Genomic DNA, 60,948 nt, shown 5'->3' on the forward strand with positions numbered 1-60,948 from the left:
TCACTATTCATACGAACAAAAGGACCACCGAAGTTCTTAAAAAAGAGATGGCCGACATTGGCAGGATTAAGGAGTACGTCAATTTTATGATTGACGAGGCGGCCAAAGTGCGGAAACAGACTGTTGATCCGCAAACGAGGGAGATAACGATGGCGGAAGAAGCACAGATCTTGAAGGCTCCGCTACACTCAAACCGCACCAATCTGAAGCAGAAAAAAGCAGGGAGCAAAGGAAAATATGTGGCGGGAGAGAGTGTGCAAGAGGATGAGGAGGATACGGGGTTTGCCTTGGAGGTACCCGCTGATAAGTCACAGGAGAAGGTGACAACTGTTGTCGGGGAAGCATGTATAACGGAGGGTGAAGGTGAGAGGGAGAGGAGGACAAAAGTAGGGGCTGACATCAGGGGGTCAAAACATGTCGGTCCAAGGACTGTTGGTGGTACCGGTAGGGATGAAACAGCAGGAGGGTCCGGCGTACCGCAGAAGAGGAAGATTGTCGCTTCTACCCTTCCGTCAGATTTCTCTAAGAAGATGAAGGTTGGAGAGAGGAATGTGGCGGAGAAACATGTTGCGGTTGGCCATAGAGATGTCGGAGAAAAATTTGTCTCCGACAATCCTATCATAGGCTTAGTGTAAAGTGCACCCGCCAATCAACAGGCCTTCCTGCACAAGGTATGCGACTTGGCTTTGGTTGTGATGCGAGGGTTCCTCGTCCAGCGGCGTAGTCAAAGTTGGAGAAATCCCTGGATCTGATTTTGAAGGGTGCCCACGAGCTTTACCTTCACCAGGGTTCAGTGGAGGAGCGTGAACTGAAAGAAGAACTTCTGCAGGCCCAACGTGATTTGGCGGCCGAGAGGGAGAAGAATAAAGCCACCTCTGGGGACATTGCTAAACTTGACGGTGCGCTTCTTGACGTCAAAGAGAAGTTCAAGTGTGCCATGGATAAGACCATCGCCGATACTGCCACGATTGCCAATCTTAATGCCGAGTTGGCGGTCCTGAAGAAGGAGAAAGCTGAGAGAGAAGATACTACCGCCCAGTTGCAAGAGGCTCTTACCGCCAAAGAGAAAGAGTTTGCAGATTTTCAGTCGGCTAGGCAGGAGGAGATGGCTAAACTGGCGGAGGATGAAAAAGAGATGGTGCGTCTAGAGGCGATTGACGCTTTCAAGAATTCAGCAAAGTTCAAGGCACTCCTAACGGATGCTGGTAAACAAGGTGCGGCCACCAACTTTAAGGAACTCAAAGATAGCGGCTATTTGAATTTTGACAAGATTTTAGCCGATCGAGTCGTCGTTGAAGATGTTGCGGAATCTGAAGATGGCGGCTCCTCAGAAAGTGGCTCCTCTGATGGTAGCGAAGAAAGTGGTTCGTCTAGAGAAGATGGCACGAGGTCTGATGGCAATCCTGAGACTCAGACGCCGACAAGTAAAGCTGCTAAGAAAAAGATGGCTTCTTGTTCGCCTGTGGGGAAACGTCGCCGTGGTGATCGTGCCTTGGGGTCCGCCTCCCAAGCCGGTCAAAGTTAAAATATGTTGACTCGGGATTTGTAATGTAACTGCCTTCCCAAGTATCGTGGTTGTTTGGTTGCGATTTTGTAAGCAACATAGTGCTTTGTTTGGGTAGTTCCGATATGCTTTAAATATGTAATGTTTGCTTTAGTTGTCTTTTGGTGCAGTAGATGTTTGTCTGCAAAAAAACCTTTGGGATTGTAGCGGGCATATTTTTGAATGTCAATGAAACATGAAAGGGATTAAGATTGACCCGTTACATGTTTATATATCGCCATTGCCCTGAGGCGCGAGGGTGTTGTCTTGGCCAGACTTGATATGTTTTTTTTTTTGCATGTATGGGACAATGGTTTGAATAATTCCTCGTTTCATTGACGACTGGGCGGACCCAGCTTCTTACAAAAAATGTACCTGTAGGGTAGCTTGTCTTAGCTAAACTTTTGCAAAAATTAGCTAAGTGAAGATGCTCGCGGGCATGTTGCGGCGCTACTTATAGTAGTAGCGGAGATGCTGAGTGTTCCACGGGTGGGTGGATGTGACGCCTTCCTTGTTTTTCAAGTAAAATGTGCCGGGGCTTACCACTTCTATGATTTGATAAGGTCCTTCCTAGGTTGGGCGAAGTGCTTTTGGCGGTGGTATGACTTCTTTCATAACCCAGTCACCAAGTTGTAGGCGTCTGGCCTTCACACGATTGTTGTAAAAACGTGACACTCGACATTTGTTTTGCAAGTTGTGCAGGTGGGCCTTGTCTCGTTTTTCCTCTAATAGATCTTTGTCGAGGTTGATGCCGGCGATGTTTGTGGTGGCGTTATGTCCGTCAATCCTAGCCGTAGGTTGGGTTACCTCAATGGGGAGGACTGCCTCTGTGCCAAACATCATGCAGAATGGAGTTTCGTTGTTGGCAGAAGTTGGCGTTGTCCGGATGGCCCAAAGCACTTCCGGGAGCTTCTCAGCCCATAGGCCTTTCTTGTCTTCCAATTTCTTTTTTAGCAGCTTTTTTTTTTATAATTTTGTTGGCGGATTCCACCTGGCCATTGGTCTAGGGGTGTGCCACTGAAGCGAAACGCATCTTGGTGCTTAGTTTGGCGATGAAGTTGATGAGTTCGTCGTTGTTGAATTGCGTTCCGTTGTCGGTAATGATTGTGTCGAGCACTCCATAACGATAGTAAATATTCTTCCACAAGAAGTACTAGACTTTAGCGGTTGTGATGGCCGTTAATGGTTCAGCCTCTATCCACTTACTGTCGTAATCGATGGCTACAGTTATGTATTTGAACTGACCTTTGGCGGTTGGGAGTTTTCCGACAATGTCCAGCCCCCACATGGAGTGAATCCAGGGCACGATGATGATGGACAATGGTTCTGCTGGCGCATGCAGAAGATCTGCATATTGCTGACATTTGTGACAGGATCTGGATGTTTCTTTGGCGTCATCGCCCAATGTTGGCCAGAAATAACCTTGGCGCATGGTGTGGTTAGCTAACGATCTAGCTCCAGCATGATTACCGCACTCTCCAGCGTGTATTTTTGCTAGGACTTGTTTTCCCTATTTTGGCGTTAAACATTTTAAGTTGGGGTGTGTGAACCCTTGGCGATAGAGTTTGCCACTTTGGATGTTGTACCGTGCTGCCCTTCTTACCAGTCGTCGTGCTTCGACCTTGTTGGATGGCAATGTACCATCACGCTTGTAATTCAATATCTCATTCATCCAATTTGGACTTACCTCGATGGTGTAGATTTCTGCCAGAGTTTTTGTGATGCTGGGCTTTTCAAGGGTTTCCACCCTAGTGTCGGCGGGACTTTGATGTGGTTGGGCTATTGCCAGGTGTGCCAAGGAATCGGCTTTAGCATTCTTTTCGCAGGGTATTTGCGTGATGTTGAAGAAACTGAACTTGCCAAGCAGTGTCTTGGCGTACCCTAGGTATGCCGCCAGTTGTTTGTCTTTGACTTGAAAAGTGTCGTTGACTTAGTTGACCACCAACTGTGAATCACTGAAGATGTTGACATTTTCTGCTCCACAATCGATGGCTAATAACAATCCTGCGATAAGTGCCTCGTATTCCGCCATATTGTTGGAGGCCTTGAAATTGAACATTAGAGCGTATTCTGCGTTAAGTCCCCCTGGCCCTGTGAGGATTATACCGGCGCCGGAAGCCTTGGAACACGGATCCCACTGTGATTGTTTATCTACCAATGTGTCCTCGGAGTGTTGAATGGTGTCCTCCAGTACAACGGTGGCGGTATGTTCCTATTGTTGTTCCGTTAACTCTGCTATGAAATTAGCCACCGCCTGCCCTCTGATGGCAGTTATGGGCTTGTAATCGATGTCGAATTCACTGAGTTCTATTGCCCATTTGCTTAGGCGTCCTGAGTGTTCCGGATTTTGGAGAACTTGCTTTAGCGGTTGGTTTGTGAGAACATGGATTGTATGTGCTTGGAAATATTGGCGCAACCTCCGGGCAGCCATTATGAGTGTTAACGCCAGTTGCTCAAGTGGCGGGTACCTTGTTTCTGCTCCGTTCATTCCTCTGCCTGCATAGAATACCGGCAACTCTTCTGTTGCCTCCCTGCGGATAATTGCGCAGCTGATGGCGGTCTTGGATACCGCTAAGTAGATGTATAGCGTTTCTCCTGGTACCGGGGTTGAGAGTAACGGGACAGAAGCCAAATACTCCTTCAGATTTTGGAATGCTGCCTCGCAATCGGGCGTCCAATCTACCACTTTGCAGTGGGACCGCTTCATTGCCTTGAAGAAGGGCAAGCATTTATCGGTTAACCTAGAGATGAACCGTGAAAGAGCCGTTAACTTTCCCTGTAGACTCTGAACTTTAACTTTTTTCTCTGGAGATTTCATGTTTATGACTGCCTGCACCTTGTCGGGATTAGCCTCTATTCCATGCTCACTGACTATGTATCCCAGGAATTTGCTGGTGGTTACGCCAAAGAAACACTTTTCCGGATTTAGGCGCATCCCGTACGCTAACAAGATAGCGAAGATGATGCGGAGGTTGGCCACATGACCGCTGGCCCGTACGCTTTTTACGAGCATGTCGTCGACATATACCTCAATGATCTTGCCCAAGTGCTCCACAAACATTGCGTTCATCAACCGTTGGTATGTGACACCGGCGTTCTTGAGGTCGAAAGGCATGACATTGTAGCAATATAACCCTTTGTCAGTGGTGAATGTTGTGCACTCTTGGTCGTTGGGGTGCATCTTTATCTGGTTGTAGCCAGAAAAAGCATCCATCATGCTGAAGAGTTCATGCCCTGCTGTTGTGTCAACCAGCTGGTCGATGAGAGGTAGCGGGAAGCTATCCTTGGGACATGCTTTATTCAAAGGCTTGAAGTCGACACACATCCGCCACTTTCCGTTAGGTTTCTTTACCATCACCACGTTGGAGATCCATTGCGGATAATGCACCTATCGAATGAAGTTTATGTCACGCAATTTGGTAACTTCTTCCCTGATGGCCCGATATCTCTCCTCGTCGAATGCCCGTCGCTTCTGCTTGACAGGGTAATTTGAGGCCAAGTTTATGCTGAATTATATCGGGAGAGATTCTTGGCATGTCAGAGTACGACCATGCGAAGACTGCGGAATTTTCTTTGAGGAACTGGGTGAGTTCAACCGTTATCTCTAGGGAGAGCTGGGCTCCGATACGAACAGTCCTCTCTGGGTGTTCATCAGAGATGCTTATGGTGCAGAGAGATGTCTCTGGATTGACAGGCTCTTTTTTGTAATATTTCTCTTCTTCTTTATCCTTGGGGTCGTCAATTTTGTCCCTGGGGTCGTTAATTTTTTCCATCAACTGAGGTGTGTTGGCTACCGTCAAAATTTCATGGCGACCTCTTGATCTTGTCACTGTTGTAGAATAGCACTCTCGTGCAATTGACTGACTTCCCCTGACAGATCCGGTTCCGTTGGGTGTCGGGAATTTCATGAGTAGCATGTATCCGGCTATGATGCACTTAAGTTTGTTGAGAGCTGGGCGACCGATAATGGCGTTGTATGAGCTGAAGAAATCTACCACAATGAATTCAGTATGTATTTATGCCGTGCAGGGAATTGTCCCGACCGATAAACGCATATAATCCGACCCTAGAGGTTGGGTTACGTCGCCGGAGAAACTGAGCAGCGGCTCGTGGTCTTGCAGAAGTTTGTTGTTGCGCTGTAGTTGTTTGTAACAACCATTGAATATGACATTGACAGCGGACCCGCTATCCACCAATATCCTTCCTACAGACGATCTGTCGAGGACGGCATCTATCAGAAATGGATCATCATGAGGTGAATGAATACCTCGCTCCTCCTCCTCGGAAAAAGTGATTGGTCCCCAACCTGCTTTGGCCATTTTGACTGACCGGTCATAGCGGATATTAAATACCTCTTTTGGGTGGTTAGCGCGCTTATAACGCTTTCTGGCTTTGTGTGATAGACTGCCGATAAAAGCACCGCCCTCAATTGTGTTGATCCGCCGCACTGGTTCGACGTTGGTGACAACCGGAGGTGGTTGTCGTACTTTGTACTGCTCCAGCCTTCCGTCACGGGATAACGACTCAATTGCTGTTTTGAGGGCGTTGCAGTCGTTGGTGTTGTGACCACTATCCTCATGGTGTTTGCACCACTTGCCGGTGTTTCTAGGTTTTCCTACTCTGGGGTATTTTCTTGGGGGTGGTGGTGGTATTTGATCTTTGCACTGGTCATATATTTCTTCATATGACGCCGTTAAGACAGTAAAGACCTCAAATTTTTGAGTATTTGTGGCGGTTGTCGCGGCAATCATTTTGAAAATATCTATTGCCCCTGTTATGATATTGTTGATCCATTTGCCGCTTGTTTTGATAATTAACCTGCTGCCATTCCCTTTTCTTGTCATTGGGTGGTGTGATTATGTTTGGAATGGTGGTGGTATTTCCTGGTTGGGATGTGGCGGGTTGGGGGTTTTTTAGTGGAGTTTGTGGTGGTGGTGGTGTGGCGCCATAAGTGCTGTATTCGGCTTGGGCATGCAGGACTGCCTCATTCATGACGTGGTCATATGTGGCATTTGGGCAATTACAATTTAGGTGGTACAGAAAACTTGCCTTGTGGAGTCCTTGCTTGAAGGCCGCCAGTGCCATTGTTTTGTCAAGATCCCGGCATCTTGATGTGGCGGTCCTCCACCTCGTGACGAATGACTTTAACGACTCATCAACACCTTGAGTGACCCTGAATAGCTGGCTGGAGTTGTGGTATTCGTCTGTCATGAGGATGAATCTTGACAGAAATGCATTTGACAGAGCTGAGAATGAGTCCATGGAACCTGGTGGGCATTCAAAAAACCAACTCATTGCCTCGCCATCCAGTGTTTCGCTGAACAGGTGGCAAAGCGTTACGTCATCAAATCCCTTGTTACCCGTTACTTTCTTGAAGGTGTCTATGTGTACGAATGGATCTGTTGAGCCGCCAAATTGGGCTATCTTGGGTGTTTTGGCATATGTGGGTCTGACGGTTTGCAAGATTCTGGTGGTAAATGGACCAGGTCGTGCCGCAAAGAGTGGATTCTGCGCTAATAGTGGGGTGCCAGCCTCAGCTCTGAGCAGCCTTTCCTCTAGTTCCCGTATTTTTTCCAATATCAAGGCTGTGGCGTCTATAGTCGGTCTGAACATATGTTGGGTTGGTGCCGCGATCTGTTGTCGTGGTGCCAGCATGTTTCCAATTCCCCTTTGTTGACCGGCGCTGAATGAATTATCATATTACGGCTGTGAATCCGCTACCTGCTCTTATGCTACTTGTACTGGGGGTGTCGGTCCTAATCCTGCTAGTTCAGCCGGGTTTAGGGCGACACCTATTGGGATTGTTGGTAGTGGTGCTGCTCTTGTCCCTACGCTTGGGCTGGGCCTTGCACTTTGAGAGTGTCCACTTTGGCTTAGTCGCGCACTTGTTCCTAGCGCTTTTTTCAGCTCGTCAAATTTTGACAATAGCGTCGCCCGATTTTGTGCTTCTGCCTTCTCCTTTCGTTCCTTTTCTCGCTCTCTGTTTGCGTTGTGTAAGTCTGCCAAGGCTATCTCTAACATAGTGGCCAGATCCCGGCCTTGCGCCGGTCTGATTTTCCACGACAGATTGTGTTTGGAGTACCTCGGGGGTGTTGAGATTCTGTCCGTCCACGTAAATTGGTGTGGTGAACAGTTCACGGTTGATGGTTGGTAAGTTGGTAGGGTTGGTGGCTTGATCTGCTTGGTTTCCGGTGCCCTTGCCGCTTCCGCTAGCCATGATAGGTTGAATGGGAAATGACTATTAGTTTAGATTCCAACAGATGGCGCCAATGTTAATGCTCAGAATACCGCCGTAAGGTGTCGGCTTCCGATAACATGGACATGAGTCCAATCTTCCGATATGTGTATGTTTCTGAAACTCCAGCTAATCTGTCAAGAGAAATACAACGGTGTCAAGAGGGGAGACCGCGGTTAAGCAATGTACTTGTATTGACAAATGTAATGGTGAATAGATGTTGGAAATGTACCCTTTATGAAGAGAGAGAAGTGGATCCTTTATAGGTGAAAGGGTGAGTTATCTCACTCTTGTTTTCGATGTGGGACTTACATACCTCAGTTTGCTGAGTTTTGGTTCTTTCTGCAGAACCAACTTTGGGTGGCGCGTGTCGGCGCGTCGAGGTGTGTTCCGGCCAGGAGTTGACTTGTCGGTGGAGGTTGTCATGTTGTGTTTCCGGGGGTTACACTATATAAGTCATTCCAACAGTGTGACATGGTCAAATCTTGAATGCTGATTATGGCCGGTAGATGTTATGCATGTACAATTTGATTCTCCATTACACCTCTTTCACCATCAGTACTTGATGAGTTATGAAACAACTTGTTTACCTCATTCATCATGTTTTCCTTCATTTTTGCAAATGAATCTTCCATCTTTTTCTTGTGTGCCTCCATTGTTACGGCTTGCTCGTGTCTCAACTCTTCAGCCAAGTTGATATTAGACAACCTTAAACTCTCTATTTCAACATGAGCTTCTTCTGTTGCTCCCACGCAGCTCTGAGAGTATGCACTTCCCTACACATACCTGTTATTTTTAGGGGTCACACATTGGTCTGGGTGAAGTTCATGTGTAGGAGCTTCAAGAAAAAGGTTGTTGGTTGTTTGGTTCATATTTGGAGGGTTGTCAAGCTGGCTGGTCAGAGTCAATTCAGTACGTTTAAAGGAGTGAGGTGACTCACTTTTTGGGGAGGTAAATATTTCACTAGAAAGAGAACGTGGGTGAGTTGATTCAATCTCCACAACTATCACATCAGGTTGTGTGGGAAAGAGTTCAACAAACCTAGGAAGGTAAACCTTTAGTAAATGATTGGGGTCATTTGAAGGTGGTGGCATGATAGGATTAGAGTTAACAACCGATGGTGATTGGGGAGGGTTTGAAGGGAGAGTATTAGTCTCCTCTTCTACTGAAAATATGAGTTTTTTGCAGCATGATTTTCCTCCAGACATTGCTTGGCAAGCTTGGGTACAATAGAGAATGAACTAGTAGTGAGTTGTGGTAAATATGGATTGGGACTTGTGCTGTTTTTATAGAAGGTGAAGAGATAACCAACAAGTTTTACTTGCTAACAACCAATATTAAATTCCAACAAGTATGAACTGCATTGCCATACTTTGAGGTGCACATATCACTGAGTTCCCATTGCCTAGTTAGTTTGATTGGATCAAATCAGTTGTCATTAGGTCTAGTCATTCATATATTCAATTGCAAGGCACTCAAAAGACATGTTGATGATGAAGTAGTGGTGGTAGGAAGGATTATTGGTTAAGGAGATTGCTGAAACATCTTTGTATTATTACATCTTTTGCTTTATATATGATTCATGATTGCATGCAATAAATGTTGGTATATATATGTGGAATCACTTATATGCTGATTTGAACTACATAAATGATGTTAGGATTTCTCAATTGGCAAGTGTAAATGTGTAAATCAAGGAATAATATACAAGGGAAGGTGGACTGCAAGCAAAAGCTAATTGCTTATTGAAGAACCCAGCAACTATTGTTAACAATATTTAAGGCTTTGTACCATTGTAGTCTAGGTTTACAAGCTTTTGTCTAAAATAATGATTAAAAGGTGAAAATTGCATGGCATTATGAGAAATGATGCCATGGTTGTTTCTGTTGCAGAGGCCAAAAGTACTCCATCGTTTTTTTGTAAATTGTATATTGATATAAATGTGCATATTTGAGTTTTGGTATTAAATATATACCAATTGATTGACCATGCTTACTGACCCATGCTTTTTTATGCTTTGATTGACCCATTCTTTCAAGAAAGAGAGTGTATGCTTTGGTGGCAGGTGTTACAAACATCAGCATTTTCATTATTTATTTAGATGTGATATATGAACCACTGACTATTGGTGTCAAATCCAATCGTTAACACTGTTTGTGTTGAATGGTGTATCACTATTTCTAAAGCAAACCATTGTCTAATAGTGTCTATTATTGGTGCCCTAAGGCCCAATTTGTTGTAGTGTAATGCTTCTTTTGGTTGCTGGTCATCAAAGTGGTTAAACCCCCAATTTTATCACGGGTTATAAAGTTTGCTTAAATCACAAACTGAAGGATTAATGACTCTTGATATCACCTTTTAACTACCTATTTAAGCTGATTATTTCTCAATAAAAACAAATTTCCAAATGCAACAGATGATTTTTTTTTTCAGAGATGGGGGTTTTTAATTTATTCTTTGTCCTATCTATGCAGTTGTCTACTTGTCAGCATATTATATTATGTTATTGCAATTACTGCTTTGTTTTTCTAGCAAGTGCCAACTGCAGGATGAATAAAACCTGCTATATACTGATTTAGATATTCTATATATTGCTAACATATAGAATTCCACAAATGGTCACTCAACTCTGACTCATTAAACACTTTGGTCACTGAAGTATCAAATATATCACTTTAGTCACTCAACTATTACATTGTCAATCACTTAAGTCACCCAAAGAGTATTTCTTATAATTTTTTTTAATGAAAAAAATTAACAAAGTGACTTAAGTGATTGACAATGTAATAGTTGAGTGACCAAAGTGATATATTTGAAACTTCAGTGACCAAAGTGTCGAATGAGTCATAGTTGAGTGACAATTTGTGAAATTTTCCCCTCAAATAATGGTAAACCATGTTAGGATGATTAGATTTAGTGTTACCTGATAAATTCCATCATCTCTTCATGTGAGATATTCTTATAAGAATGTCTCAAAATGAAAACCGTTGAGTCTCTGTACGGCTTGGGATCATCATGCCCTTTACCCTCCTGCTGCATGTGGACCCGGTTGTCCAGAGTCTTAAATTGCTCATAATGCTCCAAGTAAGTTCTAAGCGGATCCTTAGATATCTCAATTATCCCTTCCTTGCTCATTTGACGGACTAGGGAAAGTAAAAGTAAAATAAATTAACTTCATGGCAAACAATTTTTTGTTGAAGCTTTACATATTTTTCATTTAATAGGAATGTCGAAGAGAAAGTTACCCCATGTAAGGCCGCCAGTGTAGGGATCCCAAAGTGTGGCATACGCCACTAAAATATATCCCCAAATTATGCATTGTGCTTCATTCATCTTCAAGCAATCAGGACTGCAATTTTAAGTTGAAATTTGGGAGTAGGGAATTACTCATTGGAAATTTATCATGCACATATCCTACACTCCAAGGGAAAAATACTCACTAGTCTAAATCAAAGCGTAAACAATTTATAAGATCCAATTCACCACTTACAAGTAACCCAAAGGAAAAATGATCATATACTAGAAGTGGCCTCCACATGTTGGCCTTAACTTGCCATCAATCCGAAAGATGGTAACTAATGCCAAACCATGTGCAGGGCTAGCTATGTGAAGTAAATATTGAAATTAGAGCAGATAATCATCAGGAGTGAAACCATACTAATGACACACATCAACACCTAAGTACGAACTTATTCGACCTAATCCAAGACTTGATGGAAAACCAAAACCTAGAGACCCAAGAAAACCAGCAGGGTAAGCAGCCTCCATTTGCTGCTCTTTCCCAGAACTTCAGCACCAACTTGTATGCTCAACCTTTATCCTATTCCCATATATTACTGAAAAGTTAATTAAGCTTTTAAAGATAATCTTTGGGGGAAAAAAATCAATGCAAGCAGAAATCATTAAGCAATTACATCAAATTAATATTTGTGTGATCAAAATTTGTTTAATAAACAATTTTAGTTTGCATTGATTTTACATGGAATGTTGATTTAACTTCTCAACAACTAAATTATTAAACTACAATGTTGAATAGACATAGATAAGAGAAAGTTTTGAGACCCAAATCCATGCTGGTATGCATCCAAGTTTTCTCTCAATCTGTAAGGCTATTACTGCAAAGGAGTTGACTTAGGGCATGTTTACTTACTTGGAATGAGAGGGAATGATTACGGGGTAAAAGTATTCCTGCATTTACTAACACATAAAGGAATCAGAATGATTCCGGATAAAAATATTCATGCTTTTATTAACACATGAAAGAATCGGAATGGATGTAGGTCCCACATCTTTATAAGGAATCGATTCCTGAATACTCAGGAATTTGATTACGAAGGGGGGAGATGAGTTTAGGAATCAACTCCTTCGGAATCAATACCGATTGCTTTCTTCTCCCATTCCAATTGTCTCCGATTCATGATTAGTTTCCATTCCAAGTAAGTAAGCGTGCCATTAAACTAATAAAATTTGCTTCTAAAATTGTAGAGTCGCACGTTCCTAAACTTTACGGCACGTTTGATGTATCTAGATCCAGATCTGCATGTTGCGTATTGACCAGGCTTGTACTGAATGGGCCCCTTCTCGTGAGCATTAACGAGAAATATCTTGTGTCCTTGGACCACAATAAAGTCATGCTATTAAATTTGGGTTAATTATTGTTCAATATAATTCAACAAGATAATTTTAATCAAGCAAAGTTAACCATTTGTACTTAAAAAAAATTTCTTTATGATTGCAACATTCATGTTTTTTATTATCAAATCACATGATTAAAGTTACAAGCATGATATACATAATAGACCAAGAAACAATCAATTCCAGGCGAATTTGTCATGCTTAAGTTAAATCTAGCTCTATTTGCATGTCAATAGGTCCAACAAGCTGGGTAATAAATGAGTTAGTTAATTGATTTTATGTCTTAATTATTACTCATACTATTTCTCTCAAATATCAAAGTAACTTATGAAACCTATTTAATCAAATTGGATACCTCTTTGTCAATAGTGACTAGGATAGTTGATGCTCTTAAGAATTTTTCCTTTGTATCTTTGTCAGCCTTTGCATGTGTTGAGACTAATTTCTACTACATTTTTAGTACATTTCTCTCTGCATTTTGCTTAGTTATTTCCTTAACAATGTCATTTCTAACTTGTTTTATGTTTTTAGGTAGTTTTGAGTCTGGAAATGGAAGGCAATGAGTTGTTTGCGCAGAAATGAGAAGAAATGGAGAAATGAAGTTTTCCCAGTTCTATCAGGAAAATGAATCCCAATTGAAGTAGGAATCCTAATGCAACTAGGAAAGAGCTCGGAAAAATGATGTTCGGAAATGAAGAAATGACAGAGTCCCAATTGGACTAGGAAACTTGTTGACACTAGGAGTCCTGATGCTGCTAGGAGACTTGGTGAGACTAGGAGATGTTGTGTCTTGAAGATGACTCAAGATAGTTCAAGATTGTTCTAGAATAATGAAGGAATTTCTGCAATACATAAGTTGGATTTCGAATTGGCCCATTTTGGGAGAGTTTGGCCCAAAGTTTGAAGCATGTGACTTGCACATGAGTCTCTAGATCCTTCTTGATGTCTTAGAGGAGTCATTGGCCCATTCTACTTGCTTTTACCGTGATATATACAAGAGATATTCAAGGGATTTCCGCAAAATATATTATTAGATATTCTTGGATTTTCTAGGGAATTTTTGAGAATAAAATAGAGGAATAAGTATTGAATTATGACTCTACTTACAAGGAGGCCGAAATTAAGTCTAAATACATGGAAGAATTCGGCATAATAGAGGTTACTTGCTCTCCAAATTTCATACAATTTTCTTATTGGCTGAAGTGATGTAATTCAAGAGAAATTCAAGGGAACCCTATCCCTTGCCATTCACTATATAAAGGAGGTTTGTGAAGCTCTTCTACACGCCACAAAATTCAGAATCAAAAGTCACAAACACTTCCCCTTCTCTTCCAAAGTTTCGGCAATTCCAAAGAAGTTCCAAAGTTCAAGGCCGTAAGCATCCATTCAAGCATCCTTGCCGTGATCCTCATCCATTCCACCACCTTTTGAAGCTTCTTGTGTCCTTGAAGATCAAAAAGTGTAACCATGGAACCCTATTTTCTGTTTTCAGTTTTGAACTATGTAAAACTATTTCGGGTTTGAATTAAATTGCGATTTGGTTTTATGTTCTTGGATTGTGAATTGCGATTTCTATGGTGGATGAAAGATTGATTTTAGATATGTGATTTTCGAATACTATGAAGCATGTTTTAGGTTTTAGGTTTTCAAATCAAAAGTTGCGATTTCTATATGTTCTTGCATGATTGTTAATTTTGAACTTCAATCCCATGTTTTATGTGTTAATTGATCTTTGGATACATATTTAGGTTGATGAATATGTACTGGAATCCATATTAAGGTTCTAGCGTTCTAGGCTTTAATAATTTCGGTGGAAAACCTAAAAATACTTAGGTAAATTAACAATGAGTCTTGCATGCTTGATTAGCGTTCTAACTTGCGTTCTTGACTTGAATTGATCAAACTTCCATGATTCTTAATGCGTTGAAAGTGTTATTGTTACTAATTAGCTACCACTAGTGATTGCATGATTAATAGAGTTAACTATGGTGTGTTCATCTAGTTAATTTAATTAAGGGAAGTAAAAAGAACTTTGTAAGCGTTCATCTTTGTTCTTGATCGATTCTATGCTTTGACATATTTTGATTCGTGATTTGATGTTTGAAACCTTGCCAATGTGTTAGTAGTAGTTAATTACAATTAAAATCGTTCCATTAACATATTGCTACTTGATTCTGGTTTTGATGTGTCATACATGTATATAATTACTTAGATGTTAAATTAGAAAATAAAATAAATCCTAAATCTCATTTTCTTGTAATTTTCATAAATTATATAAATATTCTTTAATTTGTCTTACTAACGTTTTATTTTTTTAGGAATTAATTAGGCCCTAATACTCGGTTGAGAACGATCGCTACTTATTATTACTACATTGATAGAGTTTTAAATTGAGCACTAATTTTGTGCAGGTCAGCATCATTCGCTTTTGCCTTTAAAAAGTCAAACGCGAATTCTGCTACAACTTCAATTGATGCATTTCCAGTATCGTCAAACTTCTCATGAATTGTTGTCTCCAAATCTCGAGATGCCCCGACATTCCCACACCTAGTCCCAACTATGTTAGGCAAAATGCCCCCAAAGTCCATATACTTGAAGGCTCTGTCGCGATCTGAAACATGAAATCATAATATTTCATGGTAAATGAACCCCACGGTTAGGATGTAACAAACAATGAGAAACTTACATTGTACAGGATCTTTCTCAGATGTCCACCTAGAATCAACATAAACAAATGTGCAAACACCATTGCTATACGCCAGGTTGGTAGTACCACATTCATCGTCTAAATCCTGCGATGATAAGGGAAAAAAAAATGACTTGAAAATTATTAAATTATAGAGCTGTAAAACACACTCTTCGACTAAGTAACGTCCTTCTAAATGCCATAAGGGATCACTATCGACATAGGCAAGAGTAATATAAAGTAAAAGGCCAAAGCTGATGCTTGAAAACGAAAATACAAAAACCAACGTTGGGCTATAGGCATCATCATTTGTACTAAAAACATATTTTAGAGGCCACACAAACAGTAGAAGACTTAAACTTCAGTTCAATCATTTCATTGTAACCACAAAATAAAACGACTACAAATTAGTAATAATCTGAATAACCTACACCCATGTTTTCTATAAAGAATAAAGTGATAGAATTAATGCTTTCCTGCTTCATCCGCGAATGTTTGCTAAAATGCGTTCGCGAGATAAAGTCACCGCGGAGAAAAGTTCGCGAACTGAGTTCGCCGCGAATGTTTGCTAAAAGTGCGTTCGCGAAGATGACGTCACTGCGGAGAAAAGTAAGTCGCGAGTTCGCTGAGAAGTAGTGTTCGCGAATAACAGTTCGCGGAATAACTAAGTCTGTTCGCTAAAGAGTTGAGTTTGTTCGCTGTTGCGAAACATGTTGCGGTGAAAGATATTTTATAGCCACTTGCATTACTGTTTGCTCTGCTCAAATTAAGCTAGATATTTTGTATCTAAAGTACTTTTAATCTAGTTTAATATGCTTTCATCTTAAATATTTTGTAGGTTAATCTTGTACTCTATATAAGGGAAGTGTTGGTTGATGTAAAAGTGTGAACAAGTTCAGAAACTCAAGTACACAAGTTTGCTGGGTTAAGTTGATCTGTTCATGCTTCATTTGCTACTGCAAATTAATCAAATCAACAAGTTGTGCTTTCGATTATATTTTGTTCAGATACAAAGTAGAAGCAATCAAAATTTCACAAATATATTCAACATAAAGATGCTAGCCATTGTGGTGGAGGTAGGATATTCCGAATGGACAGTCACTGAAAATAAGTTACTTTACAATGGAAGCAACATAGTCAGCAATGATAAGAATGGACGGTCACTGAAAAAAAGTTAACTTTACAGTGGAAGCAACATAGTCAGCAATGATAAGGGCATCTCCAACATGTTGAGTCAAAAGCCATTTTGGCTTTGGCTTTCTTAGGGAGGATCTCCAACCAATCAGTTTATGTAGTCATTTTGACTTCCTAGTCAAAAGCTTAGCCATTTTGGCTAAGGAGTGAAGGATGAAAGCCATATTGGCTTCTGAAGGAAGAGATGTGGGCCCCAGCTACACATGAGATTAGTTAGATGCCACAAGTAACGCACTTGAGGGAGTCTGACTACCTCACTCTCGCAAAAAGACAAAATAATGATCAAAGTTGAGGAATCGCGCCTTACATGTGCAGAGAAAAGTTGTTGACAGCGGGCCCCGCCTGCTACAGAAGCAGTTGCAAGCTCCAACGGTCATGAAATCAACGGTGGAGATTGAAGTTTGATTAATTCTATTTAAAATGAAAGGTTGAGATTAATTGATTTTAAAAATAAAAAAGTAAATATATTTTGTGGGAATATCTAATCTGACGGTTCAAAAAATTATATAGATTAAAATCAACGGTTAATAATAAAGTAAATGTGTTTTAAACAAAAAAAAAATTGAAAAAATAAAAGAAAATTTTCTAAAAAATCAGAAAGATGTGTTTTAAAATTCAGCTAATGACGATATATTATATAACATAATTATGTATGATATATAAATTCATATTGCAGTTAATTACTTCTCTAAAATGATTTATTTATTAAATGACTTTGGCTTTTGATTAAAGATGGTTGGAGATGCAAAAATTGAATGAATAGTGATGACACTAGGGGAGTCAAATTTTGCATATGACTTTGGCTTTTGACTCAATTGTTGAAGATGCTCTAAGAAGACTCTGCCTTACATAAATACAAACAAAAGTCGACTTTCTAAAAAGAAACATATAGTTGATGCGAACAATGATCAACAATAACAAAAGGTTGACTAGGATGTCATTACAAGAAGTTCAAAACTATGGAAACTAAATCAACAACACATCACCATATCAATTCAATTATTCCCACTCACATGGATATCAGCAGAGAAGTCACCGCCAACTAATCTCTCTGGCCTCCTGAAATCCGGAACGTCAAATATATAATCAAGTTACCATTCACAATGAAAAAAATAAAAAATAAAAGAAAAGAAAAAAAACAAGATCAAAGAAACATGCAGCCAGAAAGCATTGTGCTGCACAAATACCTCATTCTAGCTACACGATCCATGCAAGAAGCAGCAACATGAGTTTATATTCTCTATGGAGAACAGAGAAAAGTCCATCTTTATTGCCACTTCCTGGAGTGATACAAATGCAAAACTATCAATCAGATATGAAGCCAGATAATAAGTTGACACATAAACTAACCTAGGTCAAAAACAATGTTCAAGATAACATTTTCAGTATACACACAACCGCTAAAACCTAGAAGGGCTGTCTATTGTAGTGCAACTTGTATGCTTGTACTGTACCTGCTGCATCTGGTTGTTGGAGAACATCTTGTATTGTAAATTCTGTTTGAAATCAGTTACATCATGTGGAATTTGTTTCTCCATATATATTTATATAAATATATATATATATATATATATATATGTGTGTGTGTGTGTGTCCTTCTATTAGATGACATGTTGTATAAATTGTACATCTCACTCTCACTATTTGATTTCTTAAACAATATAGAAATATCTATACAAAGCCTAGTGCCGCAAGACCATTAGTCACAAAAACTCACCTAAAGTACCCTTCCCGAGGTGCCCAGATAACATCTCACTTTTACAAAAATAGGAAAACCCATCGTTTGCGCACATTGCTTCTGTTTCTCGTCCATCTTCAGTCTTGGTATCATTTGGGCATATACTAACACACTACATAGCTGCTTTCCTGTCCAGAGCTCTGTTGGCTGCAAGGCAACAATGCTTGTTTCAGTAAAGAAAATGGTATAAATTAATGACATAGATATTTGAATGAAATTGCCCTGTGCTTGGTTGCAGTTGTGTTATGATAGAGATGAGTGACGGATGCAGACTTCAGTAGCTCACCTTTATTATAGTAGGTGTTGGCAAATCGACAGGATCCGTGCCACCTGTTAAATAGCGACAAGCGTGGTCCGTGGCTCACCATTGTACCGATACTGTCCCAACTTAACCACCTAATAGGTGTTGGGTTTTAATCACAAAAGGCCTCGGTACAATTGGGTGAGATCCACCCACTTATAAGTTATATTTTATTTATCACTTTTCCAATATGGAATCTTTCCTCTCCAACACGCCCCCTCACGTGCAACCTAGCTCTAGGTATGCACGTGGAATTAATTGACAAACCCGATTCCACATTGGAAATCGGGTCACAAGTCCCACATTAGAGACTTGACCAATCACATAACAATCCAAGGCCCACATCGGACACTTGGCAATAATCTAATCGGAAACTTCAGATGACCAATTTAATGAACCCAAACTAGGTCCATGATTGGAGAGGAGATTGGTGAATCAATTAATGAATGAACCCATATCCAGGTTCATGATGACGAAGCAATTGGAGCGAGACCCGCTCTGATACTATGTTAAACAGCGACAAGCGTAGCCCGTGGCCCACCATTGTACCGATACTGTCCCAACTTAACCACCTGATAGGTGTTGGGTTTTAATCACAAAAGGCCTCGGTACAATTGGGTGAGATCCACCCACTTATAAGTTATATTTTATTTATCACTTTTCCAATGTGAGATCTTTCCTCTCCAACACCACCCCCCATGTACAAACACATTAGTGAAAACGATGCACGGCCATAGAATGTGTGCTCTCTTGCTATAAGGAACGAAGATGGTAGAAAATTTTGAGTGGAGGCAACCAAAATCTCTTCATCTAGGTTCTGCACCTGACAAACAGTCAACACATGCATGACCAGCTTGTTCATGAACTAGCAGACCCATAATACACATGTCTGAAAAATAAGCACTTTTCATATTTAAACATTAAAGAAAATCTACAAATAGAAAGGTCAATTAGGAAAAACAGTCGATCAAAATTAGTGATGTAAATGTCGGACAACTGAGATGGAACTAATGGTGTTTCAGTCCTAGCTTAGCAGAAGTAAGTCCTTTTAAATTATAGAATGTCTTTCTAAATGCCACAAGGGATCACTATCAATCCAGGAAAAAGTAGCATAAAATAAAAAGCCAAAGCTGCCACTTGAGAAGAAAATACAAAACGAACATTCAGCTATAGGCATCATTATATGTACCAAAGAACATATTATAGAGCCAAAAAAAAAAAAAGGAACAGTAGTAGACTTAAACTTCAGTTCAGTCAGTTCATTGTAAATAGAAAGATTACAAATTAGGAATAATCCGAATAATATACACCTGAGTTTTCTATAAAGAATAAAGGTGCCAACCATTGTGGTGGAAGCAAGGACAGTCCGAATGCACAGTTACCGAAAACGAGCTAACTTTACAGTGGAAGCGACATAATTGGCAATAATAGCAGGGCTCTTAACTCACAATAGTCTCTTTTTGCCATAATGAACTTGCTATTTGACTTGGACACAAAAGTATTAAAAAAGTAAATTGAAACATTTCCAGGCAGACATAATGCGAAGATAGCTTAGGTTATCTCCAATTGAGGGCGATGGGGTTGATATAACCCAAAATATTGTGAAAACCATCTCCAATTGAGGGGCATGCTATTACAAAAATGAGTTTTGAGGAGCTAAAAGGGCTATGGGTTGGGGTATATATGGCCCCTTGTTTAGCCCTTAGGCTTGTGCTGTGTGGGGACCACGTTGTACACAAAAAACTCAATCTGATTATTTGCATGGCTGATGTCAACTAAGTCTAACCGTCGGGATATTTTTTTTTTGTTGGCTAAAAAGTAGCCGTTGGGATTTTATTTTATTTTTTGTCAATTTTAAACTAGCCTTTGGGCAGTTTTTTTTTTTCTACTTGAATGCAACGGCTAATTTGCAGAAAAATAATTAAAAAATCTATCAAATATTCTTATAAATGCCTTCTCACTCCCATTGTCATTTCTCACCTTCACTCATATTTTTTTTCTACCTCCTCACTCCAATACTACTTGTTTCTCATTGTGCAATTTCTCTCATATCTTCTTTGTTCAAAAATGACCTTCACCACAAAAAAATTAGGAAATTGGATGCCAAAAGAATTATCTGAATAATTACTTACAACGTGACACGTGGCACGATAAAATCTTATCTAAAAAATTAATAACATTTGATCAAAAAAATAATTATATAAGTGGAAATAGTAGCATAGCTATAAAATACTATATATTAGAAATACATAATGAAAAATAATAAAATAATAGGGCATTTAAAATTATAACCCTAAAGGTTGGAGATTGTAGAAATTATAGCCCTTACTATTTATATAAATATTGATTATGGAGGGTTAAAATTTAGCCCGGGGACTATTTTAGCCCCCCACAGCTGGAGATGGCCTTAGTTTTCTGAATAATACGAGATGCCATGAACTCTTTAAATACTCTAAAAGTCCCAACTCATATCGCACCCAGTCAGAATGTAGGGACAGGCACTACTCTGACGCCACAGACATATACATGACAAATATTTTAAATATTGTACGCTCTCCAGGAAACATTGCCATCCACAAAAGTAGGATAATTCTAATAAGAAATATAAATTTGTATCAAGCATCAGAAGATATTGTGCATAGCAACTTACATGTGATCCCATTGATGCAAAGGAATTGGCCAGCTTTGGTCCAACTACAGAAGCCAATGGCCAACTTCCACCATTCTGCATTGCAAGTTCTCCAAGTAATGATATAAACTGAATAACTAGCTCAGCGTACTCGCTTTCTCTTTCCATGTTACTAGCATGCTGAAAGAAAGTCTGACAGTTCTCCTGACATTCTGCAGAGAAAGCTGAGAGCAAATCATGCTCCAGCAAATAAATGCCTGAAATAACCCCAACGATGCAGTTTACCAACTCTCCAAAGTAGATCTTTGGGTACGTAATATTCGATGTTTCAACTGTGTTGGAAGCTAAATCATTTTCACATGTGTCTGCTGAGGAGGCCGGAATGCAACGGCTGTAAGTTACAGCTTGGGACAATTTTACCCCTTTGTTGAGGTGGCGCATTCTGGTCCACTCATTTGTTGTGATATACCAAAAAAACACACAAACAGCCGTTAACAGTAAAAAGTAACCCGTCATGGTAAAAACAATGAGGGCATATTCGTGTTTGCTGCTATCACTGTCGTTATTGAGTCTAGGCACAAAAGCCAATACGGGAAGTCAAAGATCTTCCTTCTCCTCTCTCTCGTCTCACCCCAAATTCTCTCAATGCCGGCGTCAATTAATCATCCAAAAACTCAACTGAACCGTCCAATTCCATCAAACCCACTTGTACCTTTCTGTTCCAAGCAAGCCCAAAACTTCAAGATCATTTTCTCTCGCTGTATCATTGATCGATGAGTGATTGAATATTTGCAACGAGAAATCAAAAAGCACTCTGGCGCTGTCGACTACGTGTTCAATGCTGGAATTGAAATTTGGTTCGATGCTCGACGAGTCAAGCGGCGAGCTCTGGTTGCAGATGGCTCTTGAGCGTCGGGGGTCTGGCCTTCTGGGTTGTCAGTGATAAGTTCAAATAGCTGACGGTGATGGGTCTCGTTTGACTTGGTCTTGGTCGATGTCTCACTGATCATCGTTCTACAATCACGATATCAGATCGTTCTTCTGTTCTGTTAAAGAACAAGATCTGAGTACTTTAAATGATATGGGTAAACCATCAAGGGAACATACTCGTTGAACACAAATCAAATATTTGTTCTTATATTTGCAAAATCCAATTAGAAAAGGTAGTGATTTTCTGCAACGCCCATAGAGAGAGGAATGAGATAAATGCATAATTATAGCCACCATGATTAATAAACTAGGCAACCCAAAATATAATTTACCCAGATACACTGGAAATTAAACAACTAGTTTTAGATTTCTTTAACGTCAGTAGTCTATTTTCTGGTGAAGTGCCAGGTGATTTCTTTATCGAGATTGAGGAGAACTGGAGAAGGGGGAGATGATCTGCTACAGTTGATAAGCATTTGAATGTAGGAAAAAAAAAAAAAAAAAAACTCAGCTGTGTGTAAGCTGAGTAAAGCTGATTTGACCTTGAGAAATTAGTGTTGATTTAACGGTTTGACTACTAATCTGGTGTAACCTGCCTGGAGCTCTCCCTCTTTTACCGTAACGCTCAAAATGTTACAATTAATGTTCCATTACTGTGAAATTACACCATGCCCCAAGGTTTGAAAAGATGTGGATATCCTTACTCCACATACACTGGTTTGACCGGCTGTAGGTTGCAGCCTGCGTATCTCAGAACTCTCCGTCCGGTGATTGGTGATACCCCTGGAGATGTTTTCTCCTTATTTCTTGAGCTACTGGAGAAAATGTACTATTGCCACAAAAGCTTTACCAGAACCTTTTTAAAAAGAGTTGCTCGAAAATCACTCATGGAATCCACTCTATTGCAACATCTGGTATCAAATAGAAGAACAATTTAAAACCAGTAACATATGAAAAACACCAAAGCCACATAAAACTTTTGGGATGATAAACACATGACCTGAAAATTCACTGAACACAAAAAGTAGCTGGGTACAAAAGAAAACAATAAACCATGAAAAAGTAAAATCAAAAGACTCTTACCTTGAAACTTTATGCAATGCCCAAAGAAAGCAGTCTTTAAACTCCCGAAAAAATGCTAGTCTATCCGCGTTCAAGGAATGGGATGGATTCCTTCCTGCCCAAAGGTTCTTGAAAAATTCAAGGAAAATAGTTTCTGTAACAAGCCTCTTCAAACTCCTTTTATCATAAGTGGGAATGGGTGGATCCACCACTTTTACCCCCAATGAAATCGACAGATGGAAACCAGAGGTTGTTGTACCAGTTCCTAATTGTCATCCTGGTAGCTGCTAGTTGCAGTTAAACTGTATACATTTAGTAGCTTTGGTAATCATTTGTAAAATGAGCCAAATTTTAAACACTTGCAAAAATCTTGTTGCAGCAAGACTACAATAAAAACAAGTATTAGAAAAAAAATAACAAAAATCTTCATCAATATACCTGTTAACAACCTGTCATCAATCATACACTTAAATTAAATGAAACTCTCACTGTTCCTTCTGTTTTCTAGCTGATAATATATTATTTTGAGGGGAACAAACCTGCTAAAAGTGATGCAACTTGTGTAATTTTCTTGTACGGACAAATAAATGAGTTTAAATTAAATTTATAACAGTTATTGCAAAACATTGAGCTCACTCGCATTATAAAGATCAAGGCCCACCTAAAGACTAGAAGAAGAAATTAAAATAGGAAATAACCAGAAAATAAAGTTCAAAGTTTTAACTTCAGCAGGCCCGCTCACCTGCGGGACAAAAATAAAGGGACAAAACGGGACAAAACCATCCCAGCCGTTGGATCTTAATTCAGTTGATCAAACGGACAAAACGGCAAACCATTAAAACAAATTTTTTTTTAACCTATTATCCAATCCCGTTTAGTCTCAACCAAGACTCTACGTTCAGTCTTGGGTTCTTCCTCCTCCCTTGTCTCCACATTCAGTCTTGAGTTCTTCCTCCTCCCTCGCCTCCCATATACCATTCTTGATTCATCCTCATCCTCATCATCATAAGATTGGCCTATCTTGAAGGTATTTTTCTTAGATTTTACTCTCTCTCAATTTTAGGGTTTTTTTTTTTTTTTTTAATTTTTTCTCTTCAGTTTGGGTGAATCATGGAGCCATCGTATTTTGTTTGATGATTTCATTTCTGGTGTTCTGATTTGATTGTCGAAATTTTGGTATTCTTTTGCAAGTATTGATTTTGCTGGGATATAGAGTTGGTCAAAAGAAATTGAAAAAAAGGTCAATACTTTTTGTCCATGGAATGGATTGAATCATTGAATAGGAAGCCTCATTGACCCAAAAAGGTCAATACTTTTTGTCTTGGTTTCATTGTCTTAATTTTGATTTCATTCTCTATCTCACGGTCAAAGTTTCTGCTTTTTTTTTTCTTTTTTTTTTTAAATCCTTTTCAAGTAGGGCAATATGTTAATTCAGAGCACTAAAATCTCAAACGGTCAACATAGATTTGTTTAATGAGGAGCTCATGGCTTCACACAATTTTGTCGTCAAAATGCAATTGCATACATGAAGAGCTCAATTATAATATAAGTAAAATGCTTGAATTGAAATTGTGTTTAGAACTTGTGTATATTCTTTTGCATTATGATTATAACTTGTGATTGTGAATTGGGATGTCTGTTACATGTCACTGACCAAGTAACTGTAACTGGTCACGTAACTGACCATGTCACTGACCAAGTAACTGACCAAGTAACTGTAACTGGCCATGTAACTAGTCACGTAACTGACCATGTAACTGACCATGTCACTGACCAAGTAACTGCCCATGTCACTGACCATGTCACTGACCAAGTAACTGCCCATGTAACTGACCATGTCACTGACCAAGTAACTGCCCATGTCACTGACCAAGTAACTGCCCATGTCACTGACCAAGTAACTGGTCACGTAACTGACCATGTAACTGACCATGTCACTGACCAAGTAACTGCTTGAATTGAAATTGTGTTTAGTTTTTAACTTCTTTTTTATTAGTGTTATGTCTTTGACTCTGTTATGGTGAAATTCTAATTATAGCTGTGTTTGTACAGGGTGTTTGTAATATAATGCTATAGCTTTATGATGGGTGAACCATCGTTACAAGAGACAAATGAGAATGCTGTTGTAGATGAACCAAAACTTCAGCTTGGTCAAGAATTCGAATCAATAGAGGAGGCCTATTACTTTTACAATGAGATATATGCAAAGACTATTGGTTTTAGTGTGAGAATGGGTTCAACTAAGAGAAGTAAGGTGACTGGAGAGATTACTTGGAAACAATTTTTATGTTCCAAGGAAGGAAAAACAGATGAGACTTATGAGAACTCAAGACGGCAACATTCATCGACCATGGAAGAAAGGAGGTGCGGAATAAAGCGTATGGGTTGTAAGGCAAGGTTGAACATCGTCTTTAACAAGGCAAGCAAAAATTGGTGTGTAAGTGACTTCGAGGAGGCTCATACACATGAACTTACAACCCCCAAAAGAGTACATTTATTACCATCACACCGCAAGCTTACAAAGGCAAAAAAGTGTCTTATGGAAAAGCTAAGTAGTGTTAATGTTCGAACAAGTCAGCAATTCAAAATAATGGAGACTGTGGCAGGTGGTATACAGAATGTTGGATGTATTCCCAGAGATTTGAGAAACTTTGAAAGAGATTCAAGGGAAGAAGTGAAGGGACATGATGCAACTATGCTACTTGAGTTCTTAGAGTCAGAAAAGGAAAAGAAGCCGTCTTTTTATTTTGAAGTTGACCAAGATGAAGAAAATAGGATGAATCGTTGCTTTTGGGCTGATCCTACCTCAAAAAAGCATATTATTTCTTTAACGATGTTGTTGTGTTTGATACCACGTACAACACAAACAAATATCGCATGATCTTTGCTCCAATCACTGGCGTCAACCATCATGGCCAAACAATTGTATTTGGTTGTGGACTTCTAAGTGATGAGAAAACTGAGTCTTTTATTTGGTTACTGGAACAATGGTTGAAAGCTATGCCTAGTGGTCCACCGAAAGTTATAATTACTGATCAAGATCCAGCAATTGCAAAAGCCATTGCTCAAGTTCTTCCACTTACACTCCACCGTTTTTGTCTTTGGCATATCATGTTTAAATTTCGAGATAAGCTTGGTCCTGTGATTGCTCAAAGTTATTATGGACTCTTCAAAGCCAGTGTATATAACTCCAAGACTAAAGAAGAATTTGAAGCTAGTTGGAAGAATGCTGTGCAACAAAGTAGTCAAGAAAATCATGCGTGGTTGAACACAATGTATGAACTACGAAGTAAATGGGTCCCTGCATTTTGCAATCACATCTTTCATGCGGGTATGCAAAGTAGTCAAAGAGTTGAGAGTAACCATTCATTCTTCAAATCATTTGTTTCGGTGAATAATTCTTTATTGGATTTTTCTACAAAGATTTAAAGGGGACTTAGACAACAAAGGCATGAAGAACTGATTCGTGATCATGTTGATAGTAATGAAATTCCAAAGACAAGGACTTACTATCCCATAGAAAAGCAAATGCGTGAGGTGTACACAAAAGAAATATTTTTGAGGTTCCAAGATGAGGTTGTCAAGAGTACTGCTTACTTGAAATGTGAAACTTTGAAGGAAGATGAAAATGAATGCGTGTATAATGTTTTAAGGGCTGCAGATGATGAACAAAGCTGGAAATTGCGACAAATAGTTCATGACAAAGTTTCTGGTTTTGCCAAGTGTAGTTGTGGAGGCTTTGAGGTTGAAGGAATTGCATGTAGGCATATCATTTTCTTTTTTCGAAGTATGAATATGGTACATTTGCCAATTGAATACATCTTGGATAGGTGGACAAAAAATGCAAAAGTTGGAAGAGTTTGGGATGATGATGGTGTCGAAGTGAAAGATGTGGGTGATAAGTCATTGATGATGAGATATATTCAATTATCTCAACTTTCACAAGGTGTAATTGATGAGGCGTCTCTTTCACAAGAAACAACAAAATATTTCACAGACGGACTCCATTCCCTTCGCCTTGGTATTAAAGAACTTCTCTCAAATCTGGGTGTTGAGGAACTTCCATCCACAAAAAAAAAAGAATACCTCAGGAAATACTCATTGAAGAACCATCTCAATCAAAGGCAAAAGGAAGTGGGAAGAGGTTGAAGTCATCCAAAGAAATTGCAATGAATAGGCAGAGAAACTGTGGAAAATGTGGTAAAACTGGGCACAACATAAAAACATGTGAGAAGCACAATGCTAATGGGTAATAACTTTATTTACTACTAACACTTGCTTTTATTTCTTGATGTGATCTATTTCATGCTTATTAATGTATCATTGATATTTTATATGAGCAGGTCAAGCATACAAATTAACCCCACTGAGCAATCAAATGAAGCACCACTTAGCATGTAAAGGATGAAGTTGATCTTTCTTCTGTTTTGTTTCAGCATAATCACAAGTTTTTTTATATGTAATGGATTGTAATATGCATCAGTTGGGTTGTCATTCAATGAATGTTTTTTCATTCATCCACTGCCCAGAACTTGTGTATATTCTTTTGCATTATGATTATAACTTGTGATTGTGAATTGGGATGTCTGTTACATGTCACTGACCAAGTAACTGTAACTGGTCACGTAACTGACCATGTCACTGACCAAGTAACTGACCATGTCACTGACCAAGTAACTGTAACTGGCCATGTAACTAGTCACGTAACTGACCATGTCACTGACCAAGTAACTGCCCATGTCACTGACCATGTCACTGACCAAGTAACTGCCCATGTCACTGACCAAGTAACTGGTCACGTAACTGACCATGTAACTGACCATGTCACTGACCAAGTAACTGCCCATGTCACTGACCAAGTAACTGGTCACGTAACTGACCATGTAACTGACCAAGTAACTGACCATGAGACTAAACGGGATTGGATAATAGGTTAAAAAAATTTTTGTTTTAATGGTTTGCCGTTTTGTCTGTTTGATCAACTGAATTAAGATCCAACGGCTGGGATGGTTTTGTCCCGTTTTGTCCCTTTATTTTCGTCCCGCAGGTGAGCGGGCCTGTTAAATTCAGTATATTTAGACCAAAGTGAAATACGACTTGACAAAATTTCCCGGCTTTCCCACATAAAAAAAATCACTGTCAAATGCACTATTGTTTCTCTCCCCAAATAACACCACATTCAGCAAACTGTCGCGCCTGCCATGACACTAAACTATTGCCACTTCCAAAAGTTTCCTAGACTGTCAACATCTCTACCCTGACAAATACATCAACATATAAACCCCACAAGGAGGGGATAAATCCTAACCACCTAGTAGTGTAGCAAGTAATTCAACATATGCCAACCCAAAATCATGGCATGGGGAACTAGAAATATTAGAAACTCAGGAAATACTTATAACTGTGTCACCAGTAACTGTGGAAGTTGGATTATATTAAAGCATAGTTTGTGTCTTAGTTCATATAGAGCATGTCAAGTAGAGAGTGAAATGAAATGGTAAAAAGTAAAAAATTTCAAGGGAGTCAACTCTCAAAGTTTTATGACTGAGCACAGCCTTAGATGGAACTAAGGCCATGTTTGGTTGACTGGAATCACTTTCTTTTCCTTTGGGAAAGTGTTTCCTTAAGAGAGGGGGGGAGGGGGGGCGGGGGGGAGCGAACCAAATTCCTCCACTTTTTCATTTCCTTTGGGAAAGTGTTTCTCTTCCTTGACTGTCCCCAAACGCAGGAAAGGAATGCCCTAAATGTGTAGTTACTGGAACTGACAGATGTCAAAGTCTTGGAAGTATTTTCAATTGACATCACAGAGGCACTCAAGAGTTTATTGAAAAAAGCTGCAACAAGATTTTCTCACAAGGAAAATAAACTATCTTAAGCTACCACAGAGAAGGCATTGACTTTGGTTCCCGCTCCCCACACAATCACAAGCTTGTACCTTGTTTATTTCTTGCGAAATTGATGAAAACAAAAGAGTAGTGAAAAAATAATCAGAATATACTCGATCCTTGTTTAATCGTAAAGTCAAACATGAAAAACATACTGGCAAAGCACCTGCGTGTATGGAATATATTGCTAAGAATTGAGAGACCACCAGGCTTAGAAGCAATTTCATCAATTTCAGACCACGACTTTCTAATGGTTTGGTAGCAAGTCTCACTAGCTTCCTGCATATATATGCATACCGGCAAATATAATTAACAGATATAATTAATGCCCATTTTTATATTAGTAATATGTAGGAGAATATTCCGTTTAACTTAAAAGAATTGAGTATATGGTACTCGAAAATCTTTGGTAACGATGAAGAAGTATCCTTTTTCTGGTGGGATAATGTCATCAAAGTAAAGAATTGTAGCGGATGATGCTAGAGCACCAAGAGCATTTTAGCCGAAACCATGAAGCAAGCAGTGCATGTCAAAGACATAAAAAGTTATCGAACAGGCCATCAATGTCAAAAATATCGTGAATTGAAGAGGGGTGCCGTGAGTAGTCACTGACTTCCACCATAGGATGCACCAATAACGATGACCGGAGAATGTTCGGTGTTAGAACCAATCAGTATATATGTATAGGAACAGTATGTATACGAATACAGATATGGAATATAAACAGAATATATAATAGCAGATGATCAAATTGAAATTAAATAGCATTAATCCGAAATTGAAATCTACTAACTTGATCAGATAGAGGCCTGCAATGCAGTGACCTAAAACAGAAATTCGCCCCTACTTGTGCTGTAGTTTCGGACTCTATCTAGAGGATATAACTATCTGGTACAAGTTCTTGCACAATAACTTGACCCTGACGAATTCTACTTTATGTTTCTCAAAATAACTTTTAGAGGAGGAAGAGGAAGATTGATCGATATGAATGACGACCGAAGGTCGTCCTTATATAGAAGCCAAGACGAATAGTTGCGTCAGTTGTTTGATTCCATCCGTTGCAACTGTTAGATTTTATCCGAAAATTGAACAGTAAAGCAAAAAATAAAATTAGATTTAGTCAAACCGAGCCCAAGGCCCATCTTTGACTTATATATATATATATATATATATATATATATATATATATATCCATACTCCTATGAGGTTCCCATAGGAAGGCCATCGAAGTCCACATTTTGACTTGTTGCCACTTGCCCATTTAAATCTTTACATGGATGTGTCATTAAAAAGGTCACGATCCTTCAAATTTTCGTCCATGTGGGGCTAGAGTCCCACAAGTTCCAATATTCAGCATGTAGTTGCTTTTTTTACATGCGTGAGCTTGGCTCGAGCTGAAGTACCCAAGAGTGCTTGCATTTTTAAATGCTTCTTCTCTTGATCCAAATGGGATCGATTTCCCATAGTATCAATGCTTAAGAGGAAAAGCCAAAAAAGTCTCAGATTTGAACAACTTGATCAATATTTCAATTTGAGAATCGAGGTACATAACATGAAGTAATTGTTTGGCAAGAAAACATCTCGAACATAACTTAATTAGTTTTTACAACCTCTATATATATGAGGAGTGCTCGAAACTGTCTCGCGTTCTCCGGGAGAAAGCCAATATAGGGTATAATACTATCCAAGGATGATTCTGCACCAAGGTAAGCAAATATAGGTGCACTAACATTAATTTTGGAGCCACCCCAATACTTGGAATTGATCACATAGTTCTGTTGAAAAGTAGAGAAGCTATTGTTGGCGTGAGTCATACTTACCTTATTTATATAGATATTCTATAATATTCCTTGATCTGTAATATTATGTAATATTTGTAGTATTATTAGATTTACTACTTACCTTAGGAGTAATACTTATCTTATTAGGCGCAATTGTAATTTGTATATAATTCCTTCTTGTAAGGTGAATGTTACATCTAAGCTATTCAGTCAAAATTATCTCTTGGTTTTCGTTATATTTGACTTGGTATCAAAGCAGAGATCTGATCCTGGACTCTGACTCATTGTTCTTTGATCCTTGACCCTTGTTCTTTGATCCTTGACCCTTGTTCTTTGATCCTTGACCCTTGTTCTTTGTGCTTAGATTTGTTCCTTGTCCTTTGATCCTTTCATCACCGTTGCCTTCTTATATTTCCAAGTACTTTGTTGTTTTTCCTTCCGCAGCGTACTCACCATGGTGAAAGATCAAGACGTTTCGACCGTGATCAAGCAAGATGAAGATGGTGAGACTTCTCATGGTTCCAACCAAATTTCTGTCTCCGTTAAAGATGATTCAACTGGAAGTTATGGAGGTGTCAAGCTCAATGGCTCTAATTACAGAACCTGGAAGAAGATGATGGAGGCTCACCTTTGTGGAATCGATAAGGTGGGCTATGTTGATGGTTTGATTACTGAACCACCAATTGCAGCCAACAATTATTCAAAATGGAAGACTGCAAATGGCTCGGTAACCTCTATTCTTTACAAATCCATGACTGAAGATGTTTCATAGATGATTATGGGGTGTAATACAGCTGAAGAATTTGGAAAAGCCTTAAGGAGATCTACTTTAACGGAATGGATTTTGCCGAGGTTTATGAGTTGAGCACTCAAGCCTCCCGTATGACACAAGATGGAAAACCAGTTGCCATATATTTTGCAAAACTAAAGGGGATTTGGCAAGAAATTGATCAAATGCATCCATGTCGCATAAAGTGCCTGGACGATGAGGAGTAGGATCTCATGAGAGTTCATGTTTTTTGGCTGGCCTAGATCCAATATTTGAGAATGCAAGGAGCGAATTGCTTCGCCGGACTACCACACCAACCTTGCAGCAAGCCTTTGCTTATATTCTCAAAGATGAGACCCAGAGGGCTGGAACTAGAGTAGTTACTTCAGAAGTTGCAGACCTTGCAATACAATTAAAGCCACCCAATCCCTCAAGTAATCGGTCACTCTCAGGCAATCGGCCTCCTTCTTCTCTGCGTGCCTCTCCTCAAGATCCTCCTCCAGGCTTTTCCTCAAATCTGACTTGTAATTACTGCAAGAATCTAGGCCACATCAAAGTAAATTGTTACAGGTTAGTCAGTTTTCCAGCAGGCTACTTTGATAGGCCCCGACCTCAGGACAACAAACCCTAGGGAAAGGCTACTGTTCATCTTGTTCAAGACCAAGGTTACTATGCGGTGATAGAACCAGATTACACCAACTTTGCTGGTAAGGATACCGCATCCATAAGTCGAGGTAGTAATGGTAAGATTGGAGTTGCTTTAAAAATTTCTAGCTTTACTGGTGGCAATACTTGGATAATTGATTCTAGAGCATCTGACCATATGACCTATGATCGTAGTTTCTTTCTTTTTCTCAATCCACCCTCTATTTCCTCTGTTGTCAATGCCAATGGTGATTCTTTTCCTGTTTTAGGAATAGGATATGTTCGTCTCACCCCTTCTTTGACACTACATGATGTTCTTTATGTCCCTGATCTCTCTCATCATCTTATATCTGTGCCTCAGCTTAATACTCAATCTCGGTGTTCTGTAACATTTTTTCCATTGTATGTGATTTTTCAGGACCTCCTCACCAGGGACTATCTGAGGGGTTATTTGAGGGGTCGACTATTTCATCTAGATTGCATGTTCGCCAGAATGAAGCCAGAGAAGGCAGTCTAAGCAGCATTGATTTCAACTGGGGTTAGTAATCAAGTTGAAGAATTATGGCTATGGCATCAGAGATTGGGACATCCTTCCTTTAGTGTCATGAAGAAATCTATGCCATCCTTGTTTCTGGGCATTGATGAGTCTAAGTTGCACTGTGAGTCATGTGTCGTAGCTAAAAGACATCGTACTAGTTATCCTTTGAGTACTACTAGGAGTTCTTTTCCTTTTGAGCTTATACATTCTGATGTATGGGGACATTCCCGTGAGTCAATCTTGTCTGGCAAACATTGGTTTGTTTTGTTTATTGATGATTATACCCGTCTTACTTGGGTCTCTTTACTCAGTTTCACCAATTCTTTCATTCTTATGGGATTATTCATCAAACTACTTGCCCTCAAACCCCTGAACAAAATGGGGTGTCAGAAAGAAAGAATCGTCATGTTCTTGACATAGCCCAGTCTATTCTACTTAGTACTCATATGCCTAAGTATCTTTGGGGAGATGTAATTCTCACTGCTTGTCATCTCATTAATAGGCTACCTTCCTCTGTTCTCAATGGTCAAACCCCTTATGCTGCCTTTTCAAATCATGTGTCAGTCCCTTCGTTTTCTAATCTCCCTGCTGGTGTCTTTGGGTGTGTTGTGTTCGTCCATGTTCCTAAGAATCAACGGTCCAAACTCGATGCCAGGGCATTAAAGTGTGTTTTTGTGGGCTATGGTGTTAATCAGAAGGGCTACAAGTGTTTTGATCCTCCTACACAGAAATTTTTTGTTACCATGGATGTCACCTTTTATGAGGATGCATGTTACTTTTCTCCCATCAATCCTTCACTTCAGGGGGAGAAACATACTTTTTTGGAAGAGAAGTCTTGTGGGATTAAAATTCAGCCCATTGAAGCCAACGACACTCCTGCAGAAACAGAAAAGGCAATTGCTGAACAGAGCATTACGAGTTCTGAAACGGAAAAGGCAATTGCGGAATAGAGCATTGCGGGTTCCGAAACAGAAATGGCAATTGCTGAATTGTCTACCCTTCGCCATACAACTACCGAACAGAGCATTGCGAGTTCCAAAATAGAAAAGACAATTGCCGAATCATCTACCCTCCAAGAAGGCCAAGCTCCTCCACCCCTCTTAGATACAGATAACCCTTGTCAACCAATCCCTGAGGAGTGCCCAATCTTGAGGTTAGTAGTGTTTCTTCTAACTCTGATATTGGTGATAGTGTGTATGTTTTGCCTCCTAGGTCCACTCGTGGTAAACCACCTCGTCAATATGAACCAAGTTTAGATGCTAACTTTGTATCCACCCACCGGTTATCCAAATCCCATGCTTCTTTTGTGAATCAAATTCCTCTGTATGTGTTCCCAGTAAAGTGCAGGATGCTTTCAAGGACCCCAAATGGTCTCAAGCAATGAATGAAGAGATGGAGGCATTGGAGAAGAAAAATACTTGGGAGTTGGTGCCACCTCCACAAGGAAAGAGAGTTGTTGGATGTAGATGGGTGTACATTATCAAACACAATGCAGATGGTTCAGTGAACAGGTATAAAGCAAGACTTGTTGCAAAGGGATATACTCAAACATATGGCGTGGATTATGAGGAGACCTTTGCTCCAGTAGCAAAGATTAATATTGTTCGAGTGTTGATGTCTCTAGCAGCTAATCTAGATTGGCCCTTGCAACAATTTGATGTGAAGAATGCCTTTTTACATGGAGAGCTATCTGAAGAAGTCTATATGGATCTACCACCAGGAAATGAGGCAAGCACAGGAGGTAGATTAGTGTGTAAGTTAAATAAGTCCTTGTATGGACTCAAACAATCACCACGAGCTTGGTTTGGAAGATTCTCTCAAGCTATGCGTCGTTTTGGGTACAAGCAGAGCAACTCTGACCATACATTGTTTCTGAAACGCTGTGTTAATGTTTAAAGTTCAGCGGTAGCTAAACCCTTGTTAACGCTGGTCCGATGAGCAAACCGTTACCTATGATATTCTCAGAGCTTCAGCTACCTGTCAAATGAAATACAGAGGGCCTCAGAGGGAGACCGCGTTGGGTGGTCTTCTCTTCTCCGATGCCTAAGTTAGTCAATGTATTTATGTTGACAAAGTAACAGTAGGTAAGTACTAAAATACGTAATTAATTAGGAGAGAAGAGAGAACCTTTTATAGGTGAGGAAGGAGCTAATCTTCTTCATGTTTTTGATGTGGGCTCAGGCGGTAGCCTGCTTGGCTATGTTCCCGTAGGTCACTCCTTTGGTTGGAGCCGGTGCCGCTGGTGGTAGCATGAGCGTGGCTCCTTATAGCTAATTATTCTTGCAAATGCCTATGTAAGTACAAGTCCGCCAAGTCCCCAGTCAAGGAGCGCAATCTTGGTTGGGGAGTTTCCTAGTGGTTGGAAGCGTTGCATCTACCAGTCTTGCAAAAGCATAATTAGAGTCAGTGCGTTGTCCACCATGGACTTACTAAACAAACGCTTTATACCCTTTCGGGTGGGCCCCTACTAGGCCCCCTTGGGAGTCCCCCATTCTCAGGCTAAGATAGATCTCCGTTTGGTCGGTGTATTGTTTGTTGAGGGGAGCTGCGCTGAGCAGAGGGTGTTGGGTAGCGAACCCACTCTTTGATACCCAAGTGGCGGGGGTTAACATGCCTGATCAGGTCTGTCAAAGACTGTTGATGAGTCCCCCATCTGTCCCGGAGGACCATGTTTTGACTGTAACGCTGCGTTGAGGTCATTGTGAAAGTGAGGCATTGCCTCGGGAATCCCTCTGCTGACTATCACTGGCCGACAACTTGGTGAATGGCGTTGCGGTCAGCGGTGACGGTCTTACCTCCAAGGTGCCAAGAGAGAAGTCTTGCTAGCAGAGACTAGCTCGCTTGTAAGATGGAAAGAGAAAAGTTCTGCTAGCGGAGACTCGCTTGCTTGCAAGGTGGAAAGAGAGAAGTTCCGCTAGCGGAGTTGCGCTTGGCGGAGACTAGCTCGCTTGCAAGATGGAAAGAGAGAAGTTCCGCTAGCGGAGTTGCGCTTAGCGGAGACTAGCTCGCTTGTAAGATGGAAAGAGAGAAGTTTCGCTAGCGGAGTTGCGCTTAGTGGAGACTCGCTCACTTGCAAGGTGGAAAGAGAGAAGTTCGGCTAGCGGAGTTGCGCTTAGCAGAGACTAGCTCGCTTGCAAGATGGAAAGAGAAAAGTTCCGCTAGCGGAGTTGCGCTTAGTGCAGACTAGCTCGCTTGCAATATGGAAAGAGAGAAGTTCCGCTAGCGGAGTTGCGCTTAGCAGAGACTCGCTTGCTTGCAAGGTGGAAAGAGAGAAGTTCCGCTAGCGGAGTTGCGCTTAGAGGATACTAGCTCGCTTGCAAGATGGAAAGAGAGAAGTTCCGCTAGTGGAGTTGCGCTTAGCGGAGACTTGCTTGCTTGCAAGGTGGAAAGAGAGAAGTTCCGCAAGCGGGGTTGCGCTTAGCAGAGACTAGCTCGCTTGCAAGATGGAAAGAGAGAAGTTCAGCTAGCGGAGTTGCGCTTAGCGGAGACTCTGTAGATTCGTAGTCTTCCTCGTCAGTGGTTACTTTGGGTAGACTCTTCGTTTGACAATGCTTGACACGCGGCCGTCATAGATTGGGTTAACGTGCATGATAACGTCTTTGCAGCACACCCGTCTCTTCGCCATTAATGCGAGTAATTATTGATTTTGTAACCGAGGCGTCGCCTCAGTTAATCCGGAGAGTAAGTGCGTTTGTGGGGCACATGTACGGTTGTGGTGCGATGTCATTTTTCGGCGGACGGCCTAGATTAGTTTGATGTTGACATAAAAGAGAGGGAAACCTGGAGGTTTGACATTTCGTACTTTTTACCTAGTGTCGTCGTCTTCATGCTTCGCCCTGCATTCCGAGAAGAAGATTGCTACGATTTCGTGAAGGTATCGACTTTTGAAGCACGAAGATCTTCTGTAGTGAAGAGAAGCGCCTTTGATTGCACCAAAGATTTCACTTTTGAAGTTGGTACTCTGAATCTCATCCCTGTTCTATTGGTTCTGTGTGTTTGTTTCTGTCGGTTTCTGGGTTTTCGATTTGGGCTGTTATCTGTTCTTCCCCTGTGTGTGCTGAGGGTGTAAAGCAAGTTTTGGGGATGGGTTTTGGTGTTTTATAGAGTTGGGGTCTAGGGATTTGTTAGATGGTTGAATTTGGGTTGAGTATATGGGTGCACTTTGTTCTTGTTTTGGCATTTTCTGGGTAATTATTCTTGATGTTCTTGGATGTAGCTGATAAAGGGATAGCTTAGATCTTGTGTGAACTGACTGGTTTGGGTTTTAGGGTTGTGGGATGGCTAGCGTCGTAGATATCTCGAGCGGTGAGGATTCCGAGTCTGACGAGTCGCTTAACGTGGCGGATAGGGTGTTTATTGACTCGTTGCGTCCGTCTACCCCTGCATGAACCTCACCATCCGAACCACTAGACATTGTGCCGCTACAGACCATATCCTGGGAGGTTGCCATGGGTCGTGCTGGTCATCCTTGGAGTTCTAGGGCAGGAGAGGAAGTTGCTTCTAGCAAAAGGCGGGAGGAGCGGTTAGTGAGTAATAGCGCCGCTAGCGGTTCCGCTGGTGTGGTGAGAGAGGCTGGCGGGGAGGAGGTTGAATCTGCTTGGGTTCTGCCCAACGACACCACCGTTAAAGAGGCGGGAGGACCGATGTCGGCGGCTGCCATCAACCGCGTGAAGCGGGTCTTTCGTCTCCCCGGCGTGGTGAAGTTGCGGCCGCCGAACATCGATGATAGGGTCTCCATCCTACCAGTGGGACATGCCACCATTCACGAGGCCATCTTCCGTCAGGGTGTGACCCTCCCGTTACTTCCCATTCTTCAAATCTTGGTATGCGAGTTTGGTCTCGCCTTTGGGTAGATCTGCCCCAACATGTGGCGGTTACTATTGGCGTTGAACTCTTTGTGGCGCCTATGGGGGTGTGAAGGGCCAACCGTGGTGGAGGTACTTCACTTCTACGAGCTTACCTATGTGCGGCGGCAAGGGTGTAGCGGGCAGGCGAACCTTTCCCGCCTCCAGGGGGCACCCAAGTTGATAGAGAATCTGAAAGATTCGATGTCTTCCTGGTGGGCAACGTATTGCGTGGCCGTCTCGGGGTGGGAGTACGACGCCGGTGCGAATGAAGGGGCCCTGACGTATAGGATTAAGTCAGAGTTCCAGCCAATCCGAGGTTGTCGACAGTCACCTATGATTGCACTTTGGCGGATACCGTCCGTATGATGTGCCTGTATTATGTTGTGTGTGTGTTTTTTTTTTCTAACCCTTGCTTCATTTCTTGTGTAGCGGGTCTTCGCTACAACCTGACGCGTGAGGAGCAATGTCGCCTGGAGAGGATAAGAAGCTGTTAGCAGAATCGTAACCTGCTCGACCTCCGCTTGCTCATCGGGTGAGAATTGTTGGTTGATCTGAAACTGACACGCGCCGTTGGTAAGCAGTTCCCGCCGACCTGTTACTTGTCAACCTTTTTTTTTTTTTGACTTGCTCGATGGTTGCAGAATCACCGCCGGGAAACAAGGACAGTCGCGAGGCGTTTGAGAAGGCTATGGATCGTGCAGAGATCAACAATTTCCTGGAGACTATGTACGCAGCTGTGCTGGAGGCCCAACAAACCACCGTTGATCCTGGGACACTAACGGTGAGCCCATCCGATGTGCCGGTGATGTTGCCGGTGCCACACCACTCTCATCTTGGCGCCTATGGTTCGCCCGTTGCAGTTGGCGGAAGCAGAGTCCCTGCTGCGCCTGTGCAGCCGAAGGAGAGGGTGCCTGCCATCAGATGTGGGTCCCAGCGGGAAAATGTGGTGCCCTCAACAGAGGCGGTAACCATTACGAGGCTGGAGCCTCAGACAAGATCGCAACCTGTTGTCGCTGGTGCCACCTGGGTCGTATTGCAAAAGAAACGGCGGCAGAATGATATTGATGAGGAGGATGATGCCATAGACGCGGAGACCATCGGGGCCCGCCAGCAGAAGAAAATGAGGCATGCTCCACCCACGGTGACCGTGGCGGCCAGTGGGGAGGTGCAGATGAGCGATCTAGACTCGTTTGCCGGGTATGCTGAGTTCCTGACCGACCTTGAGTGGGAGTTTTTGTTCCACCTCTGTGAGAGGCTGGGGTTCGGCAGACTAGATGGGACCATCCGTCCAACGGTGCTGCAGCGGTCTCCGTTTAGCTTGACCTTTGGCCACTTGTCGGTCGGGTTGCATGAATTTTTCCTGGAGGCCTCAAAGCAGGCCGAGGTCGAGCGGTAGTTGCGGGAGGAGCTTGAAGTCCTGCGGGGGGAGCTGGCGGCTTCTCAGGCCAGACTGGCGGATAAGGAGCGGCAGCTAACTAAGGCGGAATGCGATGCCTCGGATGCTAGCGGAAAACTGAAGATTGCTATCGAGCAAAACCTTGAGCGGAATGACCACATCAACCGGCTTCAGCAGGACATAGTTCAGCTGAAAAAGCATATGGCAGCCAAGGTTAAGAGGATCGACATTCTTCAGAAAGACTCTACCGCCAAATCCGCTGAGGTAAAACGATTAGAGGGTGTGGCTGCCCAGTTGGCGGCAGAGAGGAGCGGTGCTGAAGCCGCCGCTGTGGATGCCTTCAAGCAGTCTGCTGCGTATAAGCAAGCCTTGATGGATGCGGTGAAGGCCGGTGCTATTGCCAACGTGGAGCTTTTGACGAAAAGGGGCACCATTGATTGGTCGAAGGTATCCTTGTCCGCCAGCACACCCAGCAAGACGTCAGCCCTAGGGGGCGGATCCTTGGCGGTTCAGCCTAGTTTGCTCTCCGGCAATGGGGAGAGTGATGATGACCCGGCGGAAGCCTCCCAGCGGACTCCGGTACCTATCCAATCCGAGGGCTCCAGGACCAATGTTGTGGTGGATCGAACCCGGCCGGACGGGACCATCATGACCCCTAGCCCGACTGCGCATGGCTCCGACCAAATAAGTCGTATGGGCGCAAGGCAGCTGCTGGCCGAGGGTGAGGAGCAACCGCCAGTCGAGCATGAGCAGGGCGGTACTGAAAATAGTTGAAGACGTTGCCGTCGATACCTTTGTATTGTAATGCCGTCGAAGCCTGCATATGTACTCTTTTTTTCTTTTTTTGTAATTGAATATTTTTAGGTGGGTGGTCCCGACCCTTAATATATGCAATGTCCCTTTTTTTTTTTGGAACTTTCTAAGTGTTGGATTCTGTGTTGTTTGCATGTTGCTATACTGCTAGTTTTGACTTGTGCTTCTGTTAATCAATGAAACATTAAAGGAATTAAAATTGTTCCCAAGTGCGCGATGTAGCAGACATAGTCCGCCGAATATTGTTGGTGTTGCCAGTTAATTATTGTGCTTGGACTGGGCGACAATGGTTTGAATAATTCCTCGTTTCATTGATAGCTATCAGATTAGCGTTTTACAAAAGCGGGGTTGTACCCGTTGGGTAGCTTCCCTTAGCTAAATATTGAACAAAAATTTAGCTAAGTCAAGATGCTCTTGGGTAGCGGTATGACTATTTGCAGTAATACCGAAGGTGTTCGGTATTCCAAGGGTGGGTCGTTGTGACTCCATCCTTGTCCATTAAGTAGAAGGTGCTTCCCCAATTTTGTATGGACCTTCCCAAGTTGGGCGGAGTGCCGTTGGTGGTGGAATGACTTCCTTCATTACCCAGTCCCCCAGTTGGAGGTTCCGGGCTTTGACCCTGGCGTTGTAGAAACGCGATACCCGCAGCTTATTTTGCAAATTGTGCAGATGGGCCTTGTGTCGTTTTTCCTCTAGGAGGTCCCTGTCGAGATTGACGCCTTTGCCTTTGGTCTCGGGGCCGTAGCCTTCGATCCTAGCGGTAGGTTGAGTTATCTCAATAGGTAGAACGGCTTCAGTTCCGAACATCATACAAAATGGCGTTTCGCCAGTGGCGGAAGTTGGGGTAGTCCTAATGGCCCACAGAACTTTCGGAAGCTTCTCCGCCCACAAACCCTTGGCGTCGTCGAGCTTCTTTTTTAGCAGCTTCTTGATTATCTTGTTTGCTACTTTGACCTGGCCGTTGGTTTGGGGGTGAGCGACAGATGCAAAACTCATCTTGGTGCCCAGGTTAACAGTGAAATATATGAGTTCCTTATTGTTGAACTGTGTGCCGTTGTCTGTGATGATTGTGTGGGGACACTATAGCGGCAATAAATGTTCTTCCAGAGGAAGTGAGTTACCTTGGCGGTAGTTATTGCCGTTAGTGGCTCTGCCTCTATCCACTTGTTGTTGTAGTCGATGGCGACAATGATGTACTTGAACTGGCCTTTGGCGGTTTGGAATTTTCCCATCAAGTCCAGGCCCCACGTGGAGTGAATCCATGGACCGATGATGATCGACAGTGGTTCCGCCAGGGCATGTGGGAGATCAACATATTGTTGACATTTGCGGCAAGATCTCGATACCTTCTGAGCGTCGTCGCCGAGAGTAGGCCAGAAGTAGCCTTGTCGCATTGTGCGATTTTCCAAGGATCTGGTGCTCGAGTGGTTTGCACATTCCCCGCCGTGTATCATTGCCAGAACGACCTTTCCCTCCTCTGGGGTTAGACACCGTAGGTTGGGGTGTGTGAACCCCTGGCGGTAAAGCTTGCCATTCTGGATGTTGTAGCGGGTTGCTCTCTGCTTGAGCTGTCGTGCTTCGACCTTGTCCTCTGGCAATGTCCCATTGTGATTGTATTCGATGATCTCATCCATCTAACTGGGATTGACCTCAATGTTGAAGATCTACACTAGGGTTTTTGTGATGGTTGGCCCGTCAAGACATTTCAACCTTGCGTCTGCTGGACTTTGGTGTGGCTGAGCGGTTGCTAGTCTGGCCAGTGAATAAGCTTTCGTGTTCTTTTCCCTAGGGATCTGCGTGATGGTGTGAAATTTGAATTTTTTGAGGAGCGTCTTAAAGTAACCCAGGTATGCCGCCAACTGTTGGTCCTTCGCCTGGAAACTGTCGTTGACCTGGTTGATGACTAATTGGGAGTCGCTAAATATGTTGACACTATCAACCCCTGAGTCGATGGAGAGGAGTAGGCTGGCGATGAGCGCTTCGTATTCCGCCATGTTGTTTGAGGCTTTGAAGTTGAATTTTAAAGTGTATTCTACCTTCAGTCCCCCTGGTCCTGCCAAGATGACTCCGTCGCCGCTGGCCTTGGCGCAAGCAGAGCCGTCCAGGTGTAGGTTCCAGTCTGACTGTTGGGGAGCTGGTTCCTCAACGGTTATTTCTGTGCTGGGTTCAACCTGTCGCTCGGTGAGCTCAGCAATGAAGTCTGCCACCGCTTGGCCTTTCATGGCGGTTCTTGGTTTATAATCAATGCCAAACTCGCTGAGCTCGATGGCCCACTTGCTAAGGCGTCCCGAGTGCTCAGGGTTCTGCATTACCTGCCTTAGCGGTTGATTTGTTAAGACATGAATTGTGTGGGCCTGAAAATACTGGCGGAGGCGTCTAGCGGCGACGATGAGTTCGAGAGCGAGCTGCTTCAAGGGGGGATATCTTGTTTCAGCCCCGTTCATGCCTCTACCGGCGTAGAAAAAGGGGAGCTCATCCTGGCCGTCCCGCCGGACAATGGCGCAATGGCGCAGCTGACCGCTGATTGTGATATCGCTAGGTATATGTACAATGTCTCTCCCTGCACAGGGATAGAAAGGAGTGGAACTGCCGCCAAGTACTCTTTCAAGCTTTGGAATGCTGCTTCACTGTCTGGGTTCCAGTCGATAACCTTCTTGTGGGTTATCTTCAGGACTTTGAAAAATGTGAGACATCTATCAGTGAGTCTGGAGATAAACCGAGAAAGGGCGGTTAGTTTGCCCTGGAGGCTCTGAACGTGTTTCTTCCACTCTGGAGCCTTCATGTTGAGGATGACTTGTACCTTATCGGGGTTGGCCTCTATGCCCCGCTCACTAACTATGTAACCTAGGAATTTGCTGGCAATGATGCCGAAGAAGCATTTTTTTCTGGGTTAAGGCGCATACAGTAGGCCAAGAGAATGGTGAATATGATTATGAGGTTTGCCACGTGTCTTCTGGCTTTTATGCTCTTTACCAACATATCGTCCACGTAGACCTCGATGATTTTTCCCAGATGCTCAGCGAACATAGCATTCATCAGCCACTGGTAAGTTGCACCGGCGTTCTTCAAACCGAAAGGCATGACATTGTAGCAGTATAGGCCCTTGTCGGTGGTGAAGGAGGTGCACTCTTGGTCACTAGGGTGCATCTTGATCTGATTGTAGCTGGAGAAGGCATCCATCATGCTGAGTAGCTCGTGGCTAGCGGTTACATCGACCAGTTGGTCTATACGAGGTAGCAGGAAACTATCCTTGGGGTATGCCTTGTTGAGGCCCTTGAAATCGACACACATTTGCCACTTTCCGCTGGGTTTTTTGACCATGACTAGGTTGGAAATCCACTGAGGGTAATTTACTTGGCAGATGAATCCAATGCTTTGAAGCTTGGCAACCTCTTCCCCTATTGCACGGTATCTCTCCTCATCAAAGGCCTTTCGCCGCTGCTTGACAGGGTAGGCGGGTGGCTTGATACTCAATTTGTGTGTGATGATCTCGGGGGAGATGCATGGCATGTCAGTGTAGGACCATGCAAAGACAGCAGCGTTGTTACGTAGAAACTGGGTGAGCTCAATCGCTACCTCTGGGTCTAGCTGAGCGCCAATGCGGACTGTTTGCTCAAGGTGCTCGTCGGAGATACTGATAACTCTTAAGGATGTTTCTGGGTTGACAGGCTCTTTTTTGACATACTTCTTCTCGTCATCCCTAGGGTCCTCAAAGTTATCTGGTGCCGCTGCATGATTTCCCACTGTTAGGATTTCATAGCGGCGCGCTGATCGTGCCCCGGTTGTGGAATAGCACTCTCGTGCTAGTTGTTGACTTCCCTTCACACAGCCTATTCCGTTGGGAGTAGAGAACTTCATGAGGAGCATGTACCCGGTGATGATGCACTTGAGTTTGTTAAGTGCCGGTCGACTAATGATGGCATTATATGAACTGAACCAGTCCACAATGATGAACTCTATATGGATTTCTGCCGTTTGTGGGCTGGCACCGATAACTAGTCGCATGTAGTCAGAACCCAATGGCTGTGTCACATCACCGGAGAAGCTAAGCAATGGCTCATGATCCTGCAATAGCTTTCTATTTCGCCAGAGTTTGTCGTAGCACCTGTTGAAGATGACATTTACAGCGGACCCGCTGTCGACAAGGATCCTCCCCACTGACCATTTATCGAGTATGGCGTCGATCAAGAATGGATCGTCGTGGGGTAGATGTACTCCGAGCTCCTCCTCCTCTGGGAAGGTAATGGGCACCTAACCAGATTTTGGGAGTTTAGCGGACCTCTCATAGCGGATATTGCACACCTCCTTGGGGTGGTTAGCACGAGCATAGCGCTTTTTTGCTCTGTGAGACATGTTGGTGATTGGAGCCCCACCGTCGATGGTGTTGATGCGGCCCAAGGGCTCAATGTTGGCGATCACGGGTGGTGGTTGGTGTACCTTGAATTGTTCCATCTTACCGTCTCAGTATAAGGTCTCAATGGCTGTTTTGAGGGCGTTGTAATTGTTGGTGTTGTGGCCGCTGTCCTCATGATATTTGCACCACTTGCCAGTGTTTCTGGGCTTTCCTACCCTTGGGTATTTTCTTGGGGTGGTGGCGGGATCTGGTCCTTGCACTGGTCGTATATTTCCTCGTATGAGGCCGTGATGACTGTAAACACTGCGGACCGCTGGGATGACTCCGTCTGTTTACTACGGTTATCCCCATGAAATGAGCTGCTGCCCTTGTTGTAATGTTGGTCCTTCTGCCGCTTGCTCTGGTGGTCACCCTATTGCCATTCTCTGTTTTTATCAGTTGGCGGTGCAGCAGAGGTTTTACTAGCGGTATCCTGATGGCTGGTGGAAGGTTGGGTGGACTTTACAGGAGTTGGTGGTGGTAGGGGGGTTTCTCCAAATGTGATGAATTCTACCTGTGCATGGATGACAGCCTCACTCATGACATGGTCGTAAGCGGCGTTTGGATGCTTGTAATTGAGGTGATAGAGAAATGGCCCCTTGAGGAGTCCCTGTTTTAAAGCTGCGAGCGCCATTGTCTTATCAAGATCGCGGCATTGGGACATTGCCGCTCACCACCTGGTGACGAACGCCCCTTCAATGTTTCCTCCGCCCCCTGCTTGATTTTGAATAGCTGAGTTGTACTGTGGTGTCCGGCCGCCAGCAGGATGAACCGAGAGTGGAAAGCATTTGATAGTGCATGGAATGAGTCAATGGACCCTGGCGAACACTCAAAAAACCAACTCATTGCCTCACTATCCAGCGTTTCACTGAACAAGTGGCAGAGGGTGGCGTCATCGAACTCCTTGTTATTGGTGACTTTTTTGAAGGTGTCCATATGGACAAAGGGGTCAGTCATGCCGTTGTACTGTGACATCTTTGGTGTCTTTGCGTGCACCGAGCGGATGGCATGCAGGATCCTGGTGGTGAACGGTCCTGGTCTGGAAGCAAAGAGTGGATTTGGTATTGGCGCTGGGGTGCCTGCCTCGGCTCGGATTAGCCTTTGCTCTAGTTGTTGCATCCGCTCCATAATTAGGGCGGTTGTCTCCATCGGGTCCCGCCTGGGTGCTCTGCTGCACCAGCTCTCGCCTGGGGGCAGGTATATTACCCTCGATTCTAGCCCTGATTGTCAAGCGGCTGGTGTGCGGTTATGACTCCGCCTCCTGCTCCAACATTAGTCTGGGCGGAGACGGTGGTCCCATTCCTCGTAGCTCAGTGGATTCAGCGGGTACCTGGTATGATTGGTCCGGGCACCAACCCGCCGGTGTTGGGCTGACTGCGCCTGGTGCTCCGCGATTGCTCACTTTGCGTTGGGTTGGCGTTTGCCTCCATCACCTTCTTAAGCTCATCAAATCTTGACATCAATGTGGCCACCTGCTTTTGGGCCTCGGCCTTTTCTCTGCGCTCTTGTTCGCGTTCTCTATTTGGTTTGTGAAGGTCCGCTAGTGCTAGCTCATACATAGCGGCGAGGTCCTGCACCGGAGGGCGGCTGCCACTCGGCTGGACCTCCGCTGTAGTTTGGGTTGGTGGGATCTAGGAACTAGCCTGGGGTTGACCGGCGTGCCGAATAGTGCACGGTTGACATTAACCGCTGGATTGACGTTGATCATTGGGTTGGTGGGATGGGGGTTGGCGGACTGATCCGCCTGCTTCTCAGCGTTTCCCCCGCTACCGTTAGTCATGGTGGATGTGGTGGGATGGCCTCTTGTTCAAGGATTCCCACAGACGGCGCCAATGTTAATGTTTAAAGTTCAGCGGTAACTAAACCTTTGTTAACGCTGGTTCGATGAGAGAACTGTTACCTATGATATTCTCAGAGCTTCCGCTACCTGTCAAATGAAATACAGAAGGCGTCAGAGGGAGACTGCGTTGGGCGGTCTTCTCTTCTCCGATGCCTAAGTTAGTCAATGTATTTATGTTGACAAAGTAACAGTAGGTAAGTATTAAAATGTTTAATTAATGAGGAGAGAAGAGAGAACCTTTTATAGGTGAGGAAGGAGCTGATATTCTTCATGTTTTCGATGTGGGATTGAGATGCTTTAATCCCCAGCTTCTAGAGCTTCTGATGTTGTCTTGTGGCGGTGCGTCAGCAGTGATCTGGGGGCAAGCTGAGGCTCAGGCGGTAGCCTGCTTGGCTGTGTTCCAGTAGGTCACTCCTTTGGCAGGAGTCAGTGCCGCTGGTGGTAGCATGAGTGTGGCTCCTTATAGCTAATTATGCTTGCAAATGCCTATGTAAGTACACGCTGTGAAGGTAAATTAACTGCCTTGATTATTTATGTTGATGATATGATAATTACTAGTGATAATTCAGAGGAGGTTGAAAAATTAAAAGATCTGCTTGCATCAGAGTTTGAGATGAAAGATCTTAGTTCTCTTAAATATTTTTTGGGGATTGAGGTCGCCAGGGGGAGTTCAGGAATTTTCTTGTGCCAGAGTAAATATGTGCTTGATTTGTTGACAGAGACAGGAATACTAGGGTGTAGACTTGCTGATACTCCTATTGAGCAGAATCATAAATTGGCTGAGTACCCTAATCAAGCTCTTACAGAGAAGGCTCACACAGAGGTTAGTTGGCAGATTAATCTATCTCTCACATACTCGGCCAGACATTGCATATGCAATTAGTGTTGCGAGTCAATTCATGCATAATCCAAGTGAAACTCATATGGAAGCTGTGATCCGTATTCTGAGGTATTTAAAGTCTGCACCTGGAAAAGGCTTGATGTTTTCAAAGTATAATCATCTGGATATTAGTGGTTATACAGATGCAGACTGGGCAAGTTGTGTTACGGATAGAAAATCCACTTCTGGTTACTTCACTTTTGTAGGTGGTAATCTTTGTTACTTGGAGAAGTAAGAAACAAAAGATTGTGGCCAGGTCAAGTGCTGAAGTAGAGTATAGAGGTATGGCTCATGGAGTTTGTGAATTACTTTGGTTGAGAAATTTACTTCGTGATTTGGAATTTAAACCCAAACGAGCCATGGATTTGTATTGTGATAATAAGGCAGCGGTGGATATTGCTCACAACCCAGTTCAACATGACAGAACTAAGCATGTTGAGGTTGACAAACATTTCATTAAAGAGAAGCTCGATGCTAAGCTTATCTCTTTTCCTTTTGTCCACTCAGAAGAACAGTTAGCTGATGTTCTCACAAATGCAGTATCGAGTAAGACATTTCATAACTCACTTGACAAGTTGGGCATTCGTGATCTGTATGCGTCAACTTGAGGGGGAGTGTTGATGTGAGTCATACTTACCTTATTTATGTAGATATTCTATAATATTCCGTGATCTGTAATATTATGTCATATCTGTAGTATTATTAGGTTTACTACTTACCTTAGGAGTAGTATTTGTCTTATCAGCGCAATTGTAGTATTCGTCATGTTAATAGCCGACACATATATAACAGGCGGACTTTACGAATGTTTGAGTTCATTCTTTCTTGACAAATGTAATAAGCAGAATGAAAAGTCCATACTGTTTGGTGGGAAGCCGGCTGTGCAGAAACCAACAATCAAGACGATAGCTTTGAATAGTTCGGGGTGTGATACTCCTTTTTTACTTCATTCGATCTTTCTCTGAATAAGGTTTTAATGAGACCACGTTATTTCCTCTAGTTCATCTTGTAATGTTTTCAAACTCATCAATTGGATTTGAAGAAAGTTTATGAGAAAATGAATGCTTCTTAGAACACCCATGACATATCTACGATGTGTTATCTCCAATCTCTGTTGTTAATATAAACCTAAGTGCTAGGAGACGCCATCGAGGAAACCCACCATCACCACCTTCGAGAGAACTAGAGTAACAGCCACTGATTGATGTTGCAAGAACACCGCTGAGGAACCCAGATGGAGTACTCATCCTCTCGGCGCGGAAAGTTTTTCAGAAGACATACAATTGATCTCAATAGAATAGAAGAACATTTTTGTAAAATTGTTCGACTCACATATTAGTTGTTGTACATTATTATTATTATTATATATTTATAACATTATCAGTGATTTTTCTACTAAAAAAAAAAAAAAGGTAAGCAAAAATTGGTTTACTAATATTGGAGCCACCCCAAATATTTGGAATTGACCACATACTGGTGCACTAAAGTTGAGATGATCAACTGTTTAGTTGCAATCGATTGTTTCTTGTTCAATTGGATCAAACGCGGACAGAGCTCCCAATTGGTGCTGAAATGTTCCATTGTTCCTGGTCTAATCGGACTCGGCCTCGGAATGTCTAAAGAAAATAGGTTCTGACAAAAAGAGAGAATTAGCAGAAGGCATTGAAGTGAGCTATGGGTTCATGGCAAGGTTTCGTAGCAGACAAGCTGCTTGGAGGGTTGCAGTTTCCTGTTCTTCAAAATTGGTAACAACCAGAGACTTAAATAGACCGACTCTTTTATAATCATTGAATAAGAAACAAAGAATAAAAACAAAACATAAAAAAATGGTGCATACAATAATAAACATAACAACCTCTAATGTACGTAGTTTCATATCCTGTATCCTTAATTTACGAGGGGAAAGAATGAACATTACCTACAACACCGGTTCAGTAACAAGTTTGAAAAATAAAAAATGGATTAGCCGGTGTTCATTCAGCAAAATGCTCCACGCGAGAGCAATGAGATGGGAAAATTACAAGACCACTACTGACTGAATGCTTCACAATTTCAGATAAGAAAAAGAGTGGCAACTAGCATAGCCAGAGTTGAGAGAAAGAAGCACGCAGCAGTCTTAGGCTGCCCGTTTGGCCGTGGTGGTGGTACTGTCGATCCACCAGCTGGCCCAGGAGCTAAGGCCGTTTCGGCGGATGGCAAAGGCGGCTCAACCACATCACTCTCTGTCAGGGCTGGATTTGGGGCCTCAGCAGGTGGCAAGTAAGCAGGAGAAATAACTTGTATCAGACTGCCTGGCAGAACAGGGCTCATGTAGGTAGGTGTCTCTTTATAACTTAAACACCGGTTTCCTGCAACAATTAAGCACCAAAATATCAGTCAAGTTAAGTGGTACACTTAAATAGCTCTAATGTATCCATTATTCGTACCCAAAGAGAGAATTGTATAACAAATGCACACTCACTTTTGTATCTAGCAGCTGTTTTGGGAAAGCCTGTGATAACACCATCAACTTCGGCCCCCATCACAAATGAATTGATCTCCACGGATGCATCTGAGAAGAAGTCCCATGCTTGAGATACAAACTCATTGCTGAAGAGTTCAACATAAACAGGTAGTTTAAATCCATGAAACTTCTTTACAACATTGGTTGCTCCACTGACGAATAACTGATTTTCTGGAAAGACAGAGGCCTTGTTAATGACCACAGCATCAGCAAATTTCTTGATGTCCTGAACAGTTTTATCAGGGGCATCACCAATGTCCTCTTCAATCTTGTAAACAAGTTTATACTTGCTTTTCTCCTTAAATTTCATCAGAACAGAACTATTGCTGGACTGAATCATGACATCTAGGGCTGTCTGATTACCAAAACCAGCGTTCTTCAATTCAGTCATGACTGCATCTGTTACACGTAGTCCCTGCTTCTCTACAAGATATGCCGCATGCTGAAAGTAAACAGTAGAAAATGTCATCATTAGTAATGTAGTAGAAGAAGTACGTTTTGAATCAGGGCGTGAATAAACAACAAAAAACATTACATTTGACCACTGTGAGATGCAAAATATTCAGTATCAGTCATTTTTTTAAAACAAATTTAAACAAATGACTTCCATATTTGCAACCCAAGTCAACAAGATCCCCAAGCCCATTTTCATCTTGCAAGGAAAGATGTGCAGGAAGGAGAAAGAGAATAAAATAACATGGTAATGGCAGACATTGTGAAAGTTTATCTGGGCTCACAATTTGGAAAGATAGTCCAAATAGCTTTTAACAATGAAAGCGCATGCTAAACCAGTCGGTGAAACTTTGGAAAAAAATACTAACCTCTATGCCAATTAAGACACCTAATAGAGAACTTGAATTCTTTGCCAAGGTCAAAAATTCAGATAGTTTCAAGTAAGTGCCAGCATTCTTGAATCTTGGATTCCTGAGCAACTTGTAATTTTTCTCTGGGCTTGATATAGTTGCTACAGTTAAAATAATAAAAAGCATCAATACAAGGATATCAAATAATTGGCCCAGATAAGAGTTCTTGTTTATTCTATGGGGGGTACACTGCTAGAATATGCAATTACTTGGCCACATAACTTGTAAGAGCAACATAAATGTTGTCTGTATGTATATATGTATAATATATATAAATCTTGAAGAGGGTCTCTCTACATGGCATACAAGTTGTTAGGTATGTTCTTTCTCACAGGGCCATAACATGTCAATCAAGTGTTACTAGTTATGTGTGAAATTGAAACAACAGTGCATACAGTGAAGATATACAAGGATACTAATTACCTGTGTAAACTATAGAAAAGAAGGCACAAAAGTTCTAAAATTTTCTGTAACTACTTCAAAGAAAAAAGAGGCACAAAATTTTATCTCCAGATCTCAACAAAATTAGTGGATTTATGTTCTAAGTACGGAATCTCTTCAAACGTAAAGAGTTCTATGCTTTATGAAGAGATAAATATATAGAAGTAAGAGATTCAATTTCAACTTACATTGTAGTGTTTTGATCTGATCCCATGTCAGGCTAAAGGTATATATTCCACTGCCAACCTTAATTTCTGGAACATTCATTGTGTAGCTGCTAAAGCTTGATTGAGCAACTGCTGTGCTATCAATAAGATTTATAGAGCTCGAGCAAAATGGTATCCCGTCCTTGGACATTTGGACGTTACAATCGAGTACATCTACACCATCTGCAATTGCATGCATATACGCCAAGTCAGTACAGCCAGGGTAGTCTCCGCTATCTCCGTCTTTCGAGATAACCAAAGGTGTATCTGCAGCATGAGAAGAATGAAAGGAATTCATTAGAAACAATGCAAGAATTGCACGTCAGTAAACTATACAGACAAGCAACCTCATTCAGCACAAAAAGATCCAAATTTTAGACTCAAGCACAAAAAAACAATGACATACCTTTTACTGAAGCATTCTTTTCTGGGTGAGCATAACAATCTGCACTAGTTAAGAGAAACGATCATCATTAAACAGGAAATTAATGTTTATTCAGAAATTAATGCTCGCATTGTAATAAGCAGCATAATTTTGACTCTTAAGTTTGGTCTGCATATATTTCCTTCGGATGTTTTAAAATGAAACCAAGTAGAAAAATTTTGTTCATACTGGAACCTTTGTTGATTTTGTCAAACACATATATAACTCCTATGCTGCATCAAAAATCCTAATTCTTTTAAAAGGAATAATCAGTATGTTAAAGTGAAGTAACCATTCAAGCAATACTAAAATTTATAAAAATAACACACTATTTAGCCCAACACACACCAGGAAGAAATAAGTTACCTATGACTGCTGATGGAGTTAGGGGAAAGTCAGACAGCACACCGTCAACACTGAAATCGCCGTTGTCGAAGAATGACAGGTATTCAGAAACTGGATCATAACTGTAATTGAAGGGGAATGGCACGTCATTATACAAACCTGACACAAATACTGTTAGCCCTGCTTTATGAGCATCCGAAACAATGGTAGTGTGAGGTTCTAAATAATTGTCCACAGTGACAGGCCATATGTAAGTTTTAGGAACTATAATTCCAGAGGCAAATGTCTTGATATATGTGAGATTCTTCAATAGAGAACCGTAAGTCTGGTTTGTCGAAGGCTCAATCTCAGCTCCCTCAGGAAACTTAAAGATCAACTTTGTTGTGCTTGGACTAACACGTGCTTTAATACTTTTCAGGAAATTCACCTCTGGTGATGAGATAAAATTGACAACCACTTTCTTTGATACAGAAAGCACATAGTTTCTCATACTCAAGTTGTGTTGCGTGAAGAATATATTCTTCTGCAAAGGCATCAGAAAAGTAGAGGTTGCTTCAGATAATAGTTGACAAAAATAGTTTTACAAATCTAAAGAAATAGACTACAGGAAAAAATGCACAAGTTTTAAGACAAGAGGACCTATAGTCTACCAGTTACCTCAATATTCAACCATAAGCCTGGTGGTCTGAATTGCGCAACCACATCTTCTACGGTGAGAATTGGGTACATATTGCCATCAAACTTGTTGGATCGTGAATATACTCCCTGAGTAACTGTTTGGGTAACAAGAAATCAGTCAGCAACTGTGGACTATGCTACAACCAAAAATGCAGCAATTACAGTAATTAACTAATAACTGCTGCATAATACACCTAAAGCATGGCCAAAAGTGCTTCATGTATAGCAATCAGATAATGTGCCCATTTCATAATCCATATATCAAAGTGATCACAACAATCTTAGAGTTATTCAATAATTATGAAAACAGAATATGTTAGAAAATGCCTCATAAAGATCAATTGTATCACATGAAACAAGAGCAAACTTCAAGCATTTTTTCTTTTTTAGCAATGAGCAAACTTCATTTAAATGTACTAAAATCTTTTCAAAGACCAACACTGCAAGGTTCTGAAATGCCAAAGAAAAACATGATACATAGGAACATAGCCAGCTAATTTCGCTTTTGAAAAATTGAAATAAAATAAAAACCATAACCAGCTTATAGTATCTGCCTGGATTAGGTTGAGAAAGTGTACTAAAAAACAATTAGTGTACTTAAACATAGGCAGTCCCTCATGAGGATAAGAGAGAAACAACATGTTGGACTTGGCAGAAGCCTCTGAATCATTTGCGAAATGAGGAAGAACAGCATATGACTTGAAAAGAAGAAAGCTTGTCTAAAAAAAAAAATGAAACATGAAAAGGAGCACATCCTGTGAAATCAATAATCAAATTTTAAGAAAAATATAATCGTATTCTTGTCCAATGAGTTCAAATAAAATGTCCGTGTGAGAACAGTTTCAGTCAACTACACTCATGAAATTAAGCCAAAAAAAAAAAAAAAACCTTCACTCACCAATAACATTTGCAAGGTCTTTGAGAGTATAGTCAATGCTAAACCACCCTTTAGTCGGAACTCCATCAACCGGGTAAGTATTTTCCTTCTTTGGAAACAAATCAACAACATTCGAATTGTTATTCAGCAGCAAATCTGGAAAGCAAATTCCAGCTGCATCCTTTGTTAGTTGGACATCACAATATAATACCACATCTGGTACACTAGTGATCATTGCCAAATTGTAAGCTATAGAACTGAAACCAGGAAAGAGTCCTGAAAAGCCCCCTCGTGCTATGACCAAAGGCGGATCTCCTGCAAACCAACTCAACCACGTTAGCTACACTAAACATACGGGAACAAAAAAAAAAAAAAAAAAAAATTGTATCATGCAAAAATTGAACTAAAGCTGTGAGCGCCAAGTTGGGCACAACAATAAATTCCAAATATATATCTTCATTTCCATCCACTCCCATATTCTGCAAACTTTCAAGAAATGGCTGTTTCTGGAATTTTACAATTAAAACGGTTTGCGAAAACTATCCGAAAAACTAACCGTAGAAGATCGTATACCAATTTCAGTCTCTCTGGCTATAAAAAGCAAGCGAATTAAAGTTAGTCCAGAAAGCAAGTTGTTAAGGTCTTCCTCCTTTTAAGTAATGAGTAATTTGCAAGCTCTATTATTCCCTATGCAAGAATATTAGTTAAAAGTAGTGAATTGCTTTTTATATAAACACCCTCCTTTCTATTCTTTCACAGTTTCTTAATTTGGAAAACCAATCCAACGAAATCGGAAACAATAAATTCAACTCAAATTTCCCGTTTCAAGTCTCTCCCCTCCATTTTCTTCACAATCAAGAGAGAACAAACTCAGCACTGAACAAAAATTTCAAGAATTAATTCAACAAAATAAATTATTCATACCAAGTCAGAACGAACACAGTACTGAAGCTCAAAGAGAAAGCAAATGAGATCATGGAGTTTTTACCTGTGAGTGTTTTCCATTGACTAGATCCCTGAGCAGAGACCAGAGCTACTGAGTAGAGAAGAGCAGCAAGTACGGTGACCGGAGCGCGTGAGTTCCACATTGCCGGAGAAGCCTCGCCGGCCGGTCTGTCAGCAGAGCTGGTAGTGGAGAAGATCGCGACGGCGTCGTTCGGAGTCGTCTCGGAAAATGTGTGAGATTTGCTGAGCAGAGGAGAGAGAGAGAGAGAGGAGTAGAAGAGAGTAGAAGAGCTTAATGAGCTCTGCACCTTTTTCAGGCTGGCTTTTCCGGTATTTCCATATTTATAATACGAAAATTTTAGTTTAAAAATAATTAGTATGTTTGGTCTGTGGGTATTTTAATTATTAATTAAATTTAAATTAAATTAAACCAAGTGTTTACATCAATGGAGAACCTGGTCGAAATACGCGCTTACACGTTGAAGGATTGAGCCGGCTTTGATAAGCCGAGCCGAGCCGAAGAGGGGTTTTGTCGGGACCAAGCGGTGCCATTTGCACTACTTAGCTTGCACGGCGCGGAGGAGAGTCAATGAGCGGGTCAACAGGCTGGAGGAAGCCGAGCCGAGCCGAAGCTGAAGCTGAGTTGTGTAGGGAGTAGGGTGCACCACCGATTTTGTGTGATTGGAAAACAGCTAGAGTGGGGGGGGGGGACCCACAACATGGGGATCACCAATTTCGTGACTGCTTGCGTGGCAGCCATTTTCGGATTCCCTGCCAGACCATCTCAAACCCACAACAAAACACGAGATCCTTTTTGGTTTTGTGCGTAGAACTACTTGAAGAGGCGTTGTCAATCGACTCCGTAAGTTCGAGTTCCGCTCGTGTGTTACGCTTGTTTTTGACTTTGTTCGTAAAAGGTACGAAATTAGTTTATGAGTATCAGTATTGAATGTGTAGTTCAAATTCGACTCATGTTATGCTCGTTTTTGTGAAGAAGAAAAAAAAAAAAAAAGAACTAAGTCACAATTCAATATTAAGCTCGATAGTTAATCAAACTTACTTTGAAATTTAGTTTATTTGGTTCATATAGCTCGCTTTGACTCACAAACCGCATTTGTTAATTTTTCTACAAATTTTTAGTTAAATATTCACTCCAAAAACGAGTCTTTTGTTTTAAGCTTTATAATTGAGGGATTTGATAGAAGATGGCCGTCGTCGACTTGTAAATTCCGTGAAGAAAAGAGAACAAACAAAACAACTCGTCATATCAAATTAAGAAGAAAGAAGCTTCCTAAAAAGGCCAAGAAAACAAGTTAGTATCACGACTGACTTTGTTAATCTTTGACAACTTCAGCTTCATCATACATAACAAGCTACAGCATCTTTGGTAATATGAACATGAACAAGTGGGAGGAGAGGGACCAAATAAAGGCCGCTTTAAAACAACTTTGCTTTTTCATTTTAGGGGTAATGGAAAGTGATGAAAGAAAAGAACAGGTTGTTGGATATGTGCTTCACTCTAAATAAAAAACTTTTTGATTTTCCTTCCCCGTGTAAACTAGTTCTTTAAATTATCAAAGATTTCATTATTGGTGAGCTGGCTACTCATTGGACTAAACTTAGGTATCTTCTACAATATCAGAAATTTCATTACTCATCATACTCACTCAAAGTTGTGTATGACCAATCCTTTCACCAACTTTATTTTTTTCATAACTTTGGAGCTTGTCAATTGAGAGTACACATTATAACCGACTACAAGCAAAGCACGCGGAAGATGAAAATCTCACTTTGAAATAGAGACACAACAATAACAATAGCTGGGGCTTGGATTACTCATAATAGTATAAGATCTTTTGAGATAAAATTTCACACCTTATTATTACCATGGTAGCTAAGTGGAATAAATGGGGAAACTTCTCGTAATATATAACACCAATATGTACATTTTGAGATAAAATCTCACACCCTATTGTTACAAAGACAGTTAAGTGACGGAGCTAGAATATTGATATTATGTAATACCAGTAGAGGTGGGTGATATTGCATTTCATTGTACAACACAGGGGACGTGACAAAAAAAAAAAACATTCCCTGAGTAATTTTGCTACTTTCTTGAATTAAGCATAACCAGAAAAACACATGCACATCCTGACATGAAAAAGAAGAAGACTCTGAGTCGACGGGCTGGTCCATGACATGCACTTTATGCAACAGAAGAGGTCACATACCCCTCAATTATTTACGCGTAAAATCAATTGAGATGTAAGTTGTTTAAAATTTATCGAAAGCAAAAAGCGAAAAAGAGAATTGAGAAAAAGATTCAAAGTTTCAAACTCTAACAAATACTGTTTAAATCAAATCAAGTCTTCAAACCAATTGAAGTAGAGCAAAAGAGCGCAATTCTTTCCTTAGGGTTAGATGAAACATAGACAACTGTCCATGATTGTGCAATTTATACATATACTAACTTATTTTGTTATTTTGCTAGAAGTTAATCTAAAATTTTCCAAGAGGGAAGCACAAGTCAAAAACAAGAACAGTGATTTGGTTTCTTTATATTATATGGTTCTTATTGTTAATAAAATAGATATTCAATCTCTAATTGCATGCTATCAATAATATCTACAAATTAACATAGAGATATAATACGATAGGTTTTAATTGAGCAGGAGGGTTGTATAGCACCAAGCCAATCTGGCTTCACATGGAAATGAGAATTAATAATGAAAACGCAGAGCCCTGGTTCAGCAGAAATGATTGACCATCATATTTTAACTATCAACAAAATTTGGGGAATCTTGAAGAGAGAGAAAAATGACTTGCTCCAGCATTTTTTTTCTTTCTAGATGACAATTTTCTCTAGAAATATTCTTTAGGGATGTATAAAAAATAGTCGAGCTGGAGGAGGTTTTTCCAAATCAAGATTGTGTTATCAGGTATATCTTATGATAATATCTAACTTTATGTCTGTAGACACAAGAAATTTAATGAAAATAAAATTCATTAAATAAATCGGTCAATCTTTGAAATTTTGACTAAACAGACTTAGTTAGCACATGAGTCCTACAAAAGGTGCATGTGGCTCATACGTCACCAAAATTATGTGAGCTTCGAGGATGACGCATGTCAAAATACGAGTGATCTATCGATTGAATAACGCGGAAGCATCAATTGTGGAAGCGTCAATTTATCGCAAATTGATTGTTGCTCGAGTTAAGCATTTAAAGCGGATCAATCGTATTAAACTGATTGATCTTGATGAAAATCAAGCATCAAATACAAATATCGATCAAATTAAATTGTTTGATTCTGATTGAAATCAAATATTACATACAAATATCAATCAGATTAAATTGTTTAATTCTGATTGAAATCAAGTAATAAATTCAAATATCAATTAAATTAAATTGTTGAATTCTGATTTTTTTTTTTAGGGCAACGGAAGACTGATCCATTGATATAAAATCATGACGACCTCACTCGGTCAAGCATGAAAGGTACAAACCACCCTTCATATTACAATGCATGCTCATCAAAAGACTGAAACTCAAAGAAGATCCAAAAAACTACAATCCAAAACGAAAACTACCAGCAAAAGCAAATAATGTAAAAAAAAACAAGAACCCTCCATCTCCTAGCGTATGACACCTCGTTGATCCCTTTGACGCCTAAGATCCTTGTGGTGTACGTCGCTAAGACCAAACAGGCACCATCACACCCTAGAAGACTTAGAGAACCATCTCCTACTCAGACTGGGAAGCATGCAAAGCCACTGCCCCCTCATGCCCACCATGCACAAGAGCCATGGGCTCCAAGCCTTCACAGATAGACGCCGCCACCTTGACCTTGTTTCTATGTCCCCGAGGCCTGCCCCTCTTCTTGTAGACCTTGGGCGGCGATGATACCTTCACCTCCACTAGACCATCAGAGGAAAATGCCAGCCCTAAATTTTCTGGTTGCAGAGTAGCCGGAACAAGAGCTAGACCATGCTTAGCCCGTTTACCCTCCTCAGAGTCCTCCTCCTCTCTAGGTCGTCGAACACCAACCACAGGAGCCACAGCAGTACCTTCAGAACCAGGCAAAGGCACCGGCGCCGGAAGAGGCCGAATCTGCACCTGTTTCTTCTTCAGCACGTTAGGCACCTTGAAAGTCGAAAGCATGGAAGGAGAAGGCTGGGAGTTAGCCCTAAACACAAGGGCGGGGATAGCCGGACCCGGTGCCTGCGGCAAGCCCTCCTCCACCACAGAAGCAGCCTCCACCTCATCCTCCCTAGGGCATCTCTGCCCACCATGATTCAGCAAGGCGCACATCCTGCACCGCCCCAGGAGCCTCTCACACTTGAACCGCAAAGTGAGAACATCAACAGGGGAAACCCTAACTCTGCGATCCAGGCGTACCGGGTCGTTTATGGACAAAGTGAGGCGAACCCGAGCTTCTCCACGACGCAGGGCCACACGGTCCACCTCCAAAACCTCTCCAATCGTTCCTCCCACCAGCCGGACTGTGGGTTCCGTCAAGATACCTGGTGAAATACCTTGGAGCTCAACCCAGATCCAAACAAAATCAAGCTTTACAGCCGGGATCTCTGAGAAACCATCATAATCATTCAACAAGATCATGGCACGTTGGAAGCCCCACGGACCTCCCTTCTTCACACGAGCAACATCACGTTCATGGATGAACGTAAACAGAAATCGGTCACCCCGGGGCTGGACCTCCACTGTCCCCGTTAGTCTCCACATAGATCTCACCGCACTCCGGAAAGAGTCCAACACCACCGCCCTATAGGTATTAAGTTTCCCCACCAGGTAAAAGTGACGAGCGAGGAATTCCTTCCCAGGAACCCTAAGGTTCCCCAAATCCACAGGTTCTTCACCCTCCCTGAGCGACAACTTGGTCGCTAGCCTGGCAGTCATGGAAGCAATAGCAGCAGCCATGAACCGATACGCCGCACAACTTTGAAAAAACTCAAAACCTAACCCTAGCAGAGCGAGAGAGATAGGGGGAGTAAAAGTCGCGGTATTACCCTCACTAGAATTGTTGAATTCTGATTGAAATCAAGTATTAAATTCAAATATCAATCAGATTAAATTGTTTAATTCTGATTGAAATCGAGCATTAAATCAAATCGAAATTGATTGACATATTCCTTAAATAAAATGTAATTAAATCAATCAGTTTTAATTGATTGATTTAATTACACAATTAAGGAATGTGATTAATGTTGTGTCATCAATGTCTTCCAAGTTGAGGGAGGCAACAACACTATGAATACCCCCTCTCAAATCAAGATGGGAGGACAATAGACGACAGACAGACGCAAGCAGACGGAAGAAACCTCTCCAAAGCTTAGAAGTCTCCCAAGCTCGTGAAGAACCATCAAGCTGCCAAATAGCCGGTCTCTTCACCTCACCAACTTCAGACAAACAAGGGAAATCACCTGCAAGCTCAGAAGTTGTCAAACTCGCGGAAAATCAACAAGCACGAAGCAAACGTGCTGATTCATCCGCCATCAAAACCATACTCGCCACGTGACATTGCTCGTGGTTCAAATATGATCAAGTTCAAGCCTCTGCAGCGCTTGATCATCTGTCGTCTTCAAGTCATCAACAAAACAAATAAGCTTCTACCAAGTTCTTCATCAAACTCGTGGAGAATCAACAAGCACCAAACACACGTGCCGGTTCGTCCCCTACCAAAGCCGAAGAACAATCACCACATGACACTACTCGTGGCCTAAATCCGATCAAGATAAAGCTTCTATAGCCCTTGGTCAATCATCTTCCTCAAATTGTCAACATAGCAAGAAGTTCACACTACAGCCGTTCGATTCAAGATCAAGTGCTCGCCACCCTTGGATCAACATCAACGTCGGAGATCGAATCAGAGGAGATTCTTGTGAAAGAGCATCTACAGAGATTGTAACCCCAAATTCATTAATAAAAAATATATTATTTTTGTACACGTATCCTTTTTTCATTCATTGTAGGATTTTCGTGTTTTCGTGTTTACAATGTTTTCTACGAATTGTTGTTTGATATTCGATTAGTCTTTACATTTCATTTCTCGTAAACTAATATAGTATTGAATTATGAAATAATGAGAGCATGTAAATTTTTTGTAGATATGAATTTAAAACATATCAAACAACAATTCGTCAGATATTTTAATTTGGGCAAAATACTGTTTAGTTCCTGTAGTTATAGGGTCTCAACGTTTCAGTCCCTGACGTTTCAATTTCACCGAAAACTCCCTAAACTCTTAAATTTCACTCAATTGGTCATTGCCGTCAACTTTCCATCAAAAACTCTGTCATTTTGCTTATGTGACACTCCTTCTACAGTAAAATGACTATTTTACCCTCACTGACAAAAAAAAATTCTTTTTTTTTTTTTTTGCTCTCTTTTCTCTTCTTCTTTTTTTTCAACTCTCTTTTCTTTTTTTCTTTTTTAATTTGTTCTTCTTCTTTTTTTAACTCTCTTTTCTTTCTTTTTTTTTTAACTCTTTTTTCTCAATTTTTTAATTTGTTCTCTTTTTTTTCCTACTATTTTTGTTAACTCTTTTTTCTAAACTTTCTTTTCTCTCTCTCTTTTTTTTGCCTACTTTTTTTTTTTTAACTCTCCTTTCTCTCTTTTCTCTTTCTTTTTTCTTTTTTTTTAACTCTCTTTTCTCTCTCTCTGTTTTTTTTTTTTATCTACTCTCTTTTCTTTTAACCTCTTCTTCTTCCCCTCTCTTGTCTCCATCCTCGTCTTCACTGCAAACCCAAGCTAAGAGTGCAGACTATTATGATCTTCCCACCACCATCTCGCAAGCCAAAACCTTGCCGGCCCGCCGCTCCGAACAAGTGCTGGCCATTCCACCATCCATCCATCATCTCTGTCATGCCAGCAAGCACCACCACCCCTCCCAATCAGCCTTTTTTT

At 41.5% G+C, this 60,948-nt stretch overlaps 2 protein-coding genes across 2 annotated transcripts; both read right to left on the reverse strand.

The window, feature by feature from the left end:
* Positions 1-5,559: 5,559 nt before the first annotated feature.
* LOC112163758 lies at positions 5,560-6,294 on the reverse strand. Its single transcript, XM_024300025.1, has one exon. It carries the CDS (start codon positions 6,292-6,294, stop codon positions 5,560-5,562), a length of 735 nt encoding a protein of 244 aa, XP_024155793.1.
* Positions 6,295-48,500: 42,206 nt separating this feature from the next.
* LOC112164950 (glycerophosphodiester phosphodiesterase GDPDL3) lies at positions 48,501-54,342 on the reverse strand. The gene is made up of 9 exons (XM_024301316.2): positions 54,066-54,342; positions 53,099-53,392; positions 52,180-52,295; positions 51,544-52,045; positions 51,160-51,198; positions 50,736-51,020; positions 50,065-50,207; positions 49,202-49,685; positions 48,501-49,088 (listed from the first exon to the last, which is right to left on the reverse strand). Exons 1-9 carry the CDS (start codon positions 54,163-54,165, stop codon positions 48,793-48,795), a joined length of 2,259 nt encoding a protein of 752 aa, XP_024157084.1. The 5' UTR covers positions 54,166-54,342; the 3' UTR covers positions 48,501-48,792.
* Between the last annotated feature and the right edge of the window lie 6,606 nt (positions 54,343-60,948).

Source organism: Rosa chinensis, chromosome 5, assembly GCF_002994745.2.
Source record: "Rosa chinensis cultivar Old Blush chromosome 5, RchiOBHm-V2, whole genome shotgun sequence".
NCBI classification, from domain to species: Eukaryota; Viridiplantae; Streptophyta; class Magnoliopsida; order Rosales; family Rosaceae; genus Rosa; species Rosa chinensis.

Bases quoted from the DNA above. Each gene is read 5' to 3' on its own strand.
- LOC112164950 (XM_024301316.2), bottom strand. From the start codon at position 54,165: ATGTGGAACTCACGCGCTCCGGTCACCGTACTTGCTGCTCTTCTCTAC. The intron at 50,208-50,735 runs GTAAGTTGAAAT...TTTTAACTGTAG, and splicing joins TCAGATCAAAACACTACAAT to CAACTATATCAAGCCCAGAG. The intron at 49,089-49,201 runs GTGAGTGTGCAT...TAATTGTTGCAG, and splicing joins AACAGCTGCTAGATACAAAA to GAAACCGGTGTTTAAGTTAT.
- LOC112163758 (XM_024300025.1), bottom strand. From the start codon at position 6,294: ATGATTGCCGCGACAACCGCCACAAATACTCAAAAATTTGAGGTCTTT.